The sequence below is a fragment of the Lotus japonicus genome, chromosome 1 (assembly GCF_012489685.1).
Source record: "Lotus japonicus ecotype B-129 chromosome 1, LjGifu_v1.2".
NCBI lineage: Eukaryota > Viridiplantae > Streptophyta > Magnoliopsida > Fabales > Fabaceae > Lotus > Lotus japonicus.
Window position 1 is genome coordinate 98,204,108 of NC_080041.1, and position 66,203 is coordinate 98,270,310.

At 34.6% G+C, this 66,203-nt stretch overlaps 10 protein-coding genes, 1 non-coding gene and 1 pseudogene across 15 annotated transcripts in view; 9 read left to right on the forward strand and 3 right to left on the reverse strand.

Annotated features, from left to right (window-relative positions):
• Positions 1 to 196, reverse strand: part of LOC130728218 (uncharacterized) — a 5,345-nt gene extending 5,149 nt beyond the window's left edge. The window contains exon 1 of the mRNA XM_057579603.1: positions 1 to 196. This exon is cut by the window's left edge and continues 322 nt beyond it. The gene's annotated coding sequence lies outside the window, so the exon portion shown is untranslated.
• A 5,715-nt stretch (positions 197 to 5,911) lies between these two features.
• Positions 5,912 to 6,406, forward strand: LOC130714370 (geranylgeranyl pyrophosphate synthase, chloroplastic-like). Its single transcript, XM_057564273.1, has one exon. The coding sequence runs from the start codon at positions 5,912 to 5,914 to the stop codon at positions 6,404 to 6,406; it is 495 nt and encodes a 164-aa protein (XP_057420256.1).
• Positions 6,407 to 12,120: 5,714 nt separating this feature from the next.
• LOC130732308 (uncharacterized) lies at positions 12,121 to 15,368 on the reverse strand. Its single transcript, XM_057584382.1, has 4 exons — positions 15,181 to 15,368; positions 13,359 to 13,457; positions 12,790 to 12,900; positions 12,121 to 12,364 (listed from the first exon to the last, which is right to left on the reverse strand). The coding sequence occupies exons 1-4, from the start codon at positions 15,250 to 15,252 to the stop codon at positions 12,269 to 12,271; spliced, it is 378 nt and encodes a 125-aa protein (XP_057440365.1). The 5' UTR covers positions 15,253 to 15,368; the 3' UTR covers positions 12,121 to 12,268.
• Positions 15,369 to 17,491: 2,123 nt separating this feature from the next.
• On the reverse strand, positions 17,492 to 22,450 carry LOC130728219 (digalactosyldiacylglycerol synthase 2, chloroplastic). Of its 3 annotated transcripts, XM_057579606.1 has the most exons (6): positions 22,260 to 22,450; positions 22,120 to 22,172; positions 21,126 to 21,454; positions 20,278 to 20,544; positions 18,687 to 19,036; positions 17,492 to 18,194 (listed from the first exon to the last, which is right to left on the reverse strand). In XM_057579606.1, exons 3-6 carry the CDS (start codon positions 21,405 to 21,407, stop codon positions 17,702 to 17,704), a joined length of 1,392 nt encoding a protein of 463 aa, XP_057435589.1. In that variant the 5' UTR covers positions 21,408 to 21,454; positions 22,120 to 22,172; positions 22,260 to 22,450; the 3' UTR covers positions 17,492 to 17,701. The 3 variants fall into 3 exon arrangements, with proteins under 3 accessions (XP_057435589.1, XP_057435588.1, XP_057435587.1); XM_057579605.1 differs by lacking the exon at positions 22,120 to 22,172 and having other exon boundaries at positions 21,126 to 21,515; XM_057579604.1 differs by lacking the exon at positions 22,120 to 22,172 and having other exon boundaries at positions 22,260 to 22,449.
• A 1,140-nt stretch (positions 22,451 to 23,590) lies between these two features.
• On the forward strand, positions 23,591 to 27,928 carry LOC130728220 (uncharacterized). Of its 3 annotated transcripts, none has more exons than XM_057579608.1 (7): positions 23,591 to 23,892; positions 24,294 to 24,629; positions 24,729 to 24,822; positions 25,334 to 25,455; positions 25,613 to 25,762; positions 27,075 to 27,167; positions 27,581 to 27,928. In XM_057579608.1, the coding sequence occupies exons 2-7, from the start codon at positions 24,309 to 24,311 to the stop codon at positions 27,629 to 27,631; spliced, it is 831 nt and encodes a 276-aa protein (XP_057435591.1). In that variant the 5' UTR covers positions 23,591 to 23,892; positions 24,294 to 24,308; the 3' UTR covers positions 27,632 to 27,928. The 3 variants fall into 3 exon arrangements, with proteins under 3 accessions (XP_057435591.1, XP_057435590.1, XP_057435592.1); XM_057579607.1 differs by having other exon boundaries at positions 23,591 to 23,799; XM_057579609.1 differs by having other exon boundaries at positions 23,591 to 23,799; positions 24,301 to 24,629.
• Positions 27,929 to 28,867: 939 nt separating this feature from the next.
• Positions 28,868 to 31,778, forward strand: LOC130728222 (NAD(P)H-quinone oxidoreductase subunit S, chloroplastic-like). The gene has a single exon (XM_057579610.1). It carries the CDS (start codon positions 28,958 to 28,960, stop codon positions 29,387 to 29,389), a length of 432 nt encoding a protein of 143 aa, XP_057435593.1. The 5' UTR covers positions 28,868 to 28,957; the 3' UTR covers positions 29,390 to 31,778.
• Positions 31,779 to 32,723: 945 nt separating this feature from the next.
• Positions 32,724 to 36,419, forward strand: LOC130728223 (uncharacterized). The gene is made up of 2 exons (XM_057579611.1): positions 32,724 to 33,065; positions 36,028 to 36,419. The coding sequence occupies exons 1-2, from the start codon at positions 32,886 to 32,888 to the stop codon at positions 36,112 to 36,114; spliced, it is 267 nt and encodes an 88-aa protein (XP_057435594.1). The 5' UTR covers positions 32,724 to 32,885; the 3' UTR covers positions 36,115 to 36,419.
• On the forward strand, positions 33,685 to 33,821 carry LOC130734951 (small nucleolar RNA snoR135). Its single transcript, XR_009018283.1, has one exon. It is a non-coding gene; the product is annotated as a small nucleolar RNA snoR135 (small nucleolar RNA).
• A 5,453-nt stretch (positions 36,420 to 41,872) lies between the features above and the next one.
• Positions 41,873 to 44,281, forward strand: LOC130728225 ((+)-neomenthol dehydrogenase-like). The gene is made up of 5 exons (XM_057579613.1): positions 41,873 to 42,030; positions 42,328 to 42,574; positions 42,786 to 42,827; positions 43,252 to 43,425; positions 43,534 to 44,281. The coding sequence occupies exons 1-5, from the start codon at positions 42,011 to 42,013 to the stop codon at positions 43,933 to 43,935; spliced, it is 885 nt and encodes a 294-aa protein (XP_057435596.1). The 5' UTR covers positions 41,873 to 42,010; the 3' UTR covers positions 43,936 to 44,281.
• Positions 44,282 to 53,546: 9,265 nt separating this feature from the next.
• Positions 53,547 to 55,782, forward strand: LOC130728224 (uncharacterized). Its single transcript, XM_057579612.1, has one exon. The coding sequence runs from the start codon at positions 53,654 to 53,656 to the stop codon at positions 55,418 to 55,420; it is 1,767 nt and encodes a 588-aa protein (XP_057435595.1). The 5' UTR covers positions 53,547 to 53,653; the 3' UTR covers positions 55,421 to 55,782.
• Positions 55,783 to 59,470: 3,688 nt separating this feature from the next.
• LOC130714378 ((+)-neomenthol dehydrogenase-like) lies at positions 59,471 to 61,425 on the forward strand (annotated as a pseudogene).
• Positions 61,426 to 62,324: 899 nt separating this feature from the next.
• Positions 62,325 to 64,606, forward strand: LOC130728226 ((+)-neomenthol dehydrogenase-like). Its single transcript, XM_057579614.1, has 5 exons — positions 62,325 to 62,395; positions 62,539 to 62,785; positions 63,223 to 63,282; positions 63,417 to 63,596; positions 63,899 to 64,606. The coding sequence occupies exons 1-5, from the start codon at positions 62,376 to 62,378 to the stop codon at positions 64,274 to 64,276; spliced, it is 885 nt and encodes a 294-aa protein (XP_057435597.1). The 5' UTR covers positions 62,325 to 62,375; the 3' UTR covers positions 64,277 to 64,606.
• Positions 64,607 to 66,203: the final 1,597 nt, after the last annotated feature.

The window sequence follows — 66,203 nt, forward strand, 5'->3', positions numbered from 1 at the left end:
TTCTGGTTTCTGCTCTGGTTTTCTTAGCGGCAACTTTTCCCACAACACAAAAGTTAAAGAAACAACGTCAAACACAACATTGATCTTATCACATGAAAATGAAAACTTTTGTCACTAGTAATATTGGCTCTCATGGGAGTTGTCGAAACATGCTTCTTTCCATGACAAGAGTTCAATTCTAGTAGAAACATGTTTGATCCATGAAGATTTTGCTTCCTACTTTCTTGTTTTTATTAAATATCATTCTTTTTCCAATATATTGTGGAAGTTAGTCATTTTATGCAGAAATTTAATCACATATATTAGATTTTTTTAATAATATTTGATTTGATTTAATTATGATATGACAAGTATATATAGCTATTAAACTCTTTAATATTTGGGGGCATGATGTTTAAAAGAAGTTATTTTTTTTTATTTGTGAAAATTAAATCATTCTGTTACCCTCTTGTTCAACTTTTAACAAAATTGGCTTAGGGTTTAGAGAGTGAAAGAGATTTTTTTGGTACATAGAGAGTGAAAGAGATGAGTTTTGAAGAAGAAGATGGCATGGATTTATAAAAGGAAAAAATAATAATGCTTAATGTCATACAGTTGAACGTCACGATATGCACGTCATAAAATGAAGGTCACGAGGAATCCAAATCGTACAATGGTGATAAGTGAGGAAATAAAGGTGAAATGTCAAAATAATAATATCCAATACATTTGTAATCAAGTTCCGAATCCAAATCGATCAAAGATGAGAGGTAATTTCTAAAAAATTAAAAGCAGAAAATATATCCTTCTATTCCGCTATTTCATTCAGGAGGTTTAAGTGTAAGTTGACATTCTCAGTGTTTGGGTTGAGAGGCAGAAAGACTATTAATAACCTCCAAGTAGAAGCTCCAAGATTCACTTCTTTGGCTGATACCTTCCTGACCAAATGGGTGTTGCTTGACATACTTCAACATATTCTCAGCATTTGCCAATCCTTCTAGATATTGCAGAAGATCACCTTCAGCAGCTGTCATAAATAAATTATTTAGTTAAGCATTCCCCTAAGTTTTGGAGAATTAATCCCTAGTAGATAATAGCCCGTCATCAAGAAAAAAGAGTCCATTAATGCATATAGGTAATTGATATTATAAATTTATACGGCAGTAAAAGTAAGCAAAAGAAATTTTATTTTTAATCTGAAAGTATAGGGAAACACTTGGGTAGTTTTTCCATATATCTATCTGTTTACAACAGGGTCAAAGGTATGTTGAAGGTCCAAATCTGGCAGATCAAGTAAAGAGGTTGAGGTCTAAGGCTCCATAATCCATGGATAGAGTAAACACTATCATAATAAAATTTGTTGTCTTCATTTTTTTTCTTGGCCAATATGAGATTCAAGCCAAAAGTTAGAAATAAATACCCTTTTAAGCAGCTTGTAGTTTTCCATGTTCAATAAAACAGCTGTTTGAACCGCCATAATTTTCACTGATAATTTATTTTGTACACCCTTGCCAACTTTTTCTCATAGCAACATTGAGATTAAGTTATGAAAAGAGCATACTATCACTAAAATATAGTAACCCAAATTTTGATTTTCAAAATTGGAACGAAAATTTCCTAACAAAGAAAGCTTTCATCAGGGAGAAATCAGTTTTGATCATCATCAGGAAAATAAGCTTTTAAGTTTGCTTATAGATTGTACTAATCTGACTGAAAGTTATCCTTGAATTTGAGTGCACCCATTAATATTAAGTATTATAACTAACTTGATTTTAAATTATGATTTAGTTTATTAACCACTTATTGGTAACAAGAACTGCATGGCTTTGACCAGATACAACTGCTTATGTCTTAATAAGCCTAATTCACTTCATGCATTATAAGTGAACCTGATATTATAAATTAATCTATCATTTTTCAAGAATATGCCTCTAAGCAAGGCCTGAAAATATTTTTAACAAACAAGTATCAATTGCAAGAGAAATGCTAAGATTCAAATCAACTCCTAGATTTTAAACTTTGTGTTTATGTATTCATATTTGAGATGTGGTTGTTTCAGCTTTAGGAAATGACAAAGACAACTGGGATATTGAACTATTATCAGAATTCAGATTGAAAGACTCACAAAATGATATTCAGAAACTCACCTTTGAAGTAGAGAAGGTTGGATAGGAAACAACACAAAGAGAAACCTCCACAGCGAAGAGTACTAATGCTGGTGATGACCAAGTGTCACTGCAGTGAGGAAATGTGACATTGGGTTCTAGATACCCCGGACCAGTGAGGACTGTGCTTTGCAGTCTGTCCACTTTTCCTTCTTGGCACTTCATATTCTTTTCAACATATCCCACATCACACTGAGAAAATAAAAAATAAAAAGGTTAGCATGTGTCATGTATTTACCCTTTGAGCTTCTTGGCATGGAAAATAGACTATGGATATCCAATGCAGAACCAAGAGAGTCCCTTCTATTCTATCAGTTGATTCTTCCTTTTGTGAATATTATTTTTCATGAGGATCAGCCACATGTATGTAACTCAGAACAAAGAGATATAATAGTAGTACCTTTTGGAAGTGGCAAACTTGGAAGTGCTATCTACCAAGTGAGCAGCTTTACTGAAGAAGGTGAGCAGCCTAGTGGCGATTACAACAGCCTCAATCTCTCCTTGTTTTACAAAAAAAAGATCTAAGCCTACAGAATCTAAAAAAGGACCAAAGGTTCTTATGCAAAATGTAAAATAAACTGCATGCATATGCTTATAAAACATATCAGGAAAAATGGTCTAAAGAAGCTATCCTAATTGCCAAAAGGTTATAGATGGAAATATAAACATATTGCGCCTGTACACAGCCCCAGTGGAGAGCACCACTACCAAGGTATTTATTTTCCAAATCCACTTAAATTACCAAGATGCATCAAAGGAAACTTGATTCAGGTGTCTAAGGAGCATCCATGATAGATTGCATTTAATATTTCACAATTGTTTCAAGCAAGGAAGGAAAGAAAATAATTACAAGGGAGAATTTAAAACTCACATCTTTCAACAGTATAGGATTCGGAAGCAGATCCACAAAGCACAACAGCTTCTTGGAATAGCAGAACGTCCGCCGTGTCCAAGTTTGTATAACACTGCAATCATAATTTAAATATTGCCATTTTACCTGGTGCTTGTAGTTTGAAGCTTGTGCCACCACAGTAAATAATCAAAGTGGAGTGCTAGCAATGCTCTCTTTCCAACACTCACTCATTGATTGGTTGAGATTCATGTGGAACCCATAACTTAAGTGGACCCCATATGAATTTCAACCAATCAATGAGAGAGTATAGACAAGAGAGAGTTAAAGTGAGTGTTGCTAGGATTTTTCATAATCAAAGCAAGGCTTCTAAAAATGGTTCGGAAAAGTCATTACTTCTTAACGAAGATATTGAGAAACATGCTTTTAAACTTCTACAAGTTGACAACAAAAGTTCACTCACCTATGTTCACCAATCTGTAGAGTAGTCTCCTTCATGGCCATTAACAACCAAATGAACCCAATCAAAAATAGGTTCCTCCATGTTAGAAGTGTGTTAGTAGTCAGTTGATTTAACACAACTGTGATCAGAGTTTACTGTTGTAGTTTGTGTTGTTAAGGAATTCTGTTAAGATTCACTTTCAATTCAGTTACTCTCTCGCTATCCTTTCACTCAGTTACAATTCCAATAATATGGTATCCGGAGCCATTTGATTCAGCCATGGCTACCGATGCAGTTACACCACCACCGCGACGTCACCAGACTCCACCATTTCAAGCAACCCGACCACTTCCAGCTTCTGTGGCCACCAATCCAGCGTCCCAAGCGGTGCGACCACCGCCGCCATCTCTGAATCAGCCAACTTCAACTTTTGCGGCCCCCGATCCACCGATCCAAGTGGCATGACCACTGCCTCCTCTGAATCAGCCATTCCAGCTTTTGCAGCCACTGATTCACCATTCCAAATGGTCAATGCAACACCCTTGTGAGATTTAGTTCTGTGCATTTTGCTTTAGTTTTGTTTTGTGTTTTGACTGGTTAGTCTTACCCTTAATGCTTAGCATTGGATGTTAGAAAGGGGAAGGGATGGATGACATGGTATGTAATAGACATTTCCCACTCTTTTTAAGTACCCTGAGTAAGTGTAACAGTCAAGAAAAGAAAAGCACATTGAGAGAAGACACATAATCTGAGAGAAACACTCAAAAAATTACAGACCCAAGTGTGAAACCTAAGAACCCACAAAAAGCACCAACATTCTTTGGGGAAAAAAAAGATAAGAGTTGTTCACTTCTTCAGCTGGGAAGCTAGATTTAGGGATCAACAAAGGGTAAAACATCCTCACCCAGACCCTACCGCATAAAACTAATCCCTAAAAAACAAATCAATAACAGTATAGAGAAAATGGCAACTTAAACTGTCAAACCAGATAGTTCATCAAACATAAAAATCATGATTACAAGTTAGTACACTGCACATTAAGTTAAAGACATCAATTCCTTTCATTAGCAAGAAGCACTGACATTGGGAAAAAAAATACAGTAACAACTCTAAATTATGTTGAAGATTAAGAACATGAACACAAAACTGTGAAATGACAACTGATGAGATAGAAGAGGTTAGCAAACATATCAAAGAAGCAGCATAATTGATGAATAGATTTGAGCATTAAATTCACATTGATTGAAATTTCAATTCCATATAAGCAAAGGGAAAGAGAGGGAACTGCTTCTTGTTAGAATACATGACAAAGAGGTAAAGCAATCTAGCAGACAACAGAAAAAGGAATCAAATTTAAAACCCCCATCTCCATAAGTCCATAACTCAGTTCCCAAATCAATAAAATTAAAATAAACCCAGTAATTGAGTTAAAGAAATCTAGTGATGACAAATTGATAGAATGAACAAAAAGCTTACTTTGGTTGGTAAATTCAACTCAGATTGATGATGTTCAAAGCCTTCCATGTTGCTGTCTGAAACACAAGGCAAGAATACACAGCTCCAGGTATGAAAGATTACAACTTTAATCCTTCAATGGTCCAAACATGGTAAATACATAAATGAGGTGGCGAGTAACGCTTCTGCTTGTTTGTTCACACTAGATGCCAGCATTGCTGAGTAATCGAATGCCCACAACATGAACGTGTACTAGCAATGCTGCACAAATGGTGAAGAGGGTTTCCTTTGGAGAAAATAGCCATTTTGGTCCCTGGTTGTGTATAGCGGTGACAGAATGGTCCTCAGCTTTTAAAAATGGTCGTTTTTAATCCTTGAATGTGTCGACGTCGGTCAAGTTGGTCCTTTGTTCAGTTTTCCGTTAGTCCTGAGACGGAAAATGTCAAATGTCATGTTTTTTTACACATTGGCATCTTACGTGGCTCTCCAACAATCAGAATGAAAGTAAGTAAACACATTCAGGGACCAAAATGACGGTTTACTCCAAAAAAATCACTTAACCATCATCTCCAACCTCATCTTCATCTTCATCTTCATCCTCAATCTCACCTTCTTATTTCATTATTTCCAGAAAACAAACACAAAATCTCAAATCTTCGTCCTCCATCATCTTTTTCCCTATTCAACCATTAAACTTTAAAAAAGTTCATCATCTGATCCCACATCCCATATATATTTTATATGATCCTATCTTGGTCCTAATCTCATTGGTAGGCATTGCTTATCTGCTCTATTTGCCTATCACCCCCACTCTCCCATACATGTACATCTCAGCGAGTTCCTCAATTTCCATTATCCTTCCTTGACTCCATTTCAATCAATACCAATGCACTGCTAATCACACCCTCATACAATCACTACCTTCAACCCTTTCTTCTGATTCTAGCATCATCCCACTGTGTAGTGTATGCAATTAACCAAAACTCAAATTTAGAACCCACACTGAAAGAAACCCCCAATATGAGTTTTGTGAATCTCAACACATGGGAACGCCCAAGTTTCGTGATGAACCATGCTACCAGATCTAGATCCCCAACTTTTTACCTCTTCCATGGCCTTAGGAAGATACCCATTTCGCCAATTATCCCCGCAAAGCCCCAAAGGTACCAACTCTGTTCTTCTTCAACTGTTTCGGCGGTGATGACCAAGGAGGAGACGGTGGAGGCTGAGAAAGAAAAACCCACCTTCAATTTCAAGTCCTACATGATTCAGAAGGCGACCCAGGTTAACCAGGCCCTCGACGACGCCGTTTCGCTCCAGGACCCTCTCAAGATCCACGAGGCCATGCGCTACTCCCTCCTCGCCGGCGGGAAGAGGGTCAGGCCGGTTCTCTGCCTCGCCGCCTGTGAGCTCGTCGGAGGGGCCGAGCCCATGGTGATTCCAACGGCGTGCGCCATCGAGATGATCCAAACCATGGTATCAAGCAAAATAATGAATAAAAAGACCCAAAAATGAAGAATAAGAATATGAGTAACATGAAGTGAAGAAACTCTTTTTTTTGGTTTTTAAAGTTTAATGGTTGAATATGGAAAAAGATGATGGAGATGAAGGTTTGGGGGTTTGTGTTTGTTTTCTGGAAATGATGAAAGAAGAAGGTGAGATTGTGGATGAAGATGAAGATAATGGTTAAGTGATTTTTTTTTTGGACTAAACCGTCATTTTGGTCCCTGAATGTGTTTACTTACTTTCATTTTGACCGTTGGAGAGCCACGTAGGATGTCAAACATGTAAAAAATGTGACATTTGACATTTTCCGTCTCAGGGACCAACGGAAAATTGAAAAAATGACTAACTTGATCGACGTCGACACATTCAAGGATTAAAAATGACCATTTTTAAAAGTTGAGGACCATTCCATCACCGCAATATACAACCAGGGACTAAAATGGTTGTTTACTCGTTTTCTTTGCTGCTTTTGGTGTTTCATTCGGTAGGGAGAACTTAAAACTGTTATGTTCCCACAGCACAAGGTTGATTGAAACAAGTGTGTTATGTTAAGAGATATTGGTGTCTTTTTTTTTTTAAATAAGATATTGGTGTCAAACAATATGAGTTTGAATGTTATAAAATAAAATTTGCAAGAAACTATCACTACCAATGTTGGCCCACATGGTAGTTGGTGAAAAATACTTCTCCCATATCATGGGTTCTCTTCTAGTATGAGAAGAAGAGTGAAGAGATTGAAGAGGTATTCTATAATACCTCAATTTTGCATTTTACTCTCTAATTTGAGGTGTTTTATAATGTTTTTACTATTTTGCTTTTTTACATCATGATGACATAATTTATAAAATAATTTAGTTACCTGTGTAAATTTTAGAGTATTGGTGGTTATATGTATTTTTAGAAAAGTCATATGACTTTAAATTTTAATATTAACCCCTCATGAAAGTAATATAGTAGTTTAGACCCATGAAACTAAGATCAATCCCAAACAAGGCCGAATCCATATTCGTGATAGTATAAGAAATGAAAAATGTGTTACTCCCTCCGTTCCAAAATGTAAGTTGTTTTAGAATTTTTACTATATTTCAAAATATAAGTTGTTTTGCAAAACCAATGCACTTTTTCTCTCTTTCTTCCTTATATACCCTCATTTAATATTATATATCTTAATTACCACCTTCAATTTTCACCTATCACAATTCTCACTATCCACTTAACCAATAATAACATTTCTCTCTCCTTAATATAACACAACTTTAAATAGGGGTATTTTAATCAAAAAAATTATCAATTAATAAGCTCTTAAACAATGTGCATAACCTAAAACAACCTATATTTTGGAACGGAGGGAGTATCTTTTTATGCCCCTTTTCAATCAAATCCTGAACACCGTTAGAAAACACCATCAAACAACTCATCTCTGTTCCCAATAAGAACACTGACACGTTCCTTATCCATCTGCAAAATCAGAAAACTCCAAAAATTAAATTAGGGATGGTGGGGCGAAGGGAAGGGTTATGGAAGTAAGGAAAGGGAGGGGGAAGCGGGAGCTGGGTGGAGGTTGGGTTGTAGGAGGAAGAGAGATAGGACTTAGGAGGAACGAGAAATACCAAAAGATATTAATAAATTTTAGAATGACCAAAAGTGATGTAAAAAGTGCACGTTGACTATTACCTTTCATTTGATTTTAAAAAATAAATTCCCTGAGCAAAAGTAAAAAAAAAAAAAAAAGAGGAACATATTTGAAATATGACCTTATATGTCAAGGACCTTAAACATGTTTAACACGTTTTTAATTTTTAATTATACAAATGAAAATTAAATTTTAATTCAAAGCCTTTGCTCTTGTTGATACTATAGCAACTAGCTTTGCTAGGCTATAGGTCCATGAGGGTTTTGTTTTTCTTTGGTTGTTGTTTTTTCTTTTCTTTGTATCTCAAGTCAATGTGGATCATTAGCACCCCTAACTCACGTTTAGGAATGGACATCTAGAGTATGAAATTTGCACGACTAAACATCTGCAAGCGGTTTCATTTATGAGTGATCTCCAATGAACGAATCTAGAATAAATTTTGATACCATCTTAGAATTCAAGTTAAGTCTAACTTTATCCCAAAAGCTAGCTCAAATACATACTTTAAAAAAAAGGTAAAGCCAACATACATATAAAAACAGGTGCCATTGCGGCTACACCTCTCGATTTGTCAGGTATACTACGAAGAATGGCATGGATCGGTAGGAAATACCATTCCGGCACAATATGAGGCGGGGTGGGCATCGGATTAGCAGGTATATAATTGTCGGGGGCCCTATTCGCCCCACACTGAATAAAGAGTACAACAATAAAGAGAAGATGAATGCAAAAGATAGAAAGGTCTGCTTACCCGCTCCAACTTCATCCCCGATACACCCACAATTAGAAAGGGGAAAACAATATCTCCAAAAAGACCAAGCGATTAAGTAGATAGATGCGCAGGAAATCAAACAAAAAACGGTTCAAACATAAAAGAGGTTTTCCTACAAGGACCAGATTCTGGTGAGGATCAGATTGTTCTATCCTTTAAAGACACTTAGTTAACCATGTATTTGGTCAATGTAGAAACATTAACAAAAACTGATAAGATAATTCACATGTGCTGATTTTATTTTCTTGTGATAATTGAACTTGTAACAAAAGATTGGTAAACTCATACTGTATTTCCAATGAATTAGATTCTCTAGTTGTAGCAATAGTTTTAAGGGATCATTAAGAAGTTTGGTATTTTCAACAAAAATGCATTAATTCTAGGATAAAAAAACTAGAAGTGTGATTCATAGGTTAACATTGTATTAATATGCCCTAGAGAAAACATAGACAAGAGCTCGTATTTGTTACTAGTATAATGTATTCAAACCTAGCCACTCAAGATCCTTTAAAACAGGCAAGATTTAGTTCTGTGAATTAGGCATTTGTTTTGTTTTGTTTTCTGACTAGTCAGAGTTCAGACTTACCTTTGATGCTTAGCATAGGATGCTAGAAAGGGGAAGGGACGGTTGATTTGGTAAGAGACATTTCCCACTCCTCTTAAGAACCCTGAGAATAAGAGAACCTAATTCCAAGTTCATTAAAATTGAACAGACCCAGTCACCCAGTAATTGAGTTAAAGAAAATCTAGTGATGACAAATTGATTCATTGGATCATGGAACCATTCAGCTAGCGGGCAATTTCAACACATGTTCAAAGCCTTCCATGTTGTCAAACCTGGGAGTGTGTGAATCTTGTTTCTGCTCTGGCTTTCTGAGGTGCCAACTGTTCGTCGGTTCCCCCAACACAAAGTCAAGAGATGCATGACAATTGACAAATGCATGTGATGTCAAACAGTGTAAACTTGGATGTTATAAAATAAAACATGTAAGTATTTGTCACTAGCAATATTGGCCCCAATGGCAGTTGAATGAAAGGTACTTCTTCCATGTCGAGAGTTCAATTCTAGTATAAGAGGAAGAGAGAGTAAGAGAGAAAATGAGGTATTTCAAAATACCTTTATTTTGCTACTTTCTTGTCTTCATTAAATCATCATTTTTCCAATATATATATTTTTTGGTTACATAGAATTTATACTTTCTTGTCCTCATTAAATCATTCTTTTTCCTATATATTTTTATTTTGGATGGCTTATTAATGTGTTTGCCGCCCAGATCTATCGTTCCTTATAAGATTGCTTATGTTTTCTTTGCCGGGGTGGAAAGACTACATTCCTTGACCGTTTGTTTTTCGCTTGGGTAGTCTTATTTGCAATCACCATTAAAATGACAAGAGGTCTTTTATAAAGTCTCTTCAGCTTTATTAAATTTGAATATAATGTCAGAATTAAATATAAATATCAACAGGGTTTATGAACTGTTAACTTTGAGCAATCAACAAAATGTTATGGGCCACAAGTCAAATTGTGGCATGGGAAAACTACCTATGGGGGTGTTATTGCTGATGAGCTCCTCTTTTAGGTTTGTCTTTCTTTTAGTTGTTTGTTCAGACTTTATTTTGAGTAACAGACTGAGTGTCCTTCATTGTTTTTTCCTTCAATAAACTACATTTTCTTGAACAAAAAATGTTTTTCCTGCCCTTGTTGGTTTTCAGGTATTGCCACAAGAACTTTGGTTTTAGCTTTTGAAGCTCAACCAGCGATTTCTTATCGAAACGATAGCTCCAAAGTCATGTAAGGTTGACTGTCGTTAGATCACAATGCAAATTGGTGCTTAGATCACCAGTTATGCGAACCCAATTAGTTTAAGTTTTTTCTTTGGCGCATCGGAAAGATAAACTACAGTTCTCTATGGTGGATCTCTAGACATCTCCCTCCTCAATCCATATGTCCACCAACTCTTACCACTTAAGTTATCCTTCGGGACCCAATTGGTTTAAGTTGAGATTTTTTTGTACATTGAAAAAATGAATTACGCCCTCCAAAGAGGGATCCTGAACTTTCCCCTCTCATACTCATGTGTCATCAAATTCTTACCACTTGATCTATCATTGGAGGCGGTTTAAGTTGATATTAAATAAATGTTTCATATTAAATATTTTAAATTATTTATAGAAACATTTACATATTTCTAAATTTAAACTTATTAAATAAATAATTATAAAAATTTCATCAAAATATATTATTTAAGATATTTCTATTATTAAATAATACACTTATCAAGAAAAAATATTTTGAATTTCTTAGTCATTGTCATCCTATTCACATTTACCACATTTTTAACGAGGATCAATACTTTAAAATCCCTTGTAATATGAGAAAATGGTTATACACATTAGTCACTACACAATTTTACACACATGCATCTAATTAATAAAAAAAATATAACCGCTCTGTCTTATGTGACATAATGTGATTGCATGTTAGCGTAAAAATTATTTATGTCGACAATGCATATATATTAATGTCTAGTAATATATATTTGTCAATTGAAATGTTTTATCATAACTGTTATTTCATAATTCAAGGAATGTGATTCTCCGATCAAGTCGGTGATAAGTGTGATTGATAGCACATGGCCAAAGAGAGTCCACGGTGGAGGATGTGCATGTAAATGACATTTTGACGCTCAAGTTAGCAAGAAACCAATGAGAGAATTTTATATAAGTTCTTAAGAATAAAGTGAGAGGAATTATGATAATGTTTAATTTATAGTGCAGAAAAAACATGTAATTATAAAGTATGATACGTGCATAATGAAGGAGTTTGACATTTGTCACGTTGTTATGCAACTTAGCTCCCAAGTTATTGTCTTAGACATTTTGTCCGACCAGCTTAACGTTCACTTAATTAAAAATCTTTTGGGTCGATCAAAACAGTAAAATATTTATATAATTTATCAACTATTTATAATCTAAATTTTTGTTACGCTGAATGCACTAAGCAAGTATTAATTTTTAATAGGACATAAGAAATACATGTGTGTAACAATTGAAATGTTCGCACCCCATACATTTTGTTGTTTTATAAATTAAAACTTGCAAACAACCATCACCAGTCATTCTAGCCTGTATGGTAGTTGTGGAACTTTAAGTTCCCCACATCCAAGGTTCGAATGCTGGTACATGGTGGTGGTGGAATGGTGGTGATAGAAAGAGGTATTCTATAATACCTTTATTTTGCTTTTTAAGTAAGATACTATAAGATCATCCACCTATTATCACCATAAACCAGACTTCAGTCTGAATGTTCTTACCATAAAATTAAACATCATTTGTATAATATGGTTTACCAAAGGATGAGGCAAAAATACCTGAAATAGTTTAACACTAAGCATAAATCATCCAAAAGCATAGAAAGGTTCATTTCATAGAAATATGAAGACATTGTTCTCATGAGGATAACAGCCTAGGTTTCAAGGGAACATGATCGTCGGTTATGTCCTTCTTCACCACAGAATCCGCATCGAGTTTTCCTCCTTTCTTTAGAAACAGGAACTTCAGCCTACACATTGAGAATAAGATGTTATAGATCTATACAATAGTCCATGCTTGCAAACAATGTCATGTGCTAAATTCATTGTAAGCTATTTTTCCTCAGAAAAATCCACTCTCCTCTTTATGGTAAGTTTCACACTAGAACAAATTCTTCTCATTTTAGAAGATTCTCATCATCTCCAATCCATTACTAACTAGTGTTTCCAGTATGGTAAATGCGAAACTCAAAAAACCCAACCTTTTGTACTAATATTTAACATTTACTTAGAAGAATGGGGCAATGCAGGTACAACCCTAAACCACTGGATTCCAGAGGCTTTGACACCATATGATGAACCAATTATCCAAAAAGTTAAGCTATTAGGTGAACGCAAATGAATGGTTTCTAAATCTAACAAACACAATAAATAGAAAGAAAAATTTTAAACACACCTTTTCGGGAGCGGGAGCAGTTTCCAATGCTGGAGTTTCTTTGGCTACAGCATCAGATGGTTCCTCAGTTTCAGGTGAATTATCCACCTTTACCGTATTAGTGTCATCAACCTGCAACCACAAGTCGTTTAGTTTCAATTTTTCAGAAAAAAAAAAAATAACTCACTGCATGTTCCAAGTCTTCTTAGGATGGATCATCAAAGTCTTATAAGTTATAACACATGACAATCAAGTAACATATACTCTCCTATATTCATTTATTCATTAATTAGTTTTCTATAATGTCTTTAACAAACAAATAAAAGCATTCAAAGATACAAAATTAATCAGCTTCTTGCTCATAGCTTCTTTTTCTGATAAACCATTAATTTTTTCCCCAATAGGTTATCTATCTTTATAGTATGGTCTGTTGCATTTAATATTTCACAATTGTTTCAAGCAAGGCCAGATGGAAAATAATTATAGATACAGAGTAATTACAAGGACACACAGCACTCATGCATAACTATTATGGTAGTGGTGCACAAAGAAAATGATTCAACAATGAAGAGAGTGAACTGAAAACTCACATTTTTCAACAGTAGAGGATTTGGAGGAGGAGAATCTACAAAGCAAAACAACTCCTCGGAATAGCAGAAAGTGTCCAATGTGTCCAAGTTTGAGTAACACTGCAATCGTGATATCGAAGTTGTCATTTTAATGGGTGTGTGTGTGTAATTCACAGGTTGTGCCACTAACATTAAATGATCAAAACAAAACTTCAAAAAATGGTTAGACAAAGTCATTACTTGAGGAAATTCCTTTTTAACTTCTACAAGTTGACAATAAAAGCGCACTCATGTTTACCAATCAGTAGAGTAGTCTCCTTCATGGAAATTAACAAGCAAATGAACCCAGTCAAAAAAAGATTCATGTGAGGACCCAGAAAACTAGGTGTTCAGCACAGTTCAAGTAATGATTTCAATAACTCTGACCAGACCCAATGGGATTTCAAATGGATAAACTTAACAAAGAAGCCATCAATAAATTAAAAATCTTATTAGTAGGTAGAGGACAATAAGGATCATACTCTATGGTAAAGACCGCTTTTGACAACAGATCTGGAACACTAATAGAAAATATAATAGAACTTACAATATTTGTATGATCCATGTCAAAAAGAAAGGCTTCCAATTAATTATTAACACTTTTGAATACAGCTCCTTAGAAACATGTTCGTATCGAAATTTGTCTAGTTATTATGATGGTACATTGTGGCTTTTATTTCAGTTTTGTTCTGGCCTTCTGGGTTCACATCTAGCTAAAAGTTGCACATTGAAAAACATGTCCTAAACAACATTCCTGACATACTTCCACCCCAGGCTAAGTTTAAACAAAAATCACAACCTTGTCACATATTTTACCACTATCATTAGACCAGGTGGTAAGAAGTCTCATCAAAATGTCTTTCTCTTACATTTATTGCCTTCTACTTTCATATTGTGTTACCATGCATTAGGAAAGTAAAAGATTATATATCTCTCGGCCTACCTTATACAGGAGGGTATTAGAGTATGCAATGTAATAGTGTTAGTTAGAGTTTGTTTCAGATAGTTAGGAAGTCAGTTATGCAGTTCACTAAATACTAACACTTCAACCTCTTATTGTGTATATATTGCTTAGCTACATAGAGGATGAAGTGTGAAGCCTAAGAACCCACAAAACGCACCAACATTCTTTGAGAGAAGAAAGGAAGAGAGTTGTTCACTTTTTCAGCTGGGAAGCTAGAGCTAGGAATCAGCTAAGGGTAAAGCACCCTCATCAACGCCCTACGCCCCGGGCTACCGCATAAAACTTATCCCAGAACAACAAATCAATAACAGAATAAAGAAAATGACAATTTAAACTATCAAACCAAACAAATCATCAGACATACAATCCTGATTACTAGTTATCCATCCAACCAAACAGACATCAATTCCTTTCATCAGCAAGAAGCACTGACAATGGGAAAATACAGCAACAATTCTAAATTATGTTAAAGATTAAGAACATTATTACAACTTTGAAATGCCATTCCAACTGATGAGGTAAAAGAGACTAGCAATTAGCAATTAGCAATCATAGATTCATATCAAAGAAGCAGCAGAATTGATGGATAGATTTTAGCATTAAATTCACATAGATTGAAAATTCCATTCCATATAAGCAAAGGTTACAGAAAACCCCATTTATGAAGTGCACTCAGCAGATTGAAGAGGAAAACAATCTAGCAGACAACAGAAAAATGGATCGAAGTTAAAAGGGAGAAAATTTAAACCCTCTCCATAACTCAGATCCCAAATCTTGAAATTAAAACAGACCCAGTAATTGAGTTACAGTAGAAATTGATTGAATGAAGAAAAAACTCACCTTGGCTAAAGGATCATGGAACCATTCGGGTGGCAATTTCAACTCAGGTTGATGATGTTCAAAGGCTTCCATGTTGCTGTCTGAAACACAAGACAAGAATACGCAATCCAAGTGTATCAAAGATTACAACTTTATGCTTCAAACATGGTAAATACACAAATGGGGTGGCGAGTAACACTTTTTCATTCACAATGCAAAGTCAAGAGATGCATGCATGTGAATGTCAAATAGTATGAAGGTGATGTTATAAAATAAAATTTGTAAGATATTAGCACTAGCAATATTGGCCCACATGGTAGTTGAATTAAACATTCTTCTCCATGTCAAGGGTTCGATTCTAGTATGCTAGTATGAGGAAGAGAGAAGGAAAGAGATGAATTAAGGTATTCTATAATACCTTTATTATTTGTAATTTTTATAAAGTATGGAACATGCAATTTGTAATTTTTATAAAGTATGGAACATGCAATAATGAGAGTTTTTAACCCGTGTTAGGTTCTTGTGTAGTTAGTTTTCGAGATGTTTGTCTTGGTCGTTCGGACCAACTAATTTTTTTTTAATCAAATCCAAAGGATAGCCTAATGACACTTGCAACATGTGAGAATAAATCTTAAGGAATGTTACTGTAATGTAGATACATAAAAACAATTAAGAACAAACACGCACATTCGAGCACCAAGCTAACACACCCAACAAAAAAAAATGAAGTAAAAACCCTAAAAGTCATACAAAAGTCCCTAAAAAATCAAGTTAATAGAGAGTAAAGTGAACTGGGCTAAAGGGAAAATTGTGGGCTGAATTAAGTTACTTTCAAACCATAGCTCCTGTTGACAAAAAAGAGACATAACTACTTTACTATCAAAAGGTGATTGATTCTAGTGGTATATGTTTGATTCTTTTTAAGCAATGTCTTAAGTTGGAGTATTGCGTACTGAAAAAAATCTCTACTAGGAGAGTTTGGTCCCACTAAGATGTAGATGTTCTCAACTCAAATATTGATTATTTCCTTTTGTTAAGGATAATTTTTTTCTTTCTAATTTCCCTTTTTAGAGTTCCTCTGGATTCTTCAACATTTGCGTAATTGATATCACATCACAATTTTAACAAGTGAAAAGTAAATTGTTAACATAAAATGCAGTGAAAAATAAGATGTGAAAAATAGAAATTGTAAAAAGAGAATCAAGCTGAATTAAAATGCTTGAAATGAAAGGGGTTGGAGACTTCGAGTAAGCTTTTGAATCCTTCGATAAGTGCGGGGTATGTAGGGTGTTTACAAATGCCATCCCTTATTACATTGTAGGAACATCTATTTACAGGGAAAGATCTGTTGCATTAAGATCCCGCTTAAGAGCAAGCGTATTCTATCGCAAAAATAATACATGGAAGAATTTCAGCTATCGAACCCAAGGGAATAAGAATGAAGTACCAACTTCCAGAGTTACTCATAGTCTAGGAAATTAAAAGGTTTGTGGTGAAAAATCATTTGTAAGCAAATAAAGAAAAACAATTTTAAAGAAAGAAGCTGGTAAAGATAAAGATCCTTAAGGTTATTATTGTAATTGATTTTGATCTCCCTAGTTATATTCTAGTTGGTGATATCCTATGATTTTCAAATCTCTAGTTGTTAACCAGTTTGATCATCCAAATTAATAAATTAACCTAATTGAAACGTTGAGAATCTGGTTAATAAATTAATTTTATTGAAAATATAGCAAACCTAAACGTGTTCTATTTGATTTCCTCATATTCAAAAAAACGCTATAGCAGTATAGCGTATAGCGGGATGACCGCTACTCTGAAGAAGGATGAGGAGGATGAAGGAGAAAATAGGAGGAGTAAGAAGTTGGAGCAAGAAGCCGAAGAAAGTCAGAAGCTTGTCGACAACTGGTAGAGGCTCGTCGTTGCAGGGGGCCTCCGTACCACACCACCACGAAAGCGCCACTTTCGCACGCTATTGAAACTGATTCAATATTGCTTTTCGAACATGTTCCTGTCAGGGATAAATGATGTCGACCCATGGTCGAAAAAATGTAACAATAACACTGGTTTAACAAAATAAAATTGAAACATAACCATAGCTGCGATCGTCACTTGTCAATTCTAGATTCAAAGCATCCAACAACTGCAACTTCTCAATTGTTTCAATGGGATGTGGTTATTGAAATGGGGTTGAGTTGAACTCATTACTTCAATGAATCTGAAATTCAACAGTGATATCATGAAACAGGCATGTTGTCAACATTTACAGCCATAGAAGGTTTTGCCTCAGACAGGCTAGTTTTGAACATGCATGATGCTAACCATAGATGCCTTCTTTAGATATCTAATCAGAAAGATAGCATTTGAACCTACACAAATAATAAGAATTTCTACAAATGTTAATATCACACAGCATTATCCCAATTTCACATTTTCTTAACCTTGTCTAATCAGAAAGATAGCATTTGAACATACACAATTAATAAGAATTTCTACAAATGTAAATATCACAGCATTATCCCAATTGCACATTTGTTTAACCCTATTTCCTGCCAGAATCAGACAACCCAAGCTCCTTGCTTAGCTCTTCATCTGGTTTCAAGCTACCTGGAATAGCACCAAACATTCTCCGCGATATCTCAAACCCAGAAGCTACATGATGTACATATGCAGATGCATCGTCTACTGTCTGCTGCAAATTTAGTGAGGTAGACATATAGATTGAGGTACTTCTTGACAATTTTTTCTCAAATGGCTTGTCCAGCTCTGCGGCCTTAAGAAACCGTTCTGTTGCGGCTTCCCAAGAAAGATCATGTCTCTGAGCATCGGTAAGCTGTGCAGGCTCTTCAGCCAGTGCCTTAAGTATAAGTTGAACAAATCCTTTACTTTCATCAAATGTCCAACAATTTGGGAACTGCTTGAAAAATTCATTTGAGCAATGGTTGGCACACACAACAATTTTTCCCATTGCTAAAGCTTCTGCTGTTGTTGTGCAAACCACATCTGTTGTGCTTGGATTTAGAAATAATTTGTAGCTGGGTTGCCGAAAATAAAGTGTTAGTGTAAATATACACACGTTCCCATCAATACATTGTCAAAGAGCTAATGCATGTAGGAAAGCAGAAGTAAAATTGACAGTTTCTCACATATACCTAAGTATTTTTCTTAAAAATTGATATTTTCAATACGCAAAATTGTATTTTATAACAACATGTTGGCATTTGTTCCACAGGAGATTATCATCAAATCCATACAAAATACTGAAAGGTGTGGACAAACCTCACAAAACCTGCAAAATAATCCCCTTTAAAAACCTGAATCAGATATTCTTATTTGTCAGCAAATTTCATGTGCAAGTTTATTTTCTTAAATCTTATGGTGTTAGTGTTTGATCTATTAATTCCAATTTGAATATTAGACATGAAAATTCCCATTTTCGTTTTCTTTCTTTTCCAAATAATGTACCACACTTTAACGAAGCATTGAACCGAAATGATTTATGCGAGCAAAGCCAGTATGTAACTTACTCATGAAATAGAGCATCGGCATGATCTCTAGCTGGGTGAACTCTAACTGCCATTTCCAACTTTTTCGCAGCCTTTTGAACTTCATCTGAATCCTCTCCACTGCCAAACAAATCAACCTCAAGCGCAGATAATTCCTTTTGATGATTTTTAAAAAGGTGGAGCAGCTCCTTGTAGCCTTTGCTCCATACCATCTTCCCAATAAAATAGGCACCTTTAGTAAAGGCCTGGTCACCATTCTGCTGTTGCTCCCTTTTCTTCTTGCCAATCTCAAGGAATTTCGGATTAACTCCATGAACGTTACAGACGATAGACCCAGAGTAATCTTGAGTGGCCGCAGAGAGTCTAATTACCTACGATTATACAGCTAATCAATTCCAGGTATCAAAGAGAAGCAAGCATATATAGATTGGAAGTTTATGATAACTGTTAATATTAATTTCACAACTAATCATAAAAACTGAGTCTCATTTTACATAACAATGATATTTACTAATCTAACTTGAGAATGAAAAGCTGTCACCTATAGGAAAGAAAGTTTCATGTTATCTTTGGATGAGGTGTCGGTTTCACCCACACAAAATAAACATCATCGAAGCATATTATTTTTACCCAACCTAGCGCGAGCACTAATATAGTGTTTCGCACAGAACACAATGAAACAAGACATCCTATTCTGTTCTAGATATGTACCAAACATAAAACAAAATATGAACTCGTGTTTTGTTTTATCCTGTCCACCAAACACTACCATAGTCCTGATAAAAAGAACTGTAACTATTCATCCAGAATAAAAGCAAGCACTGACTACGAAATTTAAAGCTAACTAATGAAACACTATGACAAAGTAGAATACCATGAATTTATAGCTCAGCTGATCTGTTGTCTTCATTATTTCGTTATAGAAGAAATTCATTAAGATGAGAGTAAGGGTCAACATAGCTAGAAAGGAAAATATGACAACAAAGAAGGAGGGAGAGAGAGATAACTTCAATGAAACAAAGCTGCAATAAACGAAACCTTAATAAAGACCAAGGTATTTGAAAATAGAAGTCAATCACCTAAACTTATCCCAAATCAGTTTATGAACTAAAGAAACCTCTCAAAAAATACATGCGTTACAGCCTGATCAAACACACCAAATAGGAGCATAGATTGTCCATTGCTCCATTTCAATCATTTTATATATGGGATGCATTTTTTAAATTCTATAGAATTTTGTATACTTGATCTATATAATGAAAATTTTCAGCCCTATGGTTGGATTGATGAAATTCGTCCACAAAAGATTATTAAACGCCTAATGATAAAACTTACACCTAAGATAAGCAGATCCCAAACAACCAGAAAATATTCTATCTTTTTTTGAAAAGCCAACAACCAGAAAATATTCATTCAATAGCACCAACTTCTGATCTAATAGTTAGCAATGCCACTAAAAAGATGACCATTTAACTCATCTTTGCAGGTGAAGATAAAAAAATATGTGAAAATTTCTAAGTTCTAGCTTTCTTAATTGCAGAAATAAAAGCCAGTATGCCAAGGTAAACATAGTATATATATTGGCCATGAGGATATAAATATAATAACTTACCTTGTGACAATATATACCAACAACCCAATTGTTTAGATATTTCAGCAGAAATGCTTGCATTTGTCCATTCTTCTCTCTCTTCACATATTCTAAATAATTTGTGTGAATAATTCCTATAACTAGCCTGAATTTAGTCTTCCATCTTTTCCCGTGATGAAACCACGTTAGGTGTTCGGGCTCCTCTAGAACAGCAATATCTGCCTCTTTATCAGGGATAACTTCTGATATATCGCCAACAGCAAGAATGCTCCTTTTATCTCTAGAAAACTACATTATATGCACAACATAAATTAGCCCTACTTACATAATAAATGGTATCATAATGTCAATTGGAAAACACTCAGGTCTCACATAATTGTAGGTAAATGATAATTAACTAAAACAGAAATAGGAGAATTGTAAAAACTGATAAACTCCCAAATCAATGGACAAAGTATGTTATAGGAAAACATTTAGTAACTTAAGGTTGCAAGACCCCATTAACAAACCGTTTTACTAAGGACGCATTTGAGTAAGCAACTTAATTAAGTGCATGTTAAATAAAAGTTTATCACATGAGAGTTTATGTAATACGTAGCTTCCACCTACGCTGATGTTCATAAGCAGATAAGCCTATTGAAATCAGCTCAAAAGAGCTTAAAGATAGGTCAGAAGCTGTTTTTTTAAGATTAACCAAATATCTGCCTATGTGCTATGTTATAAGATAAGCTCAAATAATTAATAAAAGGTTCCATGATGGCCAAACAGACAATGGTCTTCCTTTCTGCAAGTGCGTTTGTGCGCATGCTTCAAAAGTTCCAATATTTCTTGTTAATTGAAAATGTAAAAACAGTGAGAGAAGTTATCACCTTTCCTGGATAAAACTTTATGCTGAAACCAGATGTAAATCCAACTCTCTCCTCAAGCCATTGGCGGATGTATTTCTCATGCTCTGATGGAGAAGCAAATGTAATATTGTTGGGATATACTAGTGCTTGATCTTTCAAAGACAACCAAGGGATCACCAAGGTAACATCTCTTTCCCCGTCTTTGGAAAGATATGCAGCACGAAATAGGGGGTTCACAGCTGTTCCAGTCAACCATGGAAGGCTAGCAGTAGTAAAAATCGCAATATGTTGTTTCTTACCCATCTGGTTAGCAGTTTTAAGTGTGAGATGTTATCATCCTTCAGCACTACCTAGAAGATCAAAATCACCAGCAAAATACAGCTTTAGAGGATAGGTCTATGGTTGCTTTAACTGCCATAAAGAATAAAAACTAAACATTAGCTTAAATTTATCCTTAAAGTACACAACTACACATAAGTACTACTTAGACAAATGCATGTGCCCATTTAGATTCCCGTTGAACTCAACGCGGATCCACGACTCCACGTTGAAGCCAACATGTCAAAATCATGTTTCTCTGATCCATGTTAAACTCAACCTGGCAAATTCTAGCTTCTCTGTTGGTACCTTGAGATACGTGAAATCATGTTTGCGTTGACTCTAACGCCAAACCAAACATGCACTTACCGGTGCCCTAAGGACACTTACTAAGAAATCAAAAATGGAATTTTTTTATTAGAAAGTGTAGTATTTAATGAAACAAGTAGATTGAATGAAGTATTTTCAATAAAAACGTACAGTGCACTTGCACTGATTAGCAAGATCCAAGTTTTAACATGATAAAAACATGAACAGGGAAGGAAAAAAAACGGACTTCACAAATTAGCACCAACTATGAAGTTTTTCCATGGACAACGTTGACCAGATTCATCCATAATCATGAATAACAATCATGCATCGAACATCAACAAAACCAGACTTGACAAATTAGCAAAACAAATCAAATCTCACATACCCTTTTGCCCTTCTTGTCCTTTTCCCAAACATGAACACCCCATGATTCAAACTCTACATATAGATATTACAAAAGATGCAAATAAACAAATGAATACAATTAAACGCATAAAGGCAAGAATTTATAGATACAGAACGAACCTTTGAGGAATCAACAAGAATGGGGGAAGAGAGGAAACAGAGACATGTTTGTGGGAGGAGAGTGAATGGAAGGAGGAGAAGGAATGTGTGAAGTAAATGGTGTCGTTCACTTGTACGCAAGTTCCGAAATTCTGGGTTGAGTTTTGGACCAATCCACGCCAAGAAGGAACAAAATAGCCAATGTAATTCTACCTCTTTTCAAAACAAAACAAAACAAAACAAAAACTTGTCTGTTTTACCAAAAACAAATACTATTATCTTTTTCATTTCGAAAAACAGAATCGGTTTAACCCCAAACAAAACAAATAACTTCCTCACACACAAAAGAAAATATAGTTAATTTTAGTTATTAGTATTCAATTTATCTTCAGTTTATATTGATTTTCCCAAATTACCACTAATTCACTTTTTCTAATGTTTTTCATCATCAATTAAATAATAGTATTTTTTTTAATAAAAAAATTAAACAATAGAACTACAAGACAACCAATGGGGTAAAACTAAAGCTGGAGGGAAAACCTAACACGTCATAGCACACTAAGACTCGACGTCAATTTCCGCCATACAATCCGCAGGCGCATTAGCTTCGCGAGACACATGCTGAATACGAACTTTCCAAGCATGCGAGAGCAAAATATGCAAGTTCAGTATCGCAGTACCATAGACATGATAATCAAACCGGCTTTTTCGCAGCATGGTCACAAGCTCCAAATTAGGTGAACCACAAAAGATACACCTAAAATTCATCTCCCACACCATCAAGAGCCCCATCTTCAAGGCTAGATTCTCGGCAAGAGTGCTAGCATAAAAGCCACGCAGCCAGGCCCCAAACAGGTCACGAATAAGCCCTCCCATGTCCATACAATGAGAGCCACTCCTAAAAGCACCATCCACCATTAACAAAACAAAATTAGCCTGTGACATTGCCCAGAAAACACACTCAGGCCCAACAAACGCACGGGTCTTTTAAAATAATAGTATTTTAAAAAATAAAAAATCTAATAGATTTATTAATATTTTAATATTATTATTTCATTATATTTTTTAACTAAGAAAATGTAGCATAGATGATTGATAGCTGAACTTCTTAAGCATTTAATTCAAGGTTTGATCCTTAGGCGTGTATGTGGAATGATTTGTTATGAGACACCTACCCACTTAACATACTCTACGAGTCTCGGATGATTAGTCTCATCACTACCGACGGTAAATACTTTGTTCGTTTTTATATTTTTTTAAAAATTAAATTATGTCATTTTCTTAAAATAAATTGTTAAATGAGAAAAAAAATTCTGCAGAGAGTAAAATAGAAAACTTCAACAAAAACCTCCTGCATTTGACCACATGCGAGTTATGTAGAAAGTGGAAACTAGTAGAAGCAAAGCAACAACCACTCTTTGAATTGAACGTTTGGTGCCTTTTCCTGCTTTTTTTTTCCCACTTCACATACAACTGGGAATAAGTCCACTGAAACCACCATTTTTCTGGTCCAATTCGCATACCCATCAAACCATTTCAACACATTTCTCCGAAGTACGAGGTAAAGGTTTCACCTTTGTCTTAGATTTTATGATCCTGTTCCGTTTCCTTCAATCCTCATGGCAAGTTCTCAAAAGGGTCCTCAAGTAAATGGGTACCGAGTTTTGTTTTGTTTTGTTGCGTTTCTCTTCCTATTCTGCTGTTTGGTAAAGTAGAATACTTGATACCTGTTTGAATTTGTGCTTCAGAGAATGTGATAAGGTGATCATTGGTTTTCTATGTTGATGTTTGTTTGAATTCTTTCACCCTGTTTTCCTGTTGCTACTGCTATTGAATAGGTTTTTGCATTTTTTAGATATAAATGCATTTGAAAACACTGCAACATGTTTTGGAGATTAGAGTTTTCTGTGTTATGAGATTCAGTTCAATCCATATGAGCATGCTCTGCAATAACTGTTTTTTAGATCAATCTGATAGCCTTCTGCACTAGGATAAGGGGTTTTATAGTTCTCTTGGAGCTAATATTATTATTTGTGTACCTTTCTTCTTGACTAGTTTGCAGTGGAAGAGATGTTGAGTGGTCACACTGATGGACTTTCAGAGCTGAGATCATCGAAGGGTCAATTACTTGCAGACCCCGTATCTGACTTAGGTGACGATGAAGAGGAAGATTGTTTGGAACAGATACTTTATTCCGCGTCCTTTGAAGAACTCGCTAGAAATAGCATCAAATATGATACGGTCATATGGCTTTCTATATCGTTGCTGCTGGTTTTAGCTTGGGGAGTTGGCTTTATAATGTTGCTTTACCTGCCCATTAGGAGATATGTGCTTAAAAAGGATTTTTCTTCTCGCAGATTATATGTTACACATAGTGAAATAGTTTACAAGGTATATATAGATTATTCTGCATGATCATGATTCATGATGTTGTATTATGAGTTTTGAATATGAGAAGTGATTTTTTCTTCCCTTTCTCCTGTGGTTAAGGTGTCAAGGCCTTCATTTATACCTTTTTGGGGAACCGTGACCATTGAGAGGCAGGTGCCTCTTTCTCTGGTGATTGATATTATTATTGAACAAGGTACTGATGCAGGCCTTACCAGACTGTTTTCTTGTGATTGATATTATCTATGTATGTGTGTATGTATGTGGCTAAAAAGCCCAAAGGGTGGTGGCTAAAAATTAATAGCTTTGACCAGATAAACATAACAAAGCACATTTTGGCCCCGTTTGGAAGAGCTTATTTGAGCTTATCTGATAGCATAAGCTCTTATGTCAGTGTTTGGGAGAGCTTATGCAAAACAACTTATGGCCTACCATAAGCTGCTTTGAGCTTATTTCCATAAGCTATTCAGGATAGCTTATGAAAAAAAGCTTATGCTTATATATAGCTTATTTTCAATTTATTTCAATAAGTATTTTAAAATAGCTTATGAATAAGCGCTTATGACATAAGCCCTTATGACCATAAGCGCTTAATTAAGCTGTGTTTCCAAACGGGGCCTTTATCTTGTGATGGAAACCTTACCTTATGATGTTCATTATGTCTTTATTCTTTTCATTTGACTAGATTTCCCCATTTCTTTTGCCAGGTTGTGTGCAGTCTATTTATGGCATTCATACATTTCGAATTGAAAGTATTGCTCGTGGAAAGGCTGCTCCTGTAGATGAAATACAAGTTCAAGGAATTTCTGACCCTGATCATTTGAGAAAGGTGAAACAATATATATTTCTTAATATGATTCTTTATATTTAAGGTGATTGAGATGTTAATATTCAACAGCATAGTGGTTCTTTAACATTATACTACTAAGAAGTAAGTACTAACGAAGAGGATGTCATCATCTTCGAATAATGCAATTGATTTTTAGGTGATCATAACAGAAGCTTCAAAGATCTCACAAGATGTTGGTAAAATTGGGATGCCTACTGCTCCAAGCATAGACGTGGAAAACATTGCTCGTTTGCCAACAACAACTGAGGGATCAGTTGTTTTCAGATCACCGTCAAAAAGTCGAAAGGTAACAGTAGAACCCCTACCATGCATCCTAAAAAGACTCACCCGTAATAACTGAAGAGATTGAATTAGTTTTTAAATTCTATGAGATTTTGTAAACTTTGTACCTCTTTGGATGCAAACCAAAGAACACTTATTGGAGCTTATTTAGTACATTTAATAGTTGACAAACTCCAATAAGCCCGTATCGAAACACACTCTTTGTCTACTTCATGAGAACTTTCAATCAAAATTTGGACTGATAATATCTATCATATATAAAAACTTAATAAAAGGTTCATATGCCAAAGCTTACACCTAGTATCAAAAGATCCTGACCACTCACTCACACACATATCATAGATTGAATTAGTTTTGGGGTAGTTAGTTTATATTATCACCGAGAGCCGTACGCGCTTGAGCTGATAGGTATTGCATCTTTGGCCTAGAAAGATTTATAGCCTTGTAGTGGTCTTTGTAAGAAGCAGGCTTATGTTTATTTGTCGGTGTTTGAATTAGAGTTTTGTAGGTTACATTGAAGGTTGAAGTTTCACTACAAGTTTTCAGAGTTTCTGAACGTAGCAATACAATTTAGGAATTCAAGTGCTAGAAGTTGTTTCTAGCAATATCATGTCTTATTTCATTTTTTGGTGCATACAAGCATTCCTGGCCTCAAGCTTCTGAGTTTTACAGAGTTAGGTGTGTTCCATTCTCATTTTGGCATCAGGAACTTCAAATATTGCCCTGAAAAGAAAAAGCTGTTTTATTGTGGAAGTTACAAGGAAAGCAAATTGGAATTATTGACTAATCAATTGGCAAATATGTTAGGCTAGGTTGGGAGTTTAGATCATTGTGGCCCATGAAAACTGATACAATCGTAGACTTTGATCTTTTTATTTGCTTGGCATCGTAGGATAAATCTTCTTTTGATATCGTTCTTGAGAGGCACAAAAAGTAGTCCCGGATCTATGGACATATATTCTTATAAAAAAGAAAGCAATAAATATGCATCTACCAAGAAGAGAAAATGCAGAGTTAGAATTTTAAAAATATTGGAGGACAGTAATATATTCACACTGCTATTTAATTGTTCTAAAAATCCTATAAAGTTGAGTACGAGTAGATTTTAGTTTTGTTGATCAACTTTGACAAAAATGAAATTTTGCAGCAGATTTTATTCTTGGACCTAAGAATGATAGCTTGCATTTTCTTTTCTCAGAAAATAGAGAAAATTATGTTTGGTTCCTGTTCAATGTCATGCCATCAAGAGATAACAATAGTATCAAATGCATTGCTTGAATTTCTGTCATCTAAACCTGTTTTACTCTCATCTGCAGATGACAGGCTCACCGCGTGCTTCTTCACTAGAACGCAGAGTTGCCGGAGGATTGCTTCTTCATAAGCTTGAGGAAGTCAATAAATCAGTAAAGGTCTGTATCTGAATATCTTCTCTTTATAAAGCATGGATTCAATTGAAGAACTTATAATTTTTTTTCCTCTCTCAAATAAATGGAAACACCATCTCATTTTCATGGTTTCCTCTTGTTCTAGGGCTCAGACCATATTTGTGTATCTTTAGAAAAATTTATGTTATTCATCGACCCTTTACTAGCTCCAAATTCACGCTTATCCAAAAAAATAAAACTAGCTCCAAATTCACAACATGGTCCTATAGAATCGATTTTTGTTGTCTCATTCCTTCACCTCATCAGGCATGAGTGTATTTTGTTGACAGATACACAACAGAACAGCAAGCCTAGGAAATGTGCTATTTAACTTAGTTGTTGATTATTTACGTTCATGCTTTAATTGCTTTCCTTTTTGGCTCTATATTCATGACCAGAGACTTGAGGTGCTTTTTGAGAAGTCACATGCTTCCCCCGCCAGCAGGTGAAGTATAGAACCATGGTCAGCGTGTCAAGAATTGAATTGAAAGGAGTTTCTAACAGCATGTCTGGATCAGCTTCTGTGTCTTTTGAATCAATATTGGAACTTAGGAGCTACTCATAGAAGCTTCTCCCCATAATTGATTCTGGTTTTAGAATCAATATAAATTAGTTGTACCTTGTTTATATCTATGGAAAGATGAAATGATGTTGTAACTATCCTGGTGCTATTGAGTCACCCTTTTAATTGACTGTATAGTATGTGCTGGCTGAGGACAGTAGATTCTACATATATTGTTTTTATAGTTTTCTATTGTCTTCCATTTTTTATCCCTGTCAAACTGTATATTCCTTTGATTTATTTCTGTGCCCAAAGCCTTTATTGGTTTTTCTTCTTCTTGGTATGATCAAACCAACTTTAGCCAGATTCTATCATTTTCAATACACTAGGTGTTACTCCAATTTTTTTCGTGAATAAATTCATTAAACCTTTTTTTATATCTTAGCTCATTTGATGGAAACAAATGGGGTGTGAATAAATTGGTGTATGAGACGTGGAGTAGTAACTCTCTTTCCAACACTCTTTCATTAATTAGTACTCCCTCCGTCCTTAATTATAAGCTAAAGTTGTAAAAATCACACTTATTAAGAAAGCCTTAATTGATGCATTGGTTTTCAAAAAAAATGTACAACTTTCTATGTTTACCCCTATTTATGATAACACTTTTTCATCATTGTACTACTAATGGTGGTGCTCCACTACCAATAAATGCAAGGGTGAATATGGAAAGAAATATTAACTTTTGCAAGGTTAGCTTATATTTAGTGACACAAAAAAAGTCTCAATGTTAGCTTATAATTAGGGACGGAGGGAGTAGTTTAAATTTATGTGGGTCTCATATTTTTAGTGGACCTCACTTGAATTTTAATCAATCAATAAGAGTGTTGAAAAGAGTGCTAAAAAGAGAGTATTGTTACTCCAATAAGAGTATTTTTCATGAGATGCAATGAGTGATATGATTGGAAAAGAAGAAATAGATAGAAACATAGTGGAATTGAAAAGATATGGAAACAAATTGAGGTGTGAATGAATTAAGTTATTTTTGGTACAAAGGATGAATCAAATTTGATGACATCCATCTAGTGTGTGTACTATGGACGCTATTAATTTGTGGTTACAATTAAATGACCAATCTATTCATTGAATTTTCTTCACAAACAAGGCTATCCTATATATCCAATACCCATTATATCTTCAGAATTAGAACAGTAACACTTTTCTCTCTGCACTTCTCATTAATATTCTTTGTCCTCTGCATATCAAATAGTTAAAAATGGCTTCTTTTGCTACTCTCCATGGCCTGCATGGTTCTCTTCTGAGATCCCAGTTCCTAGGCCAAGATTACCACTGTACTCATCATCACTTTCCTCTGAAACAACCCTCCACATCACATCAAAGAAAACAAACTTCTGAGTTACATGCCAAGTTCAACATAATGGAAATCATGGGAGGCAGAGGACTCTGCAATGGAGAAAAAGGCCTTCAACAAGAGCTGGAAAGGCAAGTTGTTGTTGATGACCACCCGCTGCCGCCGCCGCCAGAATCAAGTGGTGAAGAGCAAGAACAGCTGAATAGTGATGGCAGTGTTGTTGCAGTTGCAGAAGATGCTTTTGAGAAAGAAATGATGGGTTTGACTGGGGGGTTCCCTGGTGGTGAGAAAGGGTTGAAGAAGTTCATTGAAGAAAATCCACCTCTCCCTAAATAGGAATTTTTCTCAACCCTTCACTTTGAAAGAAGCCAAAGCCATGGAGAACAATCAAAAGAATGCAAAGTCTTCCATTCTGATTTCTCTGACAATTCAAACTTTGAGGTTTTCTTTCTCTTCCTCTGATCTTCATTCTGATGAGACTCAACCCTTCACTTCAATGAGTGTTACTTAAACTGTTACATTTTAAATCTATATGTGGTTTAATTAACAATTCAATGTATGCAAGTTGTCTCTCAGTTTCAAAGTTCAAATTCTGTAATACAAATACCTTTTTTTTTGTAGTTTCTTATATCATTGTTCCTAGTCCATGGAGTATCTTCATGATTTTAATGAGTAGATTATATGAAATTTATTCAATTTGGTCAAAAGATTAACAGCGTCAAAATAGTATTCAAAGGATAATTCTGGTTCATTGTATGCAAATTGGTCTTTGGTATTGCACATCATCTTGTGAACAATTGGACCATTTTGATTTAGAAACAGGTATCATTCAAGGAAAAAAAGAGAGTTATGTCATGGTTTTCTGCGACTAATTTAATTGATTTTCTAGAATATTTGATGTAAATTTACTCTTAATCATAATTTTATGTTTCAGGACTGTGTTCTTTCCATTGTTGTTGCCAATATAATCAATTTGGCACACTTGAAAATGGGAATAGAAAAATTTAGATAACTTATACTTAAATTTACAATTAGAAATATCAGACTGAATTTTAAACATAAAATGAGACAAAAAAAATTGGTCAATTTTGATGAATCATAGCCACAGAAAAAGAATGTGCCTTCTTCAGTACATGTGCTTGATTAGATGCTCCAGATTAGCCACACAACAAAATTGCATTTGGACACGAGTTCTTTCTAGCCAATGAAAAGAGATCTTCCCTCCTATGTTGAAGCTTATGAACTTGAAGGTAAGAGCTCAATTATTCATAAATCAATTTTATACAACTTTCTATAAAAGCATTTTTCTTCCTCAACTCTCTTTATCATCTCAACCATCACATTTCATATTTGACTCTTTTTTCTCTTACATTTTTATACCAATATTTGTATAAACAATTGTGTATATATAGTTTCTCTGTGCAATATTAGAGCTGACATGAAAGTTTAGGATTTAGTAATGGTTTCCTAATTCCTATCTATTATTCTGAGGATGTGAGTGAATGAAATGGACAAGAGCAAAGTTGTCCTAATTTGAAAGTTCGGTTTAGAATCCAACTCCTATGAAACTTTCCAAGTTGTCCATATCCTCTTGGTCACCACAAAATGTTGAAACGTGTCCGATGTTTCTTTAGTAAGCTACTGCTTCAGCATATGCTTATAGCATATGCTATGGTTGTTTACTGAATATGGTAGACAGTAGACAATCTTTGAGGTTTTTGCAACTGATATAAAGGTCTAGTGGATTTGAGAAAGTTCAATTTTTTTCTTATTGGTAAGGATGTTTTACCTACTAATTTAAGGAGATAACGATGTAATCTTAGAGCAAGCATAACGTGTAACAGGTGTGCTGTTTATACAAAGGATTTTGATCACATTTTTCACCAGTGCCCTTCTTCCTGATATGCGTGAGCTCACATCAGGTCCAAACTCACGGTTATTCTTGATAATGTTTCTTCTCATGATTGGTTTTATGCTCAATTTCAACAAAATTATATTCTTGTGGTTGCAATTCTTTGGTGGATTTGGAAATACGTAACAGCTATATAATTCATACTCATGTTTGACCTGTTGATTTTGTTTTAAGGTAGATTTTAGTTTTTGGTTATGATTTCAGGCGTTGGGGAATGAGTGAGCGCTTTTTCATAGTGCTAGAGGCGTACGTCTATGTGATATTCATTTGAATGTGGATGGCAGTTTGATCTTTATTTAACAACAAATGAGGTTGGAGTTGTTCTGTGTGGTTAGGATGGGAGATGGTATCTGACACCTCTTGCAATGAAGATTCTTTTCGTGTTGAGCTACTTATAGTGGAGGTGGGTTTACAACATGCTTAGGACTTGAGTTTTAAGTGTGAATCTAGTTGCTTTAAGTCTCCTTACGAGTAATCCTGATGTTAGTACTTAATTGGTTGGGAGATGTGATTCTCTGAGTTAGGAGTATGCTGCATTGGAGTTTGTATGTTTCCTCGTCTCATATCCCTAGAGACCCTAACATGGTTGCAGATGCTTTGGTTGGGAAAACTACTGGAGAGGACTCTCCTCGTCCTCTCCACTTCGTGTTTGGAAGTTTACTCATTCCAATGATATTTATTTTCTTTACTGTGACTTGTTTGTTTAGTTTGTCTTTAGATTTCCAAATGCAACAGAAAGAAATTTGTATAATATAGATGGATGATGTGTAGATAAAGTAATGCTAAATATAAAAATTATCATACAATTATGTTCCTTTATGTTTTTACAATTTTAATTTGTTCAAGAACTAATTTTGCCAAACACCTTTTATAGTTTCTAGCTATTTATAAGTTTTCAGTTTTCAACTAATTTATCGGCTACGTGTTGCCAAAAAGAGCATAAAATTAAAGTTGATTTTCTTAACTTCCGTCAAAAGGAACATATTTCCAAACACATCCACGGTAAAACAAAAACTCAAAAGTCTGCAAGACCAAACACCCACCAAGCCAAAAACAAAGTCAATAAAACAATCAGACCCCAAGAAAGCTACCAAACAAAGTGGTTCAATGGTCTCCCCAAAAATAAGTCTTGTAGGGTTCAAACACTAGACCTAGTGGTTCAAACAACCACTTTTACCAATGAGTAACCATTTAACAATTAATCTAGTTTTGTTTTAATTAATGAACACCCAAAAATTAAAGGTGATATTGTGAAACTTGAGACCATCATTTTTTTTACAAGTGGGGGATTCATTTCTTTATCTTTTATATGGCTTTGTATATCGCGCACCAAGAAAAATATAGTTCATACACATAAGTAGCTTATTGCAAATAATATGTGCTGAAAGTTAGTTGTAAAAGCATAATGCATCATACTTCATAAGTAGACTAACTTTTAACTACGAATAGTCAAATTGGTTCCTGAAAGTGTTAGACGCTGATAAGTTCGTCCATAAAAGAATGAGATAACTCTGTGGTTCCTAATTGTGAAATTACCCTTTAAGTTATCGATGTTTTATTTAATTTCAGAGACTAACCAGACCGACATTTTACACAATCCGCAAGATGAATTGACAACATCCAAAGGGACCAATTTGACAATTCATTCAACTTATCTACTATAAAAAAAAATGTCCTGTTAATTTAAATTTCACCCAATTTATTTTTTAATAAATTTTACAAGGGTGAGAGAGAGCAGGAGCAGCATAAGCTTGTGTGCATTCTCACACTCGACCACACATCAAGTACACTCTCTCATCACCTCATTCCTCTCTCTCTCTTCCTGGGTCTTCACTCCCAAATTCTCGACGAGTGTGAGAAAAATCAATCCAATTTAGGGTTTCAATTGTGACATTTTCGCACAAATCTCAATCGGAAAAAATGGGAGGTGGTGGTGGACCAGCAGATCACGGTCACGGCGGCGATTTCAGGAACAAGGTATGGAGTATGACCGGTGGCCCTTACTGTCGTCCCAAGCACTGGAAGCGCAACACCGCCATCGCCATGTTCGGTGTCTTCCTCGTTTGCATCCCCATCTTCAAGCTTTCCGCTGAGCTCGAGGTCCCTCTCTCTCTAAAATCGCTTCTTTCATTATTTCACAATCGTTTTCTCGTTGGAATTCGTATTTTCTGGGATCCTGGTTTTTTTTTTTTTTTTGTTAATTTCTCTTGATCGAAATTAAGATTTTTGTTGGCAATTTTTTTGTGTTGTTTGATGCATTTGATTATTTGTTTTGACAGCTTGTTTTTGTTATTGGGAAATGAGGGTCCTGATTTTCTTGTAATTTTTATCAGGATTGGGGAAATTAAGAATGTTTTCTGCTAATGTTGATGTTAATAATGCTCTAAGCATTTCATGATCTTTTCGTGTTTTAGGAAGATGATTTGGCTATTTTCATTTTCTTTTGGAGTTTGGGGGGTGGTAGGCTGAGATCTGGGAGTGTTAAATTTTCAGCTGATTGCAGAACCAAAGACGCACTCAGTATGCATGCTTGACGAACATTATTTCAGTATATGTTTGTCAATGTTATCTATTCTGTAACCCCTGTCCCCTCTTCTTTTTCTGAAAGGAGATAAGGTAGTCTCTTATTCCTTCGTGATATATGTGGCTGCAGTGCAGAGTGTGAACCAGTTCCAAATAGTTTAGGTTGAAACAATTGTAATGGAAATAATGCTTTGTTTGAGCAGGGATTGTGTGTATCGATGTGGTGCTACAATAATGCACTCCTTCGAAAGAGTTCCCTGCAAAATAAATTTGGGGAGATGGGCAGTTGTGTTTCATCTTTTGGAAATAACAATAATCATCCCCCCTATATTTCTTCATTTCTTTATTTTTCAAAAAAAATCAAACAAATTGTTGAGTAGATATTTTTATTGGTGCTTCAATTGCTTTCAATTTAATGATTAACACGCTGCATGGTTTTCACTTTTTCCTGTTTTCGAAGATTTGTATAGCATCAATGAGCATTGTTTGTTAGACCTATCAAATATTTGGATTTTTGTCAAGGTTTTTACCAAAATGTGACTACCAAGTACCAAATAGGCATGGTAACTTGGTGTGTTTGGGCAGGTTTTGCTTTCCCCACCACCATTCTGGTCAGGGGTGCAAAATGGGTACTTGCACTTATCCTGCAGCTTCCCCTGGGCTGGGATTCTCTCTAACTCTTTTAATTGAATTTTCCATCATTTGCTCCAATCTCTGGAAACTTTGCTCTCAGTGCGCCGGAGCGCTACTCATGAACTATGAACGTTTGCACTAGAACCAGGCAATTTCTGCCGCATCCCTGTTCATGACTTCAATAGACTTCTCCAAAAATTCAAGCTTCCCTTCTATCTTCATGGCTACCATCTTCTTTTCTAGTTTGTTAGAAACTGGTACCAAGAGTAAGAGAGAGAATTATTTTAATTGCATCAACCCTAAATTCCAAAATCTGGTCCAGCGTTGAGCAGACTCAAGAACTGGTCAAAGAAAGAATGCAGTGGTTGGTGAGGAATTCAAGGGTCTCTGCTCTCTCCTAAATACAATTCAGATACTGTTCATCTGTTTCTATAACCCTCTATTTATCTTTGTGACTGCATATCTTTCCCTTAACTACTGATAGAGTATAGGTATACTTCAGTGCTTCACTATTGGAATTGTAATTGTTCTGAGTAGTTATGGCGGTGTGCCACATGGTACATGCCAGCTGTAGTTAGTTAGAGCTGTAGCTCTGTTAGAAGTTAGTTATTCTAGCCTTCGTTAGTTTCGATCAGGTCACAGCTTGCTATGCTAGTTTTCCTTCTTTATAATTACTATTTACTTGTGCTCACACATATTCAGATGAATGAAATCATTTCCACTTAAATCAAATCTTTTCACTTTTATCTCAACTATGAGCTTCTTCAACTATGAACTATCTAGCTCTCTATTAGTTAGTTAGGTGGTTTTATGATCGACAATGACTTTTAGGGGCTGGGATCCCCTAGAACTCTCCTGTGTGTCCTCCCTTAGACCTCCTTATTGGGGGTTCTTATCTTTTCAACAAATCATATTCCATGTATATAAATGTAACTCCATAAATACATAAAGATAAATATCAAGAACTATAAGAAATTGAAAAACATTAATATCAAATCATTTGAAAGTACAGACATATATTAAGGCTATTATTAATTATATGACTATCAAGGTTTGTATCTGTACCCATAAACCTGCCCCTGCTCTGCCTATACAAATTAGGGAAATCCTGAACCTGGACCTGGTGAAAAGGGATTCCTTCAAAAATTTGTCAGGGTTGGTGAAGTATTACCCATAAACTGTCATGGCGCTGCCTGTGCCCAATTGCCTGCTTTCGAAGTATTTTTGCTGCAGTTTCTTGGGATTTTGATACACTCACGGTCTCACCCAAAATGATTGTAATTTCTTGACTCTTAATTTTGATTCTTTTTGTCCTTCCTTCTGATGTTTCCATTTTACTGTAAGAGGAGAAAAGTTATATTTCCATTAGCATTTATATATGAATAGCAAGTAATTATGGTGGAGTGAGGATGTAATTGGCTGTTATCTATGTGTTTGCAGTCTCTACTTCTTTCCCTTTGGTGTCTTTTCAGACATTCGATGTTTATTTTTCCCTGGAAAGCATTAGCCTTGTCGCTTGTGTATCAAATCTTTAACTGAAAATAATTGGGGATTTAAATAATTATTTATAGCTGCTTAGCATGGGACGTCTTTTTTTCCTTTCATTTAGATCTTATGTCTGGAATCTAGGTTATATCATTCTGTGCATACAAAATAGAATATTTTTTTGCCTTTGCATCTACCTGATAAGTTTCCCCACTGTTTAGTTTGAAATATATGGATGAGTTGAATATCTCTTTCAAAAGTGGTTGCTGTTGTGCTCTTTTTAGACCTTTTGAAATGTCATAATTTGTTGCTTCTTATGTTGTCTTTTTGGTTTAGTTTTATTAATGTTCACTATTAGTCATTTTACCATCACTTGTATACATTATATTGGCTAACAAGATTTTATTTCTTAATCCTTCAGCAAAGACCACATCACCCGGTTCGCCCAATCCCTTCCCAACTCTGGTGCAAGAATTTTGGGACGAAAGACTACAAAGATTATGAATAAACCAAGGATCATCAATTGCAATGCATCACTGGTGTGGGTGTTCATCACATCACGTGAAACAAAATTTCTTTGATAAATGCAGAGAATATGAACAGTTTTAAAAAGTTGCTGGTGTCAATGTTATGTAAGACTTGAGATCTAGGATCATGTAATGGACATCCTTTTATATTTTTGGTTACATTGGCTTCCATTTTAGAAGTGATGGAATTAAATAAGTTACTCATGTATCGATACATCGTCTGAGACTTTGTTGTTCAAACTGATATTACCGGTCACTATAAGGATGGTAATTGATGTTTTTATCATCTTGTATGTCCATTTTGTGCCTATAGTTCTATAAATGTGCAATTTTAATCCTGTAATTTTCATTACTCCAATTAAATTCATCTACTTTGAAGAATGAGAAAATGTGATCCTGATGTTAAACCACCATGCAGTAACTGAACTTGCCTCTCACTAAGTCCATAGACAGTACATTACTTGTTACTGCAATATAGTATAATCATATCTTTATGCAGCATTGCAAATAATTTTATTCAGTTTTTCTCTGAAAACATATGTTACTGCAATTGAGTTTGCTAATTTACTCCCACTACATTTTAGAAGGAGTATTATAGCATACAAATTGACAAGGAATATATAGGTGCTGTTAGGCATTCCTATAAAGTAAAATTTATAAATTGACAAGAAAGAAATGTTTGCACCTTATGTCTATCACATGTTTTTAATTTGTTTTTTGTTTAGTTGTCAAATATTGAGTGCTGTCATCTTATTGAGGATTTTATAAATATTTTTGCTTGTAAAATTGGAAACGATTGCACATGATTGACCTCAAAATAAGAGTGATACTGGAGAGTACTTTGCTTCATACACGTCTCTTGAATCCTGATTAAGAAAAGTACAAATTAAACTTCCAATGACCTAATTAAAGAAACTGTGGTATTATATTGAGAGAACTTGCGTGAATTGACCAACAACAGTATTTTAGTGTCGCCAAAACTAACATTGAGGAATAACAATTACTTGTACCAATAAAATTGAAAAAGTTTAGGTTACATTCTTTTGGTTCACTTACACTTGGAAAGAGACATAAAAAAGACATAAAAATATAAGAGTGAAATGAAATGAGAGATATAATTAGAATATGTGATATAATACAAAAAGAAAAGAGTTAAGAAGAAAGAAGTGGAAGTAAGTGGAAATAAGATTGACGAAAAGACACATTATATTTTTTACGAACAATTTATAATAAATTAAAATATTTCATGTGATAATTGTTTTAAAATTAATATTATATCAATATTAATATTTATATAAAATAATTTTTTCTCAATATATAAAAACATTCATATACACATATGTATATATAAGTATGTCCTTTTATAGTTTCAACATGTTTCAATTTTCTCGGGATCAAGTGAAAACCCCTACGCCTAGGGGAAAACCCAAAAATACTGAGAAAGGAAGTATAAAGAAGGTTGATCCAGTTAATAGTTCTAGGGGGTCTGAGTCAGGGTTGGTAGATGTCGCAGAGCTGAGCATAAAAGAGCTTATGGTGCTACTGGTAAAGTTATTGGAGCCTTATGGCGTTTCACCGGGGCACGAAGTGCCTTGCTAATTGGAAAGCGCTTACATATGGAGTATGATTGCCCAGATTCGGTAGTCGTCTTCCAGATTGCATCCCAGATCAAAGCTCGGAGACCTTCTTATGGTAGGAGTCGGTGTGTTTTGGGGTTGTGTTTGGCTTTTGGGGTTTTTGAGGGGTGTTGGCGTGTGCTTCGGGGAATTGATTGTTGGTTAAGAGGCTTCTTCTCTCTGATGGTTTCTGGCTATGGGCGCTTCATTGGGTTGTTTTCAGTATTGTTGATTTTTTGATCTCTTTTGAGGTGGGATGTATATCTTGCCATTATCCTCATTGTATAATCTATATTAATCTTTGCTTTTGAAAAAATAAACTTGGTTAACAACTAATTTTGCTAAGTACTTCTTATACAATCAGCTAGTTTTTTAGTTATCACCTTTCATCTTTAAGCTATCAACTAGCTTTTTTAGCAAAGTGTTGTCAAACATAGGGTTTTACTTGAAAATTTAATATATGTACTTCGATATAAAAAAGTTACATCAGTAATTTTTACTCTAGAGTTAATTTTGGAATTAAAATTGATTAATGGAATCTTAAACAAAACCTTATACATGGTGTATATTTTAATATTAATTTATCATTGATCGTAATGTGTGGAAAAATAATTAATAGAAGAACTAAAATTCAATTCAGCGGTCTCTACGAATTAAAAAAAAAAAGGTTATATTTCTCATCATGATATAACCATTGGTATTTTCTTCAAAGTTAGAGTTGGTTAAGCTGACTTTAAGCCGACGCAATACACCAATGGTGGAGGTCGACACAAAACGCTAATGGCTTTGATCGATGCTGAATCATAAATATTAGTGTCAGTCGTATAGGTTGATTGAAATATATATATATATATATATATATATATATATATATATATTTATACATGTTTTCTATTGGTCATCGAGTCTCATGTATTATCAATGAATACTTTGAATTCGTTCATAGTTTGCAACTTGATTAATATGATTTCTCTATAATAAGGAAATCCTGGTGATAAAGTAGCAAAGTTATATGACTGAATTCAAAACATACAATGATCACGCATGGTACTCGGTAACAAGAAAAAACATTTATATATTTCAATGTCTACACTATTTCGCTCGAGAAACAACTGAAAAACAAATAAGACATGAAATCGAATAATTATCAACTCCAACATGAATTTGACTCTACTCTGGATAAAATAATTCTAACATATCTATAGAAATTAGAAGACATTTGCAATAATAAACAAGAATAATAGTCATAATATTTTATTAGTCATTTAATTGTCTTATTTAACTATTAGTGTTTCATTAGATGATCAAACACTTTCGTCTTGTTTTACTAGTTTAACTTTAAGCTTATGAGCAAATCTTGCAATCTTCAAAATTTGTTTGTCAGGGCAAAAGAAGTTTCTCCTGCTCACCTCACTCGATTCTTGCTTGCTGCTCTCCCCATGCAACAATTTTTTTAGAGTCTTCCACGACTCTAAATTAATCTAAGGTACTTTTTCTTCTATCACAAGATCTAAGCTACTAATAACAAAATAGAAAAGTGTAGATTGACCATACAATTTTATTTCATTTTTATTGACAACCATAACATAGTAAAATAAAACACATACAATCTCTTAAGAAAAATGAAAATAAAAAATAAACCCATACAATCTCAGCATACCAGCTAAGTAGGTAGGCTGCAGTAATGGCGATAGTGCGACGACGTGGCAGTGGGGTTAAAAAATACAATCACTATAAGAAAACACAGGATTTAGCGGCAGTTGATTTAAGCTTTAGCGCCTATCCCTTTTGGTGGTTGGGCAACCGCCACAGAATTTGACGACATTAGTAAAAATGTAGTTGATTTTGACAAGCTGCTTGAATAACCGATAGAAAAGAACACAGAATTTAGCAACAACCTAAAACGAGTAATGATATATACACACATTTTCACTGCTTTTCTACCTTCATTTTTATATATTTTTTTTCTCTATCAATTAAATCACCTATCACATCTTTACTTTCTCTATCTTTTCTTCCTATCTCTCTCTTCCTCCATCTCTCCACACCTAAAAAATGAGGTGTGAATATATAATTATTCGATTTTTTGAGGCAGGTAATGACAAGTTTTCTTGTAGTGTAAGTTGTTATCATTTAAATAGAAAACAAAAATAAAAAGAGACAGAAAATTAGACTAAGAAAAAACGAAACTCAAGATAGTAATACAAGAAACAAACTCACTATTTATCATAATATTTATTAACAGATTAGTCATTGGTGAAATTTATCTTAACACTAAATAATTCTGTTAATAAATATTCATTTTACAAAACAAAGGAGAAAAAACAAATTACAGATTGTATAAATAAAAGGCTTAATCCTCAAATTAGTCCCTGTCTTTGTGTCACCGTCTGAACCAGGTCCCTGACCGGAAAAATTTGTGGATTAAATCCCTATCTTTTAAAAACGTATGGAGCCAGTCCTCGCCGGAGCCCGGAGCTCCGACGAGTGATAAAATGGCACGCTGACTGGATTAATGAAGTCTACGTGGAATTTAAAAAAAAAGGAAAATCAATTATGATGTGGATTTTTCTTTGTTTCTTAATTCAAAATCATATTGTTTATTTTTAAAATTATATATTAATTAAAAAAAAACCTTAATCTTTTTTCTGAATCATTCTTCATCCCCTTCATCATATCATCTTCTTCATGTTCTTCCTAGCCGCCACCCCAACCACGCCACGGCACCACCCCAACCGCCAACAAATTCCAAAACGCCAACCTAGGGGTTTGAAGAGAAAGAAAGAAGGGAATATGTTCTAGGATTTGTGGGTGGTGGTTCTGTTCTACGAAAATTCAGAGAAAGGGGGAAGGTAGAATGGTTGTCGTTTGGGGGTTTCCAGGGTGAGGTGAACGGAGACAGATTATGGGTCACTGGGGGGAGATCCAGTGGTGGTTTATGGGCATGTGTGGTGGTGGGTGAGGAAGGAGGAGAGCTTCGTTGGTTCCTCTACAGATTCATACAAATCGAGACCTCCATTCACACCTCCATCACCATCGAGCCCTCTTAATCACCATCCTCTTTCTCTGCCCTTCGATCTCCCTCTCGGTTGTCTCGCAATTTTGATTCACAGATATGGTTGCAGATGGGGGTTGGGGTTTTGGTTGGGGGTGAGGTTCAGGTTGCAGGTGGGGGTTGGGGTTGTAGGTGGTGGTGGGGTTTTCATGGGTCCTTTGATGATGAAGAAGAAGCAGGTGAAGGAGGAGGAGATGATGTGATGATTTCTGGGTTCAATCAAATGATTGTGCTCTTTGTTTTTGATTTGAGATGTTTACGATCTGGAAATTTTGGTTCATGTTGGATAAAGTTGGATATCTACAATCTGGAAATTTACGACATGGAAATCTACTTCAGTTCATGTTGGATAAAGTTGGTTTTTCCTTGGCTGTAAATTTTGTATAATGATGTAAAGTGATGTTTCATATTCAAAATTTATGTACAAGGAAACCAGTAGTGGGCACCAAACCTTCAATTTTTACTTGTATATTAAGTTCTTATAGTTCCAGTTTTTTTTTCCTGTAATGGAGATTCTTGTGATTTTGGGGATTTGTAGGATCTTAAACATGACAGATTCAAAACTAGCATTGAGGTTAATTTGAGGGAATTTATTTTTGTTAATTTAATTATGTTTAGTTTTGTTAATTGGTTTTATTTTTGTTAATTAAATTAAAAAAAAATTGATGTGTTATTTAATTTTTTTTCTAAAATCCACATAAGCATCATTAATACAGTATGCCAAATCATCACTCGCCGGAGCTTCGGGCTCCGACGAGGACTGGCTCCATACGTTTTTAAAAGATAGGGATTTAATCCACAAATTTTTACGGTCAGGGACCTAGTTCAGACGGCGACACAAAGACGGGGACCAATTTGAGGATTAAGCCTAAATAAAAATATAGGATTAGGAATCTGAACCTGAGATTAGGTGGAAATTCTTTTGGATTTTTGTACTGTCTCTTTCTTCACATGTTGTGGCTAATCCAGTAACATGTCATGAACATCAAGTATTCCATTTCATCATGCATCAGTGTGCCCCTACCACGTTTGTACATATATTGGAGATTGAAGGCTCTGGAAAAGACAAGAGTAGTAAAAACTAACCCATTTGACTATACATTTGCCACCATTTTTTTTTGTTGAAAAAACTATAACTCGAGTTCTTTATATTTATACTCCAATATCTATCCCTCTCCCTCAGACAGTAATTGAGTTTCAGCTTCTATGGCAGAGGCAAAAACATGGTTAGTACTACATTTTTGGGGCCACACTATTACATAATTTTAAATTGCCGTTGCGGTTGAGGTTACGGCTGAGTTGCAGAATTGCGGACAAATTAAATGCAAGTTGGTGCAACCGCAATTGTAGCCTTGATGCTAATGCGGGAACTCCAAATCCCTTTACGTTGCGGCTGCACTTGTGGTTACAGACTCCAATTTAGAACCCTCCCCCACATGCAAAGATTCATTTTTTACTTTCCTGTGAATGTTTGCATAATTTGTACATCAGCTGTAATTTTCTTTTGGGGTTTGTGCTTTCAGGTATGCTGTTGTTACTGGTGCAAACAAAGGGATAGGGTTGGAGACAGTTAAAGAGTTGGCCTCAAATGGAGTCAAGGTGGTACTCACAGCCAGAGATGAGAATAAAGGCCATGAAGCTATTGAGAAATTGAAAGTGTTTGGTCTCTCTGATCTGGTCACTTTTCACCAGCTTGATGTGACTGACCCTACTAGTATTGCTTCTCTAGTAGAGTTTGTTAAAACCCAGTTTGGTAGACTTGATATCTTGGTAAGAAGACATTCAGTTTAATTTTTTTCTTTTAACTGCAAAAAGGGGCAATTTGATTGTTTCTAATTTGAAAATACAGGATAATCTTGTGCATAAATTGTGCACGAAATTACAAAATAAAAGGTATAGCTTAGAAGACAGCTTCCTTGTTATCCTTTAGTTATATATGAAAGAATCATTTACCTTCTTGAAGCTTTTCAAAATCTTGTAGGTGAATAATGCAGGAATCAGTGGTGTCAATCCATATGAAACGGTCAGTTTACATATTCCATTTAGGATATTGCTCCTGTCCTACTATCATTTTATAGAGTAAAGTAAGTAATAACAATCCTTATTGACAAATCTAACGGTTCGGGTTAATAAATCGTTAATCGTATACTTGCACATATATTAGAAACTATAATGCTTATTAAGTGCATATTTGAAAATCTTTCTACCATTGATTCTAACATAAAAACAATTATGGGGAAAAACTTGTGAGTATCATAATTGATTCTAAAGAAATAGAATATGATTCAAACATGTTTAAATCTCAAAACCCAATGGTTATCATGTCTTACTTTACCAATTACAGTGACTCGGTCACTTTAGATGAGTCAAATCCGTTTTTTAATAGTACTATTGGCAATATGAGTCACTATTTTAAAGCTTTGAGAAGTTCTTCAACATTAATGCAGGTGGGATCAATAATTAACTGGAAGGAACTGACTCAAACTTATGAGATGGCTGAAAAGTGCTTAAAAACAAACTACTATGGTGCTAGGGAAACAATTGAGGCATTTCTCCCACTCATTGAGTTGTCCAATTCACCTAGGATTGTCAATGTTTCCTCCCAAGCTGGGATGTTAAAGGTACAACAAGAGTGTCAAAACTTTTCTATTTAACTTCAATCCTTTTGGAACATGATTTTAAGTCACCCTTTCGACATTGTCAAAATTGTGTACGGTGGCATGTTTCAGAACATGCCAAATGAGTGGGCTAAAGGGGTGTTTGGTGATGCTGAAAATCTCACAGAAGAGAGAATAGATGAGATACTGAAGGAGTTTCTCAAAGACTTCAAAGAAGGTTCACTAGAAAACAAAGGCTGGCCAACTTTCCTCTCTGCCTATATAGTCTCAAAAGCAGCCATGAATTCTTACACAAGGATTATAGCCAAGAAGCACCTTAACATGTGTAGTAATTGTGTCTGCCCTGGTTTTGTTAAAACAGACATCAACAAAAACACTGGCATCTTATCTATTGACCAAGGTGCTGCTAATGTTGTGAGATTAGCTCTGCTTCCTTATGGTTCTTCCCCTTCTGGCCACTTCTTTATTAGGCAAGAAGAGGAAATGGGATTCTCTAGCGTCAGGGAGTACTGAAATTCAGTAAAGTCATAGATTTATAGTTGTCTGATCAAAATCGTGGGGTCCAAATTTACTGAAATTATTTAAGTGCATAATAATTTTTTCAATCAGGGTCATCTAATCTTGATTTGATGGCGGAGGACCCTTGACTTCACCGAATGCAGTAATTCCTGACCGGAAGAAATCCGTGTCCCAAGTAAAGTCAAACTTTTGAGTGATTTTGAATGTAATATAATCATGTAGATACAAGAATAAATCATCAGAATGTGTCCCTTGCTGTTGCTGATACGTTTTACCCTTATATCTGATGTCATAGTAAAATTTGTAGGCTAATACTTACAAGTTGGACGTTTATTTATCCTATATTGTTCACAATTTGCATAATCAAAATTCCTATTTGTCATGTTTTCATGGACTTTCTTATTTTAGGACATGAGGTGAACCCTTACTCATTGAAGAAATTGTTAATGACTAAGATTGTGTTTGTATTTCAGTAAGCAAGCGCATATTTCAAGACAATGTGAATGTGCTTTAAGTCAATTCATAACACTCTTGTGTTGTGTTATTGAAGTGCACACCCTAACATTTGTAGTAATTGTGTTTGCCCAGCTGGTTTTGTCAAAACAAACATCAACAAAAACACTTGATAATACTAGTATTGTTCTTGGATAATGATAGTGATGGAGGGAAATACTAGTATTGGTCTTGGTAATACTTGCTACTGGTGTTGTGTGTTTTTGGAGGAGGGAAAGAGGGGATTTGGAAGCTCGGTTAATTAGGAAGAAGCAAGTTGATTCTATTCGTCAATTATAACATGTATAAAGATGAGTTCACAATGATCAAATGAGGAATAAGTCTTACATTGGTGGTTAATTTTGACTTTTTCTTGAGACCTAAATTAAATAAAAAACTTAACCAACTTTTGAGAATAAAATTTCTCACACTAAAGCCTTCAAATTCGCCACCTATGCGAAGACTTTGGGTTCCTCTACCTCAGGCTAGGGAGGTGGGGGAGGGGAAGTTGGGTGATGGCAAGATGTTCTTGACAGATGGGGGTTGGTGGGAGGCGGTGGAAGGGAGAAGAAAGAAGAAGAGGATATGAAGTTGATGATGATGATGAAGGATGAAGGATGAAAAAGATAAATGATATAAATAAAATTTTGTTGCTAGATAAAACAATTTTATATGTAGTTCAACTGGTTAAGTGGTTGTTTTTCCCCTTACAAGATCGGGGTTCGAATCTCCCCCACCTTTTTTCCTATTTCTGAATTTATTAATGATGTATCATGCCAGATGACCTGCTTTGTCACTTAACGAACTAATGTCATGTAAGCCTCTTTCGTTAATTTCTTAACGTCAGAGGGGAAAACGATACACTTTTGTGAAACATCGAGGGCAGAAACGTAGACAAAAAAGAGTAGCGGAGACTTTTGCACAAAGTTGAAACATCTGGGCAAAAACTGTTTTTAAGCTATTATAAACTACTTACGAAATAAAAGGTGACAACTCCTCTAGGTGGCAGCCTCTCAGCCTTTGTCTGATTTCACTTTACTCATTTTTTTATACTATTATTAGTAACCCAATGACGTGAGTTGATAATGTCATATATTATATTATTCATATATTCATGAATTTTGAAATAATAATGTTTCTCATAAATATTTTGAATTTCAAATTATTATTTCGCCTCATTAATATATTAAAATTGAAAAATGATGAATTCCTAACATTACGGTAACAAATCGATACAAATTGATAAAGGAACAAAATAATTAATCTTAATCTTTTTTATTATAGAAATTCTTTTTTCTTAGAGAAATGTAATAAATTTTGTCCCAGATTTGGTTATTGTAGTTATTAACTTTCCTAGCAACATTCAATCTCATTTATGAATAAAGGCAAAGTCAAATTTAAATTTATTAACAATTATTGTATATTTATGTGTCCAATAATGATATCAGATAATAATAGAAATTAAATTTAAATTTCTCTTCCACACAAATGTAATGTATTTAACACTAACGTAAGTTTTTATTCCTTATAATTAGACTATTTTGAAAATTCAAAAATAAAGTATATTATTATAATACCCAAGTAACTAGGTTATATATCTAACAAATTTTCTTGCACGTGATTATTTTCTCTATTGTTTTGTTTCTTTGTTTTCTGAAAAACCTAACCTCATGAAGGGTACAAGCCCACTACGCCCAGGCCCAATCCATAGCAAATTTTATCCTTTTAACCTCTCAATTCTTCTCACCATCTCACTTCTCTTCTCTAGCCGTCACACCCTTCCTGAAACCCTAGCTCAACATCTTTTTGTTTTCTCTTCTTCTCACTTCTCCACCTACGACGGCGGAACCCTCATCCCCCCATGACCTAGCAACCCAATCTCATCTCTTTTCTTCTCCACCTTGCCGCAACAACCCTCGTTTTCTCCTTTTCCACTCAAAGAGCCCTTGTCTTCTGTTGTCTTCACCATCTTCATCATCAATGCTCCTCCCTCCGATCATCAATGTCATCCTCGCCTTGTCTCTTTCTCCTTGATACAAATCTGAGCATGCATGCTTCAAAAATTACTCCTTTATCTTACCAAAGGAGTTGAAGTTGCAGATCGGATCGAAAGAGGATTTGAGCGTGCATGCTTCAAAGTAATCATGATTCTATGTTTGATAATCTATCTGCTTTCACAGTTTAAATTGTACTTTTCTTTATACTGTTGTTGATATGCTTTTCAGGGATTTGTTATGGGGGATTGGGCCTCGCCGCCTCGATGAGGGTGCTTTACCCTTAGCTGATCCTATATCTAGCTTCTAAGTTGAAGAAGTGAACATGTGTCTTCCTTTCTTCCTAAAGAATGTTGGTCCTGCATCTATGGTTCTATGGTTTCTAACTTGGTCTTTGATTGTTTTAGTGTTCAATCATATTGAAATTCTGCTTTTTTCTCAATGTTCTCTTCTTTTCTTAGTTGTTACTTCGGCTACTTAAAAGGAGTGGAAATCTCTGTCACATACCAATTTAACCATTTTCCCCTTTTTCTACCAAAACACATATTTTTTTCAAAATATCAAATAACTTGTGATGTTTTTTGTATTCATGATAAATGTTCTTTGTGAACATGTTAGTAGCTAAACTACATCCAACCTCTATGTAGCTAAGAAATACTTGTTTTCCCCATATTACTAGACAGAGGGGGAGGAAGGGAGAAGAGAAACTGAATACTTAGTGAGGTAGTGGAGAATCTGAATAATTATTTGTGTTAATGAGAGTATAGGGAAAGTTTAAGTTACTAGGTGAAGACACATGAATACTTTTATATTATATTTAACTTTGTAATGAACTAATGACTTCATGAGTCGAACCATTTTCAAAAGCCTTATTTTGATAATTTAGAGTTGGTGGCGCATGCGGTGAATCACACATGCACACCACACCCATTTAAATTACAACTTCGATATTATGATTGCAGTATTACACAAACATGGACACATGGGACACATTATGCTATTCTGATGAGCTGTTATGGGTTGCGGATCCTCTTCCAACTCTTATTCTGTTGAAAGATGTGAGTTTTTAATTCTCTCCTTTGCTCAATTAATTTCTTTTGATCCACCAGCATATTGATTAGCATGAGTGGTGTTTGTCTTTTATTTTCTCACAATCCGTAATAAATTTTCAAATTTGCTTGCTTGAAACAATTTTGCAATATGAAATGCAATTGGTCATTGATTGCTCATTAGGTAAAATGAGAAAGAAAAAAGCTACATTTTGTATACCATTTCTCTAGGGCATATTGACTTCGGGAAGTTTTACTTAAATGAATGCATTATTAACCTATCAATCACTTCTTGAGTATAGTAATCACACTTGTAGTTTTTTGTTCCTAAAATGAATATATTTTTTTCAAAAATAAAAACTTCTTAATTCTTTCTAAAATCAATTTCTTAAACTAGTGAATCTAATTTATTTAAAATACAGTAACAGTATAACAATCTCTTGTTACAAGTTCAGTTATCAACTAGAAATAATCAGCACATCATAATTGAGAGTCATTAACAGCGGGTTCCATTGCTTTTCGCTTTGCTTCTTAAGCATTAGGGTCTGACTTAGCCAGCAGGATAACTTCATATTGGTTATTTGTCTGTTTTGATTTCAGCAGGGACCATAATATGAGGTTGTGGGATATTCTCAATTGCAACCCGGTTCGATTTTGGGGTACAGATGTAGATTCACTCCCTCCCTTAGTTGATATTGATTATTAGTTGGTTCAATTTCAGCAAGATAACAAAGATCAGTTGAAGGAGTGAATGGACCTACCTCTGAACCCCAAATCGAACTAGGTTGCAATTGAGGATATGCCACAACCTCATGTTATGGACCTTGTTGAAATCAAACAGACAAGTAACCAAGATGAAGTTGTCATCTTGGCTAAGTCATACCCTGATGCCTATGAAGCAAAGTGAAAAGTAGGGAACCTGCTGTTAATGACTCTCGATTATGATGCGCTGATTATTTCTATAGTTGATAACTTAACTTGTAACAAGAGATTGTTAAACTCTTACTGTATTTCAAATAAATTAGATTCACTAGTTGAAAAATTAGATTTTAGGGAGAATTAAGAAGTTTTATTTTTGTAAAATGTATATTTATTTTAGGAACAAGAAACTACAAGTGTGATTACTATACTCAGTAAGTGACTGATACGCTAACAATTCATTTATCTAACTAAAACTTCCCAAAGTCAATATGCCCTAGAAACAATATACAAAATACGGGTTTCTTGTTTCTCATTTTACCTAATGAACATCATGACTGATTGCATTTAATAATGCAAAATTGTTTCAAGCTAGCAAATGTGGAAAATAATTACGGTTAGGGAGTAATTAAAATGATATACACCACTCATGCTAATCATTATGCTGGTTGAGCACAAAAAAGGTTCATCGAGGGAGAAATGCGCTCTTCGTGACTCTCAATTTCTTGTGAGAAAAAGCCGAAGAATGATGGAGATTACCGCTAAATGGATGAAGTCAGCCCCACCAATGAGAGGGGTCTGAACATGCATCTTCGGTAAGACTATGAATTATTTTATATTATATCTCTAATGGATCTCTTTGAAGATTAACTCTCATATTAGTACTCTATCTTGCAAATTGATCGTACTTGGCACCTATTTTATTCTCTGTAGTTTGGTTTCACTCATTTTCTTACCTTTGGAGAAAGATCTTCCATTGCGTTTGTATTTCGGAATGGTCCTAGAATAAGTGGCGGAGCCACGTTAGGGCAGGGGAGCCCTCCCAAGGTTCAATAATGTTGTTTATACATATATTATAATATTGCATTGATTATTAGATGCATTAGCCTAGTGGCTGTATCGTTTCCTAGGTACCTGTTGTAGTGGGTTTGATCCACTCCTACACTATTTTTTAGTAATATTCATAAATGTTTCATTTTTTTACACACACTACTTATTTTCTCACCTGTTTTTTAAAATTTATTTGAGCCTTAATGGATATTATTACTATAATTAGAGCAAAAATTAAAATAATCATATCTTTTTTCTTTCAATAAAAACATGAGTGTTGGAAATATAATAGTCCTAGACAATTTTTTTACAAGAGGAATGCTAATAGCTTTAGAGCACAAAGTTAATATATAAATTTTTCTTAAATAACTAATAATCAAGAGTAAAATAATAATTTATTTTTTCCAATAGAAACACTTTTGAGAATGATAAATCAAAAAAAGCTAATGTAAAGAAATCTTTTTAGCATTATTAATATAACTTATAATACATTTTCAATGAGTATATAAAGTAGTTTAATTTATATTTTTTTGTGTATATTGGTGTTTATTGCAAATTAAAAAATTTAATTTATTTTTAAATTTTATTTTGGCCCCAAATACTATTTTTAATGGATATTATTACTATAATTAGAGCAAAAATTAAAACAATCATATCTTTTTCCTTTGCATAAAAACATGAGTGTTGGAAATATAATAGTCCTACACCATTTTTTACAAGAGGAATGCTAATAGTTTTAGAGTACAAAATTAATATATAATTTTTTCTCAAAAAATTAATAATCAAGAGTAAAAGAATAATTTATTTTTTCCAATAGAAACACTTTTGAGAATGATAAATAAAAAAAAGCTAATGTCACAATAACCAGAGATTAAAAAAACTGAAAAAGAAATCTTTTTAGCATTATTAATATAACTTATAATACATTTTCAATGAGTATAAAAAGTAGTTTAATTTTTTTTGTGTGTTTGTTGGTGTTTATTGCAAATCAAAAACTTTAATTTATTTTTAAATTTTATTTTTGCCACCTTATACTATTTTTCCTGGTTCCGCCACTGCCTAGAATCCATAGAAAGATGTGTATTGAGTATGGTGTGGTTAACAAATGCTGCGAAGATTGTGGTCAAGTTGGAAAATTGACTTACTTTTCACCTTCCTTCCAAAAATGGATGTAAAATCTGCTTGTTTCCTCTTAGCTCTGACCAAGTAATCATGTATGATCATCTAGTTATTTACACAAGTCTAGTGTATGATAATTTGTTGCCCTCATTTTGTTTAATGACCACCTTTGAATATAGGCTTTAAAGAAAGTAGCTGAAGAAGAGTTCAACCAAACATGCAGTCGTCATCACCTACGCGGACACACCTGTTTGAACCGTGATATTCCTATTAGTTGGAGGGTGGTACTATACTCAGCTTGAGCTGCATTTTCTCAGTTTTTAACAATTACTATAACCCTCGCGGTGTTATGGATTTAGAATGAAATTTAGTATCAAACAACAACTAAATAAAAGTTTGCATGCATAGTAAACTCATCAGGCAACAATAATAGAAGTATTAAATGCTAAACATAAGTAGTTAGGAAAGAGAGAAAGGTGAGTCATTTCGACTTTCCCATTTAACAATGCCTAAAACGTTAGTTAATGATGGATTGTATATGAGAATTAAATTGAGAACACATTGAAATCTGCTAAAAATGACAAGAATGAGTTCTAGTGTGAAACTTACCATAAAGGGGAGCATGAGATTTTTGGAGGAAAATGAGCTTTACTAGTTACAAATAATTTGACATATGACATTGTTGGCAAGCATGGGCTATTATATAATATAGTTACTATATTATTTTACTCTTAATTTGTAGGATGCAGTACCTGTTTCTCAAGAGAAGAAGACAAAGTATTGTGGGTACTATGGTGAAGGACATAATCAACGATCTAGCTTGTTCCATAGCGGTTTGAAACCTTGTATGTTTTTCTCAAGAGAAAAATATCTTCATATTTCTATCATTTGAACGTTTATAGACTTTTGAACGATTTATGCCTGGTGTTCAACTTTTAAATGTGTTTTTCCCTCATGCTCTGGTGAATCAAAATATACAAATGATGTTTTTAATGTTATGGGAAGAACATTCAGATTTAACCTTGTTTTATAGAGATTTGTTGTGTTATACATATAACCCATGTGGCATATTTGGGTCGTCGTCATGTAGTTTAACATCCTCTTTTGACCAACAATTCCACAAATCTTCTTTCTTGCATGCTTTCTTCTTAAAACAAGTTCTTTTATTCTTTTGAGCTTTGTGGCAGTGTCTGGCTAAAAAGGTTCTCATAAATAAGAGGAAAATCATCACCTATGAGCTAGATTTTGGGATAGAGTTAGGCCTAACCTGAATTCTAAGTGAATTTTCTGTTTAAAATATATCAACTTCAAGGGAAGAAGGCTATTTGGAAAAGAAGATCTTCTTCCTACATTATCCATAGAGATTATACCTCATTTAGGTATCTGCTCACACGGGCTAATACAACATTTTCAATTCTGATAACTGATCAATGAGCAGTGTTTTATAACTATATAAAGGAAGATAAAACAAAATAAGAGAAACAACAAAAACTGAACTTTTATTGCTTTGAAACCTATAGCCATAAAAAGAAGTAAAGTTTATTCGGCTCACAACACCTACAAATAACAAGTGATATGATGTGAAAAGAAAAGAAAAATAAAAAAAGTGAAAATGTAATGAAACAAAAGTGTATATAAATAGATTAAATTTGATATTTTACTGATTGAAATGAAAAGTCAAGATTGATTGTGAAGCCGTCCAACAAACAAATTAAGAAAAATGACCTATAAATCAAACTAAGATGCATGAATAATGTAGGTAAAAATATTTCTTCGCCCCCAAATTCCCTCACCTTAAAGAGATATATAATTTAAAAGAAAGAGTTTAATGAATATGCATTGTTAGTATAAAAAATTTGTATACTGACATTTAACTATTATATGCTACATAAAACAAACTTTTACATTATTCTTTTTATATTAATTAAATTTAAATTGTATTTTTTGATGTGAGAGGAAATAATTGAGTGTCTATTTTACATATTAATAGTGTATCTATTAGAAAAAATGAGAAAAATGATGAATAATTATTGGTTTAAAGGGTCAAATGACCCCTGAGATTACAAAGTGAATCAGTTCCAGGACCTAGAAATTTTTTTCATAAAATTGGGTCCTTAAATTTTTTTTTATTCAATTAAGGCCAAATGTTGTCACATCTCAATTTTGTCCTAGTTACTGTTACCACGTGACTTTTTTTTTTTAATTAGAAAAATTATTTTTAAAATTCAACTCAATTATATAAGAAAAAAAAACTTAATAAAATCCAACTCAATTATTTCCCTCTCCCTTGCATCTCCAACCTTTCCCCCAAACCCAGAAACACAGCAACCTTACAACCTTCATGAACACCGACAACAACAACTACCCTCCCACCACCACAACCCACAACCTTCACCCTTCCTTAACCCAACCCATTTTCCCAAATCTCTGCCTCCACCTCCTCCTTCTTAATCTTCCAAAACTCATCCAGTATCTCCTCAACAAGTTCCAAAACGCAAAGCCTCTACCCTAAATGTGCTCGGAGGAGCCGATTCTGCTCAGCATCAACGTTGGAGGGAATGCGTGAGAGGAGATGGAAACTCCACCAGGTTGTGATTGACACCGTCGTGGCTCATGGTGGTGGCGAAGGGGTTGACACGAATAATTCTTCTGCATATTGTGCTTGATGTTTTTTAAGAATAAGACTCACCTCTTCTTGTTTCTATCCTGCGTTAACATAGCCTGATAGCCTAACTCTCTTCTTTAAGTCTCTAGCACCGTTTTTTCTAATATTTTTGTTTAGTCATTGGCTCATAGCCAAGTTGCAGCTTTTGTAGTAGGGAGTTTCTTCTTCAAATGTTGCAGGTTGAGGTGTTAAATTTTCACATTGCACATGTCTTATAATGGCAGCTGGAAGATCAGATTGTCTTTGACTTTTTTGGATTTTCATTTTATCTTGGTTATTTAACTTAATTATCTTTAATTGAAAAAAAATCTAAAAATAAATTCAAAACCTCTATTAAAATTAATTCATAATTAAAGTTAAATTATTGACCGGGTACAGTGGGTAAAAAAAAAATCCAACACTTCTGTAGTACGCATGCCAAGAAATGAAAAAACAATACAGCTTCTCCAATCAGCAGTGAAGGCCTTTTCAAGTTCCAGTAAGAATGCAAGCTTTTCATTGCTCAAATTTACATTTTGATGAACCACTGTTCATAACATTTGAAACCACACATTGAAGAAGCTTCTTCACTTCCCTACACTCAATATTCACTCACAGTCACATCACATAGCATAACTTGCAACTGTTTTTCTTCTACTCCAAAAATGGATGAGGAGGAAGAAATCATCGAGGTTAGAGAAGAGTACATGGTTTCACCATCATCCAATGAAAACCCAACTCAGAGAATAGCTTATTTTCTCAAACCCTGCAGCCAAAACTGCATTCAAGAGTCACCACATCCACATGATTTTCTTCATTCCTTCCTCTCCAACCAGATAAATGCTATCACTGAAGTCAGATACAATGGTTGGCAAAAGCCACAAGAGGAATGGAAAATATGGGTCCAAAAGATGCAACTCAAGTATGAACATTTGTGGGTAAAAGCTGGCATAAACCATGCAATCCAAGCTTCTACGTATGAGTTCAACAGGAAGCATGAGTTGATTCTTGCCCTTGCTCAGCGATGGTGTTCCAAGACCAATACCTTCATCTTCCCTTGGGGAGAAGCAACCGTCACGTTGGAAGATTTGAAGGTTTGCTGGGGTTATTCTGTTATGGGAGTTCCTGTTTCTAGCCCTCTCGAGACGAGTGAGCAGAAGGAAGTAGAAGCAGAACAAATTGAGGCAAGAAGAATGTTTAATAGCACAAAATCAAAAAAAGTGACTCATAGGCCATGGGTGATGCATTTTATGAAGAATGAAAGCAGAGTGGAACACGAGGCCTTCTTGATTTATTGGTTGTCAAGGTTTGTGTTTCCAAAGGTACATGAAACTATTTTGAAGAGTGTTTTTCCGATTGCGATACATCTTGCTCGAGGGACCCGAGTAGCTCTTGCACCGGCTGTTTTAGCAAGCATTTATAGGGACTTGAGTTTGTTGAACAACACCATCAACAACATTGGCACAACCATCACTTTGTGGGCACCTTTTCAGGTTGTGCAAATATGGGCTATGGAGAGGTTTCCAGCACTGCAGCGGTATCCACAAGCAGTTGAAGAACAAGTGCTATGGCGGTGGGCTAAGTGGGATGGAGTAAAAATGGTAAAAGATAAAAACTTGAAATCTGTATTGGATTCTGCTGGAGATTGTAACAGATTTTTATGGCGACCATACAACAATTCACCATCTCTAAAGCTTTATAATGAGAAGGAAATGTGGGAATGTGATAATCCTAATTTGGATTATGAATTGGAGTCATTTGGTCGTTGCTTGAGGGCGTGTAAATTGGTCGGTATGGGGTGTGTAGAGCAGTACTTGCCACATCGTGTTGCTTTACAATTTGGATTGGACCAGGACATTCCAGGTATGGTTTTAGATTGTAACAATGATCCTTGGATATGTTATAGCCAGCCTATAATGTATATGAATTTGGAGAGTGCTTTATTTTCCTGCCAGTCTAATGTGACTTCTAGATACTATGATTGGTGGAGGCAATCAAAATCAGGCAATGAAGGAGAGATCATGAAGTGTTTTGATCTTTGTCCTATAAGCATAAGCAGTTCAGAACATTTGTCACCAATTTCAAATGGGCAGGTAAAGAGTGAAGGGTCCTTTGGCCCACCTCCTGGTTTTACTTCCAAGTTTGGAAGAGATCAAGCAGGGGACTTTGATAAAAATGATCAGTTGGGAGAAAGAAGAGACAAAGATGATAGCGAAGAAGCCAAAATGAAGAGTCCATTTTGTGATATAAATGGTGCCATTGACATGGAAGGGGAAGGGGAAGGTGCAAGAGTTGGTTTAGGAGCAAAAGTGGTTGCTGAGCTTAAAGATGCAAAATTGAGGATTTCAAAGCTTGAAAAAGTGGTTGCTGAGCTTAAAGCAGCAAAATTTGGCCCAAAGGTTGAAAGAGGTGCAGACAAAGCAAAGCCATAGTGCTCCTTGGTTAGTAACAACAGATCCAGATCCTGTTTACCCACTGCAGATCAACTTATTTCTAAGTAATAGTTCAATTGCTAACTTGCTTTGTATTGTGACCTGTTGTTTAGTAATAGTTCCTTTTTTCGTACAATCTGCATTAGTGCCCTTCATTATACTTGCTATTATGCAGATCATGGGAATATCAAGTGTCTGAAGTTATTGATTCGGTTGTTTTTAAAAACATAATATAGAGTATCCCATTCTCTTTGTCTATTGATTACAATATTTTAAGGAACAAAGTACTGATGAAGAACTTGTGTGTCACCAAATCTTCCAATTTCATTTTAGTGGAGGACTGGAGGTACAACTACAATAAACTTGAGGACTAGTTCTTTTAAGTCTACCAGACTTGAGGACTAGTTCTTTTAAGTCTACCAGAATTGATGTAAGAAAAATAAATAGCTGTAAATTTATTGAAATGCTAATTATTTGAAGAGTCAAAATGGTTTCAGTGAAGTATCAATTTTAATACAAGAGAGTGGATGTTTACTTGCTAGTTTATTAATATGTAGTTTCCGTGTATTCTGTTAAAATAAACTTCTTTTTCATGGTTGTAAAATGTCACCAAATGAAGTTCATGAACTTACTGGATTACTTATACAAGCAATCCTTCAAATTCTGAAACAATTATCACAATACACTGTATCTATATGATTTTTTTTTCTTCTCAGAAGGTCTGTATTATTTGTAGGCAGAACTTGTAATCACCACCTAATTAAGGACAGTTGGAGAAATTGCTCTTCTTCTCTCATTTTACACATCATTTGTCTTCTTCTATCATTTTGCACAAAATTTCCTCACTGATTTGGCAAAAGTGGCATTATCTACTTTATTAAGTTATTCTTTTGGCCTTCATTGTTCTTTCTAGTCTCAATGAAAAATAGAAAAATGAAATGTAAAAATATCATAATAAATTCCACAAATATCATCTAAGAAATACTGCTTATCAATTGTTTATGGTGAGTTGAGGTGTAGAGATTTGGGTTTGGATTTGGAAACCTGGTAAATTTTCAGTTTGAATTTAATGTGATTCTAATAAAGAAAGCTATTAAGAGTAATTCTTTATATGAAAAAGTGATTGTCAGATGATTAGAAATGCATCAAACCTGGTATTAAATTAATGCTTATAAAGCATAGCATTGTAAAAATGATTACAGCAGCTTGTGTAGCTCTTGCTTCATTTCAGAAACTCTTCTGCCACTCAAAAACAGAATCACAAAATAATCCCTTAACATCATACATGGGGAAGCTTATTTTATTTGTGAAATTGCAAGCAACAAAAGGATACTCTAGGCTTTTCACTCACCTGCAAGTTTTCTTCCTCTTTTATGGTGTACTTGCACTGCACACAGCATGCTATTTGTGTGATTGTCCATTTTTGGTGCCATGTTACCCTTTCACAGTAGCTACCACATTCTGAAAATTTTGACAAAGCAACCATTCTGAAAAATTTGGTCTTCAACACCAGCTACCACATTCTCCATTGTTATCCATATTTGCTCTTTCAGTACTAGAGCATGCTGGTTAACATGACATATGTTAGATAATGCAAGGCTATTGACAATGCAAGGCTGGCACTAGACTCAGCATTGGGTGATTTTCTTGGCGTCCATATGTTAGATATGCTGGTAAGTACAGGGCATTTTATCCAGAAAATAGAATTCAGCAGGTACCATTTGAGGCTGATTTGAGCAAGAGCTAGCCCCATTTGTTACTCGCATGAGAGTTTCTCAGCTTGTTGGAATTGACTCAACTATAATGCAGTACTTCCCGCATAGAGTTGCTATGCAATTCAGAATGAATCAAGATGTTCCGGGTCATGTGCCTGTATTCAATGGAACTAAAGCTATTGCTTGGGAAAATTACTGCAGGCCCATTTCTGATAAGAATTTGTATTTGCCATCAAGGCTTTTTGAGGCAGATGTTACCACACGTTATGCAAGTTGGTGGAAGCAATCAGTATTGCATCATCAGGATTTTGCTAAGAATATTGTGCGGTGGAAGAGAAGTGCAAGGCCATCAAAACGTGGACCTCATGTAGTTAAAGCAAACAGAAGTGGTAATGATGCTGATGCTCCACCTTTGTTTCCTCCCAAACTTGATGTTAGCACTGTTATTCTCAAAAAATCTTGTGATGATGGTTTGAAAACTGTGAAGGTTGAAAATGATGCTGATGTACCTTCTGGTTTTCTTCCTAAACATTTGCGAGCTGTTCCTTTTGGAAATTCTGTTCAAGTTGGTTTCAAAGCTAATGAAAATACTGTTGATTTTCCAACCAGTTTACCCCCAAAACACGATGCACTGAGTCCTTGCATTTATGTGGAAAATTCTAAGCCTGTCTTGGAAGAGTACAATTGTGGTGGCATGGCTCACAGTTTGGCTAATGTAGCTACCTATGAATGTAAGCATTTGTCTAACCAATTTTCTTCAACCTCTTTTGTTGATTATGGAGAATTTAAAATGATATTATCAAATTCAAAAGATAACACTGTAACTTCATTAGGGAGTTTGAAGGAAGATTTTGAAGATGCAAATGGGAATAAGGAATCAATGCTGTCTACTGACAAAGTAAGGCGATCTGGGATCCAAGGTGAAAGCTGTGTAAATGTAGCTGAACTTAAAAGGAGAATTTGCAGACTTGAGAGAGCGATTTCAGGATTAAAGAAAGCAAGGTTTGGAAACATTTGAAAAATTATTAGCTCATTAGACTAGAACATCACCACTTGTTAACATTTTTTTGTGTCCTTTTATGCCTTGGGAGAATGGATGGAGGATAATAGAATGAGGTGAGAATTGAGATTTGAGAAGGGAATGGGGCAAGTTTCATTTTACATATTTCTATACTTGATATAAAAAAATTAGTTTTAAAACTTGGTTGGTTTGTCTGAGTGCTCCTCTCTGATTTGAGTCCTACAGAATATGTATTTGCTTAAAGCTCTTCCTGATTCAGTAAAACTCTTGGCTCTCTTTAAGAATCTCTATTACAATTCACTCTCATTCAATTAACCAACCTTAATCTTTTATTTCTATATGTTTATTTCATTTCACGATTTCAATTCTACAATCTGCAGCGGCTGACACAGTTGCAGGTAATCACCAGATGTTTGAAATTGCAAAGTACCTAGTTTTAACTAACATAGCTAAGTCTTGGGAGTGGATGATGTAATTTGAAGGTCCACCCTTGAGTGAAAAGGTAGAACCTTTACCTTCACTCGTGTCAAAATAATAATAGATTTTGGACAGTGCAATTCAAGAATGTAGCACTTTGGGATCTAATCAGTGCAATCCAAGCCTTTCATAGGTAAGATAGTAAACATATTGGAGTTCTTACAAACTACCATATTTCCCCTTAATAGCTACACAAGATATTTTCACTTAGAGTATTTGCTCCATCGTCTTCTTTTTCATGTATCTGAATTTTGAAGCTACTATTATTGAGGTTTGGATTTGATGCTCATATCTGAATGTGCCTTGCAGACTAATTTAAGGATTGCTATAATAGTACTTTTTTTTGAAATAGTACTTTATGCCTGTGATTGATACTAAGGCTGTAAATCACCTTTGCCCATTTTGGTTTAGAATTTTAAAATTGAATGAATATCATGAATTTGAAATCAAATCTTCTGTGAACTAGTATAGGGTATATGAGTATAAATCAATACAATATACTATGATGTTATCAATTGTTTGGTCACTTGGTGCCAACATTATATTTATTACATTAAATTTATAGATAAGCTAATCAAACTACGGTTTGTATTATTATCATCTGTGTACGATATCTTGGTAATGTCATATCAACAATCATACAGTACTAAATTGTTATCAATTCTTGTATTGTCATATTTAGGGTGATCATAGACATAGATTTTCTGCTAAACATTTATTAAACATACAATTTTATGGCGATTTTTAACCCCACAACACTTTGTGGTGATTAAAGTGGTATGTCTATAGAATGTCTTAAAAAATATATGTCTATCATCCCTCTCTTTTAAATTGCCAATGAGATCAAGGCGAGCAAAGCTTCTCAGCGCCGTTGAGGGTGAGGTCTGGGCTGTTGGCGAGTTATGGGCTATAAAGGTTTTTCCAAGTCCTTTGAGAGTTTTTGGGTATTGCAAATGGCTTTTGGTATTTGAGGTTGTTGCATTTGCGGGTTCTAGTTTTTGAGGCTATTGTTCATATTTACCGCTGTTTTGGGATGGTTTTTTGATCTTTTTGGGGTGGTCAGCCTTGTCCGTGTGGGTTTTTGATACCGTGTTGGGGCTGTTTGGGTGTATATCTTATCAGTTTCCTCATTATTATTATATATATTCTCTCCTTTCGAAAAAAAATACTCTTCGTGTATTTTATTCTATCAAACTTTATTTTATACAACATACTAGAGCGGTCCTTAGTCTTAAAACTATGTGAATAGTTGGTCTCATAGGGTATTTTAAGGTTTGTTCTATAATAAGACATTGAGTTTAGCAACAAGACTATGTGTAAATAGGTCAACAAACTTATATACTAACGAGTTAAACTAAATTAAAATAAATCTACTCATGAAAAGGTCAGGATGATTATAGGTTAATAATACTTAAGGGTGAAAATAAGCAGGGACCCAGTTTGGTAGACTTGATATCTTGGTAAGAAGACATTCAGTTTAATTTTTTCTTTTAACTACAAAAAGGGGCAATTTGTTTGTTTCTAATTTGAAAATACAGGATAATCTTGTGCATAAATTGTGCACGAAATCACAAAATTAAAGGTATAGCTTAGAAGACAGCTTCTTTGTTATCCTTTAGTTATATATGGAAGAATCATTTACCTTCTTGAAGCTTTTAAAAATCTTGTGTAGGTGAATAATGCAGGAATCAGTGGTGTCAATCCATATGAAACGGTCAGTTTACATATTTCATTTAGGATATTGCTCCTCTCCGACTGTCATTTTATAGAGTAAAGTAAGTAATAATAATCCTTACTGTGAAATCTAACGGTTAGGATTGAGAAATTGTTAATCATAACTCGCACATATATAACAAACTATGATGTTTATTAAGTGCATGTTTGAAAATCTGTCTATCATTGATTCTAACATAAAATCAATAATGGAAAAAACTTCTGAGTCTCATAATTGATTTTGAAGAAATAGAATTTGATCCAATCATTGTATAAATCTCAACAACCAATGGTTATCATGTTTTACTTTACCAATTGCAGTGACTTTGTCACTTTAGATGAGCTAAATCCGTTTTTCTAATGCTATTGGCTATATGAAGCCACTAGCCCACTATTTTAAGGCTTTGAGAAGTTCTTCAACATGAATGCAGGTGGGATCAATAATTAACTGGAAGGAGCTGACTCAAACTTATGAGATGGCTGAAAAGTGCTTATAAACAAACTACTATGGTGCTAGGGAAACAATTGAGGTATTTCTTCCCCTCCTTAAGTTATCCAATTCACCTAGGATTGTCAATGTTTCCTCCCAAGCTGGGATGTTAAAGGTACAACAAGAGTGGCAATACTTTTTTGGAACATGATTTTAAATCACCCTTTAAACATTGTCAAAATTGTGTTACGGTGGCATGTTTCAGAACATACCAAATGAGTGCGCTAAAGGGGTGTTTGGTGATGCTGAAAGCACCACAGAAGAGAGAATAGATGAGGTACTGAAGGAGTTTCTCAAAGACTTCAAAGAAGGATCACTAGAAAACAAAGGCTGGCCAACTTTCCTCTCTGCCTATATAGTCTCAAAAGCAGCCATGAATTCTTACACAAGGATTAGAGCCAAGAAGCACCTTAACATGTGTAGTAATTGTGTCTGCCCTGGTTTTGTAAAAACAGACATCAACAAAAACACTGGCATCTTATCCACTGACCAAGGTGCTGCTAATGTTGTGAAATTGGCTATGCTTCCTTGTGGTTCTTCTTCCCCTTCTGGCCAATTCTTTAATATGCAAGAGCAGTCAAACTTTTGATGGTTTTAAATGTGTATTACAATCATATAAATACAAGAATAAAAACATCTGAATGTGTGTCTTGCTGATATGTTTAACCCTTACATCTGGTGTCATAGTCAAGTTTGTAGGATAATAGTTACAAGTTGTACTTTTATCTTGTCTTGCATTGTTCACAATTTGCATAGTCAAACGTTTATTTATCTTGTTTTTATTGACTTTCATGTTTTTAGTACATGAGAATCCATATTATTAGAGTGAATGTATTTTTTGCCAGTTTGAATTGAAATACAAACACACTAAATTTTGTAAATAAATTATTGGTTAATAAGCTTTTTTAGAGTGCTGCTTTTAGCACAGCCAATACTTCTTTTTTTATATAAAAAATTCCTAAAATACCCTTATAAAAAAGTGGTTACATTTTTTATTGAAATTAAATGAACTCATTTTCATTCAACAATAAAATAGCTATAACATATGTGGTAAAGATGCGCTCTGACCAACTCAATAGTCATCAATCCAAACAAAACAAATAGATAGTGCAAATTTAGCCATAAAATCCACAACTAAATTAGTCTTGTTCAATGACTACTTTGGATGGAATTGGTGGTAACCGCCGTCTTCTATATCCAAATCCAAAAGGAAATTGATCAACGGGGCCAGATATGATGAGAAATTTCCTTGTAATGATGAGTATCTTGACAGTAATATAATCATAATTATTTTTGTTGTATGCTAACACATTTCTATAAACAATTCTCAGTTGTAATTTTCCTTAAAAAAAAATTCCTCCTTTCCTTAAGATTGGTAAAGACGGCAATTGATTCCAGTTATGCAAAGTAAGAACCAAAACATGTGACATTGTAACTATCTTAACTTCTTAAAGACCAAAGTTTGAACTCATTGATGCTATTGTATTTAACAGATTTCTGTCATTGAGAAAACAATTATCACCTTTTCATTGCTGCTCAATGGGGGAAGAAACAATTAGGTACTCTGGCACCAGAGCTGCTCACAAGAGCTTCTCCTCAGAATTTATTTTGACTTTGGAATTAATTGTAGTAGAATTTCCAAACATTCACTTAGACTTTCTACACATATAGTTAATTATTTTGTGAACTTAATTTGTTTCAGGTATGCTGTTGTGACAGGGGCAAATAAGGGGATAGGTTATGGGATATGTAAGAAGCTGGTTTCAAGTGGGATTGTGGTGGTGCTGACAGCTAGAAATGAAGAGAGGGGCTTGGAAGCTGTAGAAACACTCAAAGAGCTTGGTCTCTCTCACCACCTGCTTTTTCATCAGCTTGATGTGGATGATCCTGCTAGCATTGCTTCCTTAGCTCATTTCATCAAGACCCAATTTGGGAAACTTGATATCTTGGTATGGACCATATATAAGTTCCTACTTGAAATTGTAATAATTCTAATAAATTATTTAAAGTAGTTTAAAAGGATATCATTTTTTTATGGCAAAGCGCGTAGATCAACTAGAGTGAGATTGTCCTAACTTGAACAGAGGTACGTCTTGAGTTCGAATGCGTGTGAAGACAGCTGCGTTAAGTACATTGTTTTAGAATTTACTTTAGGCCAAGATATATGTTTGGTTAAGAGATTCAAACAAGATAGATCAACCATGAGATGTGGCGTGATGGTTGCTCACCTCATCTCTTAACCATGAGGTTAGAAGCGAAGACCCTGGTCTAAACCGAAAACACCAGATAGATTATCTCTGAACTAAGATATGAAGGAAGATGGTTAATTTGACTTGGTTAAAGGACAAAAACCAAAAAATAAACCACTATTTTCATATTGATGCAGGTGAATAATGCAGGACTTCCTGGGGGAAAATTAGTAGACGGTAATGCTTTACTTAGAAAGGTTGGTTTGCTTTCTTTTTCAATAAAAAAACTTAGTTTAAATTTAATAAACTACTATATATCTCTATTATTATAAAACTAAAGTCTTCATTTGCCAGTTAATCAGGTGATTAATACAATTCACATTTGTTGTAGAGAAATGGTGAAAAAATTGATTGGAATGAAGTAGGGTATCAACCCTATGAGTTAGGTGAAAAATGTTTGGAAACAAACTTTTATGGTGTAGAAAGAGTAACAGAAGCTCTTCTTCCCCTTCTCCAACTATCCACTTCTCCAAGAATTGTCAATATTTCCTCCAGAGCAGGACTCTTGAAGGTAAACTTTCATGGAAAATAATGTTATAAAAAAAAGTAATTTCAGTGGCATTGTTTTTTAAGATTGATTATTTATATTAGAAAGTCAAAGCCCAATTGATTTTAATTTTAATTCTTGTTTCTTTTGATAATTTACTAAATATTTCATCTGAAAAATAAGAAATTACAACTAACAGGATAAGTTTTCAATAAATAAATAAATTGAATGAATTCACAAGTATATATATTGATTTTGCACAAATGTGTTTGACTATTCACCCTAATTTGTGTGCTTGATTCCTTTTTTGTTCTTGACTTTTTCAGAATATATCAAATGACTGGGCTAAGACCATATTTGGTGACATTGAAAACCTCACAACACAAAAAATAGACAAGGTGCTTAAAGAGTTTCAGAAAGATCACAAAGAGGGATCATTGGAGATCAAAGGTTGGCCAACATTTGCTTCTGCTTACACAATCTCAAAAGCAGCTTTAAATGCTTATACAAGGATGATGGCAAACAAATACCCTCATTTTCAAATAAATTCTGTGTGCCCTGGTTTTGTCAAGACTGATATGAATAACAACACTGGAAACTTAAGCATTGATGAAGGTGCTGAAACTCCTGTGATGTTGGCACTGTTGCCAAATAGGGGTCTTTCTGGTTGTTTCTTTAATCAGGGTCAAGTAATACCCTTTTGATCTAGCTAATAGTTTTGATTAAGATGATCATAGCCATGAACTTTTATTGAAATATGTCATATGTCAACATAAAAGCTTTTTCCAACAAATTTATTCAGGGTCTTATTCTGTTAGTAAGTTTGTGGCTAGCTAGTGCATGTGTGAGGGATAGAACTTGTATACCAGTAAGTTTTTCCTTTGTCTCATTTTGTACACACAACTTTCCCAAATATGTACAGGGCCACTGCCATATATGTACAAGGTTGCTAGATGTCCTAATAACCTTAACATAAAAAAATCCACTCCCTTTTATGAAAGACTTGATATTTGGAGGCCAATATATGGCTTACACATTTTTGTGCTAACTAATTTCTATAAAAAATTTCTAAAGTTGGTATTTGAATACCTGGATATTTATGACAGTGGCCTCTAACTATTAAAGGGAAATAAACATCCTTCAGTGCCACTTACACCACCGCCAAATGGTGGGGCTTCTAGCCTGTCTTTTAAGAAGAGGTTTTAGTTCAAAAGATTTTTGTTTTTAAACTGCATATACAACAAGGTGTTGATCTATGGTAAGTAAGTTAGATCACTTTAAAGATTAGAACAGAAGTTCGAATCTAGAAAAGACATTTGTTGAGAGGAACATGCAACTGTTTCTCAAACGGATTACAACATCTGTTAAAGATGAAAAAAACCACATGTATCATTAACCAAAAAAAAACTACGTGTTCCCAAGTCCGAGACAATCTTATTCGAGTCGAGTATGGTATTTATGGGTGATAAAGTTCTCCCTACTAAGTATTTAAGAAGTACATTTACAAAGACTCAAATTCAAGCTTGAGTTAAAACTTTGAACAATCTAATGTCAGTTAATCTACGCACTTCATACCGTTTTAGTTCAAAAGTATAAAAGTATAGTATATTTGTATTAGCCTCAATTTTTTCAAAAACAATTTTGAAATACAAAAGCTACTACTAGAAGCTCCTCAACTGAATTAATTATGGCTTTTTAATCAGTTGTATAAACTTTTCCAATAAGATTTTTACCAGGAGGATTCATGAGCAATATGAATCCATGTTATTGTGATGAAGAAGGATGCCATTGCCAACTGTGAACCAAGACAGAGAAATGAAGTTGCTATGAAGTTTCATTCCAACTTAAAGCCAAAAGTGCTTTGTTAAGGTGGATGTAACTGCTCATTACTTGCGTGTGGTTCATCCAATATTGCACTTTGGCCTAATGCACGTAACTTCTGGCTTTTCAAAATCAATTTCATTGATACAAAATCAACTTTTCTCACCTTAATTACTTGCCAAACAAATTCACAAAATTGTTTTGTAACACCATTACTTGTTGTAGCCTTTACTTTTTCTTGCGCGCGGCTACAACTTTTGTAATTTGCACATATTAGAAAATTTGGATTTTTTCTATAATTATTAATTTGCACATAAAAGAAGTAATCTCGAAATTCAACTGTACCAATAATTTTTAAGACCATTTCAAAAAAAAAAAACGATAAATGAGTTAAGGATTTCAGGGCATTGAGGACGAGGACAGTAGACGACTCCTTCTTGTTCTTAGTGAGATAAAACAGCTAAGGGATTGAGCTTGGAACGTCTCAGTAGAAAGGGTGAGTCGGGAGTGTAATGCGCCAGCGGACTTCCTTGCAAAATTGGGAGCACGTTCTCCAGGTGTTAACTTTAGCTTCTTGGACAAACCTCCTTGAAAAGTAGAGACCCTTGTCATGAGGGACCTTATGTTTACTCGTTAGCTTTGTTATTTTGTTTGTTTTCCAATGTAACAAAAAGGATTTCACATTTACTTATTTACCTTAAATATTACTGGACTACCTAGAACTAGGATAATTCTGTTCAGAAAAAAAATATAGGGTAATTTAACTCAAATTTTATCAAGAGTCATTTAAACAGCCTTAAAGAAGAATTT

Coding starts and splice junctions, on each gene's coding strand:
- LOC130732308 (XM_057584382.1), bottom strand. CDS start 15,252: ATGGAAGCCTTTGAACATCATCAACCTGAGTTGAAATTGCCACCCGAA. Junction 13,458..15,180: donor TCCATGATCCTTTAGCCAAG/GTGAGTTTTTTC, acceptor TCACGATTGCAG/TGTTACTCAAACTTGGACAC. Junction 12,901..13,358: donor ATCCTCTACTGTTGAAAAAT/GTGAGTTTTCAG, acceptor TTGTGGTTGCAG/GTTGATGACACTAATACGGT.
- LOC130728220 (XM_057579608.1), top strand. CDS start 24,309: ATGTTGAGTGGTCACACTGATGGACTTTCAGAGCTGAGATCATCGAAG. Junction 24,630..24,728: donor ATAGTGAAATAGTTTACAAG/GTATATATAGAT, acceptor CCTGTGGTTAAG/GTGTCAAGGCCTTCATTTAT. Junction 25,456..25,612: donor ACCCTGATCATTTGAGAAAG/GTGAAACAATAT, acceptor ATTGATTTTTAG/GTGATCATAACAGAAGCTTC.
- LOC130728222 (XM_057579610.1), top strand. CDS start 28,958: ATGGCTTCTTTTGCTACTCTCCATGGCCTGCATGGTTCTCTTCTGAGA.
- LOC130728223 (XM_057579611.1), top strand. CDS start 32,886: ATGGGAGGTGGTGGTGGACCAGCAGATCACGGTCACGGCGGCGATTTC. Junction 33,066..36,027: donor AGCTTTCCGCTGAGCTCGAG/GTCCCTCTCTCT, acceptor TTAATCCTTCAG/CAAAGACCACATCACCCGGT.
- LOC130728224 (XM_057579612.1), top strand. CDS start 53,654: ATGGATGAGGAGGAAGAAATCATCGAGGTTAGAGAAGAGTACATGGTT.
- LOC130728226 (XM_057579614.1), top strand. CDS start 62,376: ATGGGGGAAGAAACAATTAG. Junction 62,396..62,538: donor ATGGGGGAAGAAACAATTAG/GTACTCTGGCAC, acceptor AATTTGTTTCAG/GTATGCTGTTGTGACAGGGG. Junction 63,597..63,898: donor CCAGAGCAGGACTCTTGAAG/GTAAACTTTCAT, acceptor TGACTTTTTCAG/AATATATCAAATGACTGGGC.
- LOC130714370 (XM_057564273.1), top strand. CDS start 5,912: ATGAGTTTTGTGAATCTCAACACATGGGAACGCCCAAGTTTCGTGATG.
- LOC130728225 (XM_057579613.1), top strand. CDS start 42,011: ATGGCAGAGGCAAAAACATG. Junction 42,031..42,327: donor ATGGCAGAGGCAAAAACATG/GTTAGTACTACA, acceptor TTGTGCTTTCAG/GTATGCTGTTGTTACTGGTG. Junction 42,828..43,251: donor GTGTCAATCCATATGAAACG/GTCAGTTTACAT, acceptor ACATTAATGCAG/GTGGGATCAATAATTAACTG.
- LOC130728219 (XM_057579605.1), bottom strand. CDS start 21,407: ATGGGTAAGAAACAACATATTGCGATTTTTACTACTGCTAGCCTTCCA. Junction 19,037..20,277: donor TTGGTATATATTGTCACAAG/GTAAGTTATTAT, acceptor GTATAATCGTAG/GTAATTAGACTCTCTGCGGC. Junction 18,195..18,686: donor GCCGATGCTCTATTTCATGA/GTAAGTTACATA, acceptor TCGGCAACCCAG/CTACAAATTATTTCTAAATC.